This window comes from Coptis chinensis, chromosome 5 (genome assembly GCF_015680905.1).
Source record: "Coptis chinensis isolate HL-2020 chromosome 5, ASM1568090v1, whole genome shotgun sequence".
Classification (NCBI taxonomy): Eukaryota; Viridiplantae; Streptophyta; class Magnoliopsida; order Ranunculales; family Ranunculaceae; genus Coptis; species Coptis chinensis.
Window position 1 is genome coordinate 71,937,010 of NC_141460.1, and position 72,089 is coordinate 72,009,098.

The 72,089-nt window shown below is 37.1% G+C and overlaps 2 protein-coding genes and 1 pseudogene across 14 annotated transcripts; 2 read left to right on the forward strand and 1 right to left on the reverse strand.

Annotated features, from left to right (window-relative positions):
* Positions 1-25,806: 25,806 nt before the first annotated feature.
* On the forward strand, positions 25,807-28,343 carry LOC147498738 (ethylene-responsive transcription factor ERF071 pseudogene; annotated as a pseudogene). The gene is made up of 2 exons (XR_015196958.1): positions 25,807-25,815; positions 27,426-28,343. The product of XR_015196958.1 is annotated as an ethylene-responsive transcription factor ERF071 pseudogene (transcript).
* Positions 28,344-29,662: 1,319 nt separating this feature from the next.
* On the reverse strand, positions 29,663-34,498 carry LOC147498739 (uncharacterized). Its single transcript, XM_086560654.1, has 7 exons — positions 34,042-34,498; positions 33,574-33,957; positions 33,220-33,486; positions 31,998-32,524; positions 31,786-31,907; positions 30,417-30,559; positions 29,663-30,343 (listed from the first exon to the last, which is right to left on the reverse strand). The coding sequence occupies exons 1-7, from the start codon at positions 34,327-34,329 to the stop codon at positions 29,792-29,794; spliced, it is 2,283 nt and encodes a 760-aa protein (XP_086416780.1). The 5' UTR covers positions 34,330-34,498; the 3' UTR covers positions 29,663-29,791.
* Positions 34,499-65,629: 31,131 nt separating this feature from the next.
* Positions 65,630-71,567, forward strand: LOC147498740 (uncharacterized). Of its 12 annotated transcripts, XM_086560664.1 has the most exons (6): positions 65,630-65,886; positions 66,054-68,061; positions 68,786-68,831; positions 69,212-69,266; positions 70,097-70,167; positions 71,339-71,567. In XM_086560664.1, the coding sequence occupies exons 2-4, from the start codon at positions 66,518-66,520 to the stop codon at positions 69,212-69,214; spliced, it is 1,593 nt and encodes a 530-aa protein (XP_086416790.1). In that variant the 5' UTR covers positions 65,630-65,886; positions 66,054-66,517; the 3' UTR covers positions 69,215-69,266; positions 70,097-70,167; positions 71,339-71,567. The 12 variants fall into 12 exon arrangements, with proteins under 12 accessions (XP_086416790.1, XP_086416791.1, XP_086416788.1 ...); XM_086560665.1 differs by lacking the exon at positions 70,097-70,167; XM_086560662.1 differs by lacking the exon at positions 68,786-68,831 and having other exon boundaries at positions 65,631-65,886; positions 66,054-68,234.
* The last annotated feature ends 522 nt before the right edge of the window (positions 71,568-72,089 follow it).

The following is a 72,089-nucleotide window of genomic DNA, read 5'->3' on the forward strand; positions in this document are numbered from 1 at the left end:
TGAGGCAAAAACCATACCTCATGTTCTACAAAATCCAAAGGACATGCAGGAATGACAAGCTGATGTCACTCGGGTTTGAGGTGCTACAGAGGTTCTTGCCTAGCCACTGCATCACAGCCAGCTGGTTAAGCCTAAGCGACTGTTGCCTGGCACAGTGAGAACGACTATTGTATCAACCCTTGAGCAGCGTCTCTAGCATCAATTGATGCACTCTTTTAAACTGGGATCTCTATAAGGTCAGGGTGACCTATTTCGCGGCTATCCCATTGATGGATGCTAGCAAATCATGCGTCACATCCATTTGAACTCAGTCTAAATCCACAAACAGCCTCCCTAAAGGAGTTATCCTCTTATTACGATAAAATCTTAAAACCAAATCCTCATGGTAGTACTCATACGTAGAGTACCACATTCTATCCCACCCTCTAGCATGCATCTCAGTACCAAAGAATGGTTGGAATTGCTCCATGTTGAATGCGAATTCGACATGATTTTTGCTAGTCGAGCCATTGTTTGGTTGAAAATTGAATACGGGTAGGGGTATAAGTAGGGGATGATGAGGGAAAGGTGATGTATAAAACTTGAAACGGTCTATTTCGATGAAGGCGCGGGTCGTGAGTAGATTTAGGTTTTGGTAGGCATAGTTCGTGCTCTGCGCAATTTAGGTCAGATCTATTTTGTTTGGTGAAGATGAAGAAATGGGCCTGGGCACGTGGTTAAATGGGATGGTCGGTTGGGTGTAAATATCGTGGGTGTGGGTGTGGGTATGGGTGAAAAATGAATTTTTGGCCTAGGCCCAAATCTTTTCTAAAATACCCATCATCTCCTGCTGCGTCGTAAAACTTAAAACTAAGATACCCGATTCGTTAGCGGGCTTATTTTTGCGAATGAGCTATGAAAATGGTCAGCATTAAAGATGTTATCTAATGATCTATGAAACACTCAAATCTAACCGTGGGGTTGATTAGCCCCCAAATGTGCATTTTATTACTTTTACAATGCTTCAATTCTACCATTCTTATGCTTAATGAACAAACAACTTATAGCTTTTGCTACCTTTTGCAGGATACAGGTTGTAAGGGGGATTTCTCGTCATTAGGTAGATGACATGTGTATGGGAAATGACCCAGGCCTATAGATGTCCAGATTGAGACGAGGACCATCGGATCAGTTCTGCGAATAAGTGATCTCGTGTTTAGCACGAGTCTTTAGTAGGCATGTGCCAAGCACGTGACTAACCGCCTCTAAGCATAACAGTTCGCCAAGTCCTTAGGAACATAGTCACAAAAATCTCTGATTTTTTTTTTAAAATGTAAAAAGTCTCCGAATTGACTGGTTACCGAATTTCTAAACGAATAAACAATAAAATTCTCCTAATAAATAGTAAAAAATCTCCTAAAAAAAATGTAAAAAGTCTCCTAATTCTTGATGCTTACCGATTTTTTCTGAATTTTAGCGAATTTCCAATTTTTTCCATTTTCCATTCATTTATTTTAATATTTTATTTTCTAAATTGCAAATATTTGTAGGATATTGTAGGATATAACAAGACTTTACATATATATATTTGCAAATTTTGAATTTGATATATGTTCGAAATAACCCTAACATGATGTACAATCACACACTGCAAACTATTTTATGTTTTAATTATTTATGACATTCCCGATTTTTTCTGATTTTTAAAACAAATTTGTACGAATTAACGATTTCATCCTTGCCAAATTAACAACGAATTCCGAATTTGTGACTATGGTTAGGAACTGATATGGACAGTTCCTGAATAGAAGGAAACTAAAGAAGGCGATCTTTGATGATAAGGAAGGAATCGTGATGGCATTTCTTCAAGAGTTACCTTTTAGATATAATCTTCCCTTATACAATAGGATATTATGATCAACAAGGAAACATACCTCTCATAAGATATGGTCTAGATTCAGACTTCCATAAGGAGAGGATTCCTAATAGGAAGGTAGAGTCCAAAGATGGAAAGGAACTCACAAGTGGTGAGGACAGCCCTAACCCTAGGGCTGTCAAAGCTCTTCCTATATAAACCATAAGAATTCACTCTTAGGAACTATGCAAAATAGGGATTGATTCTCCTAAATAACAAAGGAGATATGTAGGCAGCCGCCAGGCAATTCAACCTTGAACTCTAAATCATCTCATCCCCTCTCTATATATAAAAAAAAAGGCTTCTCGATCACTAAACACAGAGGAAGGTCAGGGGATATTTAGAAATTTGCCTACATCTTTTGGCGTCGTCTGTGGAGACGAAAGCAGGTAAATATTCGTATCAAACAACTGATTTAGTCTAAAAACTCTTACTGTTGTTGATGGCAGGAGCAAAGAAAACAAAGGGTGGCGCAACCACACACATTTGTCATTTGAGAAAAAGAGAGAACGAAGGGGGAGAATGTTGGTCACCATGATACGAATAATCCCCTTCAAAGACCGGTAACCAACACCGAAGGACCAGTTGCTCCTGGTGTAGGCCCAAGAAACGTCGCTCAAGAGGAACGTCAAAATGATGAGAATGTTGTTCTCACCATCCCAGAGTCTATTAAGGCGAGCCAGGCGGTACAAGTTCTGGAATAGCAAAGGAGCAACTTAGAGTGAGAGTTGCAATTGTTAAGGCATTTGTACCAATCTAACATAGGGAAGGAGCCAATCATCGATCTCGATGATGACGGCCCTCCAGAAAGTGGTCATGCTAGAAACCCAAGGCGTGGGGATCTAGTTTGACTTAAACCATCAGAGTCATAATATAGTAACTCGGAAGAGGACACGGATGCGACATCAGACCCAGGGTCTCGACTAACCAGGATCGTGATGTCGACCCACGACACCGAAAAGGAGCCCAAAACAAGAGATTTTCTACCAAAGAAAACACCTGGGAGACTGAGAAAAATGGCCTGATCTGTCAGATGCATCGGATGACGGGCAAGGGGAGAAAAATGCATGACTGCCTTGTCCAATCCGCTATAATGGGGGCAGGCAGATCTCCTTTTGCATCACTAGTAATGGGAAAGCCTTATCCCTGCGATTACTGACAACCAAAGTTTAGTGTCTTCAGCAGCAAGTCAGATCCAGTGGATCACGTGTTCAGATACCGTGCCACCATGGGACAATATGAAAGGTATTATCACGTTATGTGTCAGAAGTTCAAAGCTTCCCTATCAAGATCTACACTCCTAGTGGTACCACAGATTACCTGAGCAGCAGATCAGGTCCTTAGAAGAGTTGTTCAGGACCTTCATAGATAGGTACTCATGTAACAAGCACCAACCAAAATGGATCGATGGGTTGTTTAACATCAAGAAAAAAGACGGAGAGGCATTGAGATCCTACATGCAATGGTTCATGGAAATTTCAGTCCAGATAGAGTCTTGTGACGAGCAGACTGCTATAATAACTTTCAAACAATGGTTTGATGAAAACAACGCTTTATTCAGGTCCCTCTCTAGGAAACCACCCCGTGATTTAGAGGAACTCTTGGACAAGGTTGAAACTCATGTAGGGTGGGAGGAAGATATCCTGAACAAATGCCAGGAATAAAAAAGGCTAATCGGACACCCATATGGTCCCACGGGAGTGGAAAAACAACTCTTCACCTCAAAAGCCAAAGAGAGACCGTCATTGTGGTTGCCAAAGGGTTAAATCCCCATCCAAGGGACGAATACCTAGAGGGAAATACCAAAATTTAGCCAGTAATGCAGATGGAAAACTGCAAAAGAAACCTCGGATGGAAGAAGCTGAAGAAGCTCTCCCTTCAATGGACAGAAACTTCGCCCCTCTGAACAAAATGCCAGACGAGATCCTAGACTCGATTAAGAACCAGAGTTACCTCAAATGGCATGCTCCACTCAAGCCAGGCTCCCTGGGTACTAGAGACCAGAGGACCTATTACAAGTTCCATAAGAGTAAAGGTTAGGTACCAGAGGCTGTAGGACCCTGAAAAATGAGCTACATGATCTGATTAAAAGGGGGTATTTGAAGCAATTCAGGAAATCAGCTTGTCAGTTCAGGATCCCCCAGGAACTGGACCACTCGCTGGCCGACTCCAGATAAACATGATTTTAGGAAATGAAAGCAAACAAAGTGGGCAAGTTACAAAAAAAGGTGCACGATACCAAATGTGCATTTCCAAGCAAATGAGGATCATGAACAGGGAACTGACTAGTGCTCGAGTCGACGCGATACCCCACAAAGATCCACTCATCCTTTTTACTGAGACCAACTATCTCAGCGCCCATAGCCCATATGAAGATGCACTGGTTCTTACACTTCCTTTTGGAGATTATGATTTGCACACATACTGGTTGATCCAGGAAGTTCCGTAGATGTGTTATACTAATGGAGACATACTGGTTGATCCAAGAACCAATGGATGTGGAGTCAGTTGCCAAAGCATGTTATGCTCTGGAGACAGAGTCACAGTCTAATCCTCCTCTCCCGGATTTGGTCCCGAGAGAGAGGGAGGACCCCCACTAGAACCGTTAGAGGAAGTGGAAATTGTGGGAGGAAGCCCACCCAAAACCACTTTTATTAGCACCTTATTGAGCTCTGAAGAGCACCGAGCTCTAATACACTTCCTTCGAGAACACAAAGACGTGTTTGCTTGGTCATTCGAAGAAATGCCAGGAATTGACCACCATGTGACATGCCACCGGCTCAAAGTCCGTAGTGATGCAGTAGTAGTCAAACAGAGCCCAAGAAAAATAGGTGATGACAGATCCAAAGCAGTAAAAGCTGATGTTGAAAAGCTAAAGGTAGCTAATTTTGTCAAATAAATCAATTTCCCCACCTAGATTTCTAATATTGTCCTGGCATGAAAGAAGAATGGGTCATGGAGAATCTGTATTGACTTCCTAGATTTGAACCGTACGTGCCCAAAAGATAGTTACCCTTTGCCACGAATTGACAAACTAGTAGATGTAACAGCTGGACATGAATTATTATCTTTCCCAGATGGGTCATCTAGCTACAACCAGATCCTATTGCATGAGGACGACCACAAGCATGCTAGTTTCACAACTGAGGATGGCTTGTACTACTATCAGGTCATGCCATTTGGACTGAAAAATGTAGGGGCCACGTACCAACTGTAGGAACCGGTATGGTTATATGTAATGGTTTACAAACCGTGAAAACCCATGCCCAGCAGAATAAGGGTGTAACGCCTGTATTTAAAATATGTATTTAGTTATTAATTTATTAATTAATTAATTTATTTAAAAATCTGTTGGATTGGATTAGGGATACGTGGGCCTGGTTTCTGGGCCCGAGTCTGTATTGGGCTTGAGTTTCAAACCTAAGTATATAATCACATTGTTCTAGAGAATAGGGTTTTTAGAGAATAAAATAAAATAAAAATGGAGGTAGAGATAGGAGCTGGATTGATATAGCATTGGAGTGCGACAATTCGGATTAGGAGGGATTCATCGAGCTGTTAATAAAGGTGAGTAGCTATTTTTGCTATTTCACCGAATTTATAATTTTCGTGTATCGGTATATACTGTCTAAGATTTCTGCCTATTGATACTGCTTATTATCTTATTTTACTAGACGTCGTGCCTGTCGTATTATTAAACTTCGTTAAATATCGGAAATTGTATTTTGAACTGTTGAACTGTGATAATGTGGGGTGTCGTTACATTTTATTGAACTGTGGGAACGGTTCCAAACTCGGGAGCTTTGTTAATGGAGGCGCGATTCCCATGAATCGTTTGGCCATTTTAGTTATGTTGTTTGTATTGGTGGGTGTCGGAGTATTGGAGGTTGGCAGTGGGGCGGTCAAAGCTGTGAATCCAGTATCAATGGCGTCAGCCCCGTAGAAATCGTACTGCCCTTTAATTGGTTGTTTTGTTTTGTTGGGTTAGGTTGTTGGAGTAGTGGGATTATGATGGGTGATAGTGGGGTGATTGAATGTTGGGATGGATGGGGCGGTCGAAGCTTGGAATCCGGCATCAATGGCAGTTGGATCCAAGGTTGATACTGCTATACTGTGGTGGGGTGATTTTTGTAGTTTGAACTGTTAGTTGGTATTGTGGGTTGGTTGATTGATGAATGGGGGTAGTGAGGAGGCTTGAGTGTTGATGGAAAGCTTGAATGAGGCGTTAATGGCGACGAGAATTATTTCCAGATCTAGTTTTTGGTGAAGTTTGGATTTAAGAGTTGGGGATTTAGCTTTTATTAAAGTTGTGGGGTTTTTCATTCTCACCAATTTCTGTTGGTTTTTTTTATGGTGGCGATCGGAACTGATGGTGGCCGATTTGGGTGGCTGCTGGAGGAAGAAGATGACCGGCTGGGCCTTGGGCCGGTTTTCGGTTTTTGGGCCTTAGCTTGTTAGTTGGGTTGGGCCAAAAAGTCTATTATTTTGTTTTGGGCCGAAACCTATTAGTGGGTTGGGCCAGTTCCAGATTAAGTTCTATGGGCCAGTTTCATTTGTTTAGTTTGGGCCAGTTTAATTTAAAGTTTTTGGGCCGGTTTCAGTTCAATTTTTGGGCCGAACCACTTAACTATTTTTGGCCAGTTTCTAATATTGTTTGGGGCCAGTCCATAGGACTTAATAGAGATCCAAATAGGTCTTTCAACATTTAGACTTTCAGGTTCTAAGGTTTGGGCTTGGCTAGTTGGGTCCGAACCATTACCTTAGTCATGAGCCCTTGAGCCATGCACCTTTGCCCTTAGCCATGAACCATGGCTACGACCCTGAACCTATTGAACATGGAAATGGCAGGTTGACTTTGACAATGACGTGTTGACTTTGACCATTGATTGTTGACTTTGACCGTTGACTTTGACCTTTGACCGTTGACTGTGGAATGTTGACTTTTTTCAGTTTTTCACATATTTAAGAATATGGACAAATATAGTAATAAAATATTGTCGAAAATTATATAACTTTGTTTGTCATTATCTAATTAAGATTTGACGTGAGTAGTGTGTAAAGCATATAAATATTGGGCTTTGATTGTGGACTTTTGACTGTTTAATTGTGCTACGTTTTATGCTGTAAATTGTATAGACAAGTCATAAAATAAAATGGTGCGGAAGCCTGCATAATTGGTTAGTCATTATCTAAGAAAGATTTGACATTGATGTTGTGTATATTTTGACACGTGATGAGATAGAAACTTTAGGAGATATAATAATTCCTAAAATGCTATAAAAATGTATGCGTTACGTTTGAAGCAATTGTGACATTATATAATATGTTGGGATATATATATTGAATGCAATAGTTTTGGAGACATAAATGTATAAACGCTCCATTATTTTATCTGTGAGATGCTACTAGGAGGTAGTAGAGTATTTGTGGATATTTCCCACGGGAGTGCGGCGTAGTGCAATAATATATTGGCACATGAAAGAATGAAAGTGGTTATAAGATATAATTGAGATATTTCTAAATATTGTGGCTTAGTGCAATAAGGTAATTGACATGCACGTGATATAGTGGAATTATAATGAGTCATTAATGTATGACACTTGAATAAATTACATAATGAAAATCCTAGAACCTAGCTACCACAACTCATGTGATTTGCCCTGTGTGGGCGTATGTGATATGATCGGCCCCTGTATAGGGTGTATATATAAGATGTTGATTAACCCATGTGTTGGGCAATCGTAGTCGAATAGTGGCTTGATTATTCCGTTCGCAAAATTAGAACGAGACGCGCGATATTTTATGCCGAATAGTGGCAGTACTTACATAATGGCTTTCGTGTGAGGGTTACCTGGTGTGCGGCATCCCGCTCAGGGTAGTTACGCACGGAGTGGTTCATTATGTATGGGGAGGCATGTGGATGTACATGTTCGGCGTTGGGTAGCGATTGTGGTAGCCAGGGAAACTAGGTAAGACATAGATACGACGTGATTTTAGGGACACGCAAAGAAATCCTTAAATAATATAATTATGGTAATATGCTTGGTTGGTTATTTGTTTAGTTCGAACCTAAGGCGCCTCGATGGAGGAACTACATGCCTTATTTATTATGCATATAGTTTGTTGTGTGGTTAGTGGGAAGTTAAGGCGCCTCAGTGGAGGAACTACCTGCCTTAATTATTGTACTTAAGGATGTTATATTAGTCGTTGAAAGTTAAGGCGCCTCGGTGGAGGAACTAACTGCCTTATGGATTGTGTATGTATATGTATAAGTATATGTTGCATTTTAGAGCTACTCACATTAGCATTTTTATAATGCTGACCCGATTTGCATGTTTGCTTATCGGGTGTGTTCATTAAATGAACATAGTTGATAAGTCTTGATAGGTTTAGTGTTGAAGAAGGTTGGTTGCTGCTTGTGGTTTGCGTTAGCGTTGCATCTCAGGATATGTTTTGTTTTCCCTTGAGGTGATATAGATTTTCAGTCTAGACAATGTTTTTTGTATTTTCATTTGTAATTTTAAATAAAGAGTTATTGAAAAGATATTTGTAACCTAATCTTATTTGTGAATTTTTGTAATGAAGAGGACTTTTGTTTAATTGAAATTTTTATTGCTTTTTAATTATCCACATATTTAAACTGTTTATGGGTTTTTGAAAGTTGAGAGGGCGTCACACCTCGGAAATCGAAGAGTCGAAGACAATTATTGTTTTTCCGAATTCTGTCGAAATTCGGGGTGTGACAAAGGGTGTTCACGATTTTGTTTAGGAATCATACCTTTGAACAAGCTGTGATATTTCTGAGAATCAGCAACCTCTTGATCTTCTATTGTATTCATATCCTTGGATTGGACGTTGTGACGCAACGTTCTACCAGCCCCTTCTTTCTCTTTTGGCCAAATTTTGGGACTAATTGTTCTTGAGCAAATCACTGAGTCAATTGCCAGGAAAGAAGGGTTTCTTTATATAGGCTACAACAGGGACCATGAGGAGAAATTAAGGTTAGGTCTCCTGACGGGCTTGGGCTTCCCATGTTCACCCAGAACACACGGCCCAAGTCTATCAACAAATGGCTTATTCCACTAAAGGCCATTGTTACACTACTACCCTAATCCCAAATTACGTGTATTAGGTTTATGGGCTCCATATTATATGCTTGTTGATCTCCCCGTGTTAAGATATCGAATGTCTGTTGATTAAGTCAAGTTACTGACAACTACATTAATCAACTTCTTATGTCCTTGAGTAATACAACTCAACCTCATTGTCATGTCAGATTAAATCCACCTGCAGGGTTTACTTGACAATCCTTATGAGCTCCTCAAGGGGACATCATCAACCCGACTTCTTGTGGGTCACGGATTCCTTCTACAATCAACAGTACACCTTACATACAATGTCATTACCCAATCCATTGAGTTTGTTGATTCACAAATGAATCTCACTCATTGATGATTTAAAGCAACGTACAATGCACGTAAGTGCCTGTTATTATATCAGGATTAAGAGGACATACTTGGGGGAGTTAGGGCTACAATTTAGAAGCGCTTATTGGGCCACCCATGTGGACCTCGAAAAATATGTCTGAAGAATTAAAGTCATGGAAATAGTGCAGGCCCAGAAAAATTCGCACCATTTAAGCCCAATTGGTACTGGCATAGCTCCTTTTGCCCTTAGAGCACATCCAATGGGGTGCTATATAGCAACCAAATAGCACCCCAAACACCAAATGACCATTTCAACAGGGCTGCTAGAAAGGTCTTAAATTGGGCTGGTGTGATAAACACAGTCAAATTGTAGGTTTGTCTAGCAGCTGCCATAATTAAGTTTCGAGAGACAGACTACACAATTTATGTCGTCCATGTATTAAATTTCGATGGACTGTAGAAATTGTGTCGTCTGTCCCATAAATTTCAACTTATGTGTGCAACTAATGGACGGACAACATAAATTGTGTCGTCCGTATCTCTTTAGTACTTCAAAGTTTAACAAGCTCAATGGAATGGTTTTTTATTTTTTGGGCAGCCAAAAAATGTTAAAAATCCTATGTGGCAGACTATAGCAACCGTCCATTCTTTAGGGTTTGTGTAGCTAGCCAAAAAATGTTAAAAATCCTATCTGGCAGCTGGGCAAACTAGAGGGCTAACGGCTACCATAGGATCTCACGCGAGACTTGACCTAGTGATTCTAGACTGATCTGGGGTATCAACACTCTAATCTTGATCAAACTCGGTCATTTTGGGACCGGATGTATAATCAAAATCTATTTTCCTAAGTAGTGATTCTGGACTACTAAAATGCAGCTTGATCCTCACATGAGCATCATTAACCCTCCCCTTTGGGAAGGTTTTAGCTCGTGATCTTTGGATGGATTTGATGTCTTTCATGTATGAAATGAAAAAGTAAGAAGAAGTAAAGTAAGAACTGGAAATTTAACTTGAAGAAAACAGATTTTATTAGAAGTTCAAGACCTCCTGTATCAACCTAATACAAAAGCTTCAAATAGAAGAAAATACCATGCATGAAATGTAAACAGCAAAAATGGAATGCAAGAATGAATGGAATCCTCCTTTCTCCAACATCCCAAAAGATATATTCCCCTCTCTCACGTGAAGCATTCCCACCTTTATTACAAGTTTGTCTTTTTCTTTACAAATCATCCAAATTTTGTCACACCTTTTCTAATCAAAAGTCTAGTCATGCATTAAATTTCTTGTCTTATCTTGTTTTGCAAGGTGTCCAAGAGTGTCCATAACTTGCCACTTGTCTATGCATGATGACTCATCACTTCTTGTGGGCCTGCAGAGTGGGTTCACGTGATGTGTCCAGTGGCGGTCCGGGATATTGGCGTTTTTACAACTTTCTGTCTTTGCATCGAGCTCATCGCCCTGGTCATTCTGGTAGTTCACTTGCCGAAATCGGAGTCTAGGTTTGAAAGATGTGAGCTTCGGAAGTTTGTTACTTCTTTGCAGGTGGTCCCGTTCTGCACTAGTTTTGTCCTGTTGGAATCTTCGGCTCTAATCAGGCTTTGTTGGGATATACTGGGGCTGAGTGGGTAGACTTCAAGTATACACAGTATTCTCGTGCTTTGATGTAGGTTTTATCATCATATTTACGTTAACTGCAAAAACTTGCAAAAGTACGAAAATATAATTATTTCATGATTATTAAACACATAATTATCCAAAATGCTATGTCTCTACGGGGTTTAATATTACAATTTTGGGTTCTTATCAATGGTGCTCTTGGTCCCCAACGATGTTAGCTCTCAACCTCTTTTTATCTCTTCATTTATTTATCTCATATAGTTGGTGTTTGTATAATTTGGGTTTCCTATATATATCATTGCAATAATGCTAAAGACTCGACGATTTGAGGAATTAGCCAAATATTTGTATATTTGTCGTTGAGAAGAATGTTTAATGAGAATTCTTTCTGGCTTCTTAGATAGTGACTATATCCTTCCACTTAGTGATTTATAGTGTCACGAATATTCGAAAAGACTGTGTTAAACAACAAATTTTAACTATTTGGAGAATTATATATTCTACTATACCTGCGTTTGATCAACAAATAATTTAGATTTGTGGAATGTGATGCAGTAACACAGAAAAAGGCGTATACTGGCCAAAAGCTTAAAAAATAAGCAGATAGTAAGGCTACAATTAAATGGTGAGGGAAAAACAATTTGAAACAAATAAAGCGCATGCACCACCACTTTGTTTCAATATTCCTTCATTTCAGTGGGTCATTGAAATCAGTAAATTGCATTGTTTGCTCATGTCCTGGATTTCAAACTAAATCTTTATATCACTGGGTCACATTTCACTTTTCTAACAACAAATAAAATTTTGGTAGGCATTGAGTACATTTGTGCAAAAATGATGTATTTAAAAATTGCAAAATAAGAATTGAGTTACATGCATATCTCCAAAAATTGACACATGAGATTGAAGATAATCAATCTCATGTGTCAATCGTGAATTGTTATTATCAGTAGTTCAGTACCAAAGTATCAAACTTGGAACTTGGAACAACTATAACTTCAAGAGAATTTATCTCTTCTTGCTTAATCTACCAATCATCACCATATGAAACATGCGAGAACAAGAAATGGGTGGTTTGCTTTTCTCATTAGTCGAAAGAAACCCGACACTGAATGTTGATGTTTCATCTTTGTTGATTTAAATCATTGATTAGAACTGTGCAAATAAATCAAATATGAAGCCAAGGGTTGCTTGGTTGATAGAAGATATAACAATGACGATGAAGCTTCTTGTTTCAGATCCTTCTTATTCTTCAGAGAGATTTGAGAGATGTTGCCGCCATCATTTTTTGGTGGGAGAGTTTGGGTATTTGCTTCATGAAAGTTTGGGTTTTGTTAGTTGTGTTTTTTTGGAAGGTTAATTACTAACTTACACCCGGCATATAATTCAAACTTGGCGTGGGCGTGTATTTGGATTTTTTTTTTAATTCTAGAAGATGTGAAAAGACCAAACCGATTTTTTATAAATTAATATACATAACAATATTTAAGATTAACTTAGTAATCAACCAACTAATTATTTTTTAAGTGAGGGTTTTTCTGAATTTTTTTGGGCTGATGTAGCTCAGTATGAGCCAACTTGAGAGAACGGATATTTAGGTAGGATTCCTGCCCCTATCAACCTAGTAAATTTAGGTAAGATTAATTTGAAGTGAAACTACCCTTAAGATGTATTTCAATGTTTGACATATTCGAAAGAAAAGAACCCATAGATTTGGAAAGCCTGGTTTAAGTCTGTACCTCACGTTTTATCCTTCAATTGAACTGCTTATTCTCTACTTAACAACCCAACTTGAGTACTTGACCAGTGCAAACTAGTATTTCTAATTAATCTAATTTTGTATCCGTCAACTATTGAACTGTTTGACTTCTACAGTTCTAGACTTCTAGTGCTATACCCACTCTAATTCAACCTCTTCCCCCCTTGGCCCCTTAAACAATTTAGTTGGACAAAAAACAAAAAATTACCCGGATATATTAACAATTTAACATTTCAAATAATTGCGTAAAATTAACAACTAAGCGCATGAGTCATTGAGTCATGGGCCCAATGCTTGTGCATTCTTTTTGTCAGGCTTTACATACAACCAAACCTAGAGCCCACATGGTGTTCATCGCCCTTGGGGTGGTCCTTAACTCCTTATCACCACAAAGTCTTGCCTGCCCACCGGGCATTTCAAGTTTCATTCCAACTGCGCTCATCTATGCAGTTGGGGCTAGGGTTGTCAATGGGTTTTGATAACCTGATAACTGACCCAAATTAAATTGATAAAATACAATTTGGGTTTTGGAAATTTAGTTTGCCCTTCATCAAACTGAACCGATAAAAAGTTGGTTAGGTTTCAGGTTTACCCTCTACCCAACCGATATGAACCTGAATTGATAAAATGACATTTTAATAATATTTATGATTAATTTTGTATAGGTTTTATCAGTTGTGTCTAAAATTATTATTATTATTATTTTGAAATGTTTAGAGACTTAAAACAGACCCATAGCCTGAAGACTTACATTGTCCGTAGACTTATCAATCCCCTCGGATGGACACTAGCCCAAAAACTCATCTAGCCCAAAGGCCTCTCCTATGAGGAGAGGGGTCCACAACCACTTGAGTTATAAGCTCTAAAATTAATTGATTTGATTTAGGATTTAATTGATTTTATAGTTTTCGGTTCAGTTTCGATTTGTAATATACTAGTATTTGTCCGTGCCGTAGGGCACAAATACGCACGCTTTCAGCGCCCCCAATGTGCATCCCTCCTCATCTAAGATGCATATACACGCTTTCAAAGACCACCGACGACATCCGTCCCGGCGACGACACGATCTGCTGCGTCTTTGGCACCCCTAACGCCAAGATCCAAGCGAAGCCGACAAAAAGTTTAACTGCTCACCCAAAAATCCAAATTTAATTGTGCAGTATCATGTCAAATTTGGAGGCCCAACAGTTTAGAAACTCAGCCGCAATTGTTGACTTTTGGATGATTTTTAGATAGATCCCATAGTACTAATTTAGTTTAACAAATTGCACAAACCCTTAAAATACTTAGATTAGCCATGTCACAAGCAGCATGAATGTTGAGAAGGTGTTTGGGCCCTAAGACGGAGGCCCTGTGGGCCCCACACCACCCTTATTTGTTATATATATATATATTTTATCCGTTTAGCTCAATTTCAGATAAAATATAATATTATCGGTTCCGTTCGGTTTTGGGTACTCAATTATTTTATTGGTTCGGTTTCTAATTTACCAAACAGAGAGAAACTCTCTAGGACAAATTGGAGAAGAAAGTAACTCGTAAGGACACATTTTTTTTAAATCACTCACAAGTAGGGGTGTTTATGGGTCGGTTCTGGGTCGGTTCCTATCGGTTTCGGTTCTAGGTCTATTTTTAGCGGTTCCTATCAGGTTCGGTTCTTTTGGTTTTTTCTTATATTTTGAAAACCCAGACCCATACCCATTAATTAAGTCGGTTCCGATTCGGGTTTCGGTTCTTTATCGGGTTATACATTTTTATTGCTAAAATTATTTTTTTTAGTTATATAACCGATATAAAAGTTGGTTTACGATGACTATAACACTTGTCATCGATATTTTTGTCCTCTCATAAGAAGTAATGGTCCTAAATTCAATAATAGTATTTGAAAGTTATCTAAAAATTTTAAATACATTCTCATACATTATACGTATGTGTATATTTTAAATCGAACATGTGTATATTATAATATACATAATGCGTCATATATAGAATAAATACCATATGTACCATAATTGTTAGTTAGCATTGCACGTATTCGTTATCCAATATATATACATGTAATATATCAAGCACGTATACATTCATGCATTAGTTAATACTAGCATAAGTGCACGTGCTCAGAGCACGTGGATGGCAAAAGAAATTTATGCCACTATGCACCCGTAAAGCATGCATTCTAAAATGGGGCGCGGTATTAGCACCCCCATAAATAGAATTAGCATCCCTTTGGCAAAAAGTAAAACAATAATGGTTATTCTTTATGTCTTTTTACACCCCACATGCCCATAGTTCTATGGCAGGCAGTTGCCGCGACATTTTTTTTTTTTTTCGTGTTTTTGTTTTTTTTCACTTCAAATTTTGCGTATTGAACACACACGACATATATATGGATACCTCATTTTTTTTTTTCTTTAAAGTTTCTTTATACACTCCAAAAACAACACCAAAACCATGACAAAAAAAATGTACAATCGAGCCATAATTTTGCTATCTCGCGACAAATATTTTTATATGCTATAAGAAAATTTTGTGATCAGATTAATGAAGAAGAGTTTTGATAATTAACACAAGCAAAGACTCCATTTTAGTAAACAAAATCATCTCGTGGCAACTATTTTTTTTTAGGATGGCTATTAAAAAAAAAAGATTCACGGCAACCACCTTCCGTGGGATATGGGATCTCGCGGTAATCCGATGCCGTGGATTGTGCGATCACGCGGCAGCTGTTTGTCGTTAGTGTTTTTTGTGTATTTAATGGATGGGTACTAGTACCTTTGAATTGGTCAAAGGAGTGCTAGTCCCATTTATGGGGGTGTCAATACCGCGGCCCTACCCTTCTAAAATTAATTTGCTACAATCTATCTTAAACGCATATATGTTGCATTTAAATCAGTTAACAAACATTAGGAAATGTAGACAAAACAACTTAGTAAACCTGTAAAGAGGTTTTAGCTTCCTTGTTCCAAAAAAGTAAATATAAAACCTACAAACTTTATGTAAGACACAATTTAAAAGTTGAGCAATATAAAAATACATTCAAGAGTTATAAACGAAACACCACAAAAAATCATCAATATAAAAGCAATAGAATTTGGTATAATGTCTTCATGTCTTAGTAACAATCCATTGCCTGCAACACAATTAATATGAATTAGCTAGAGAAGTGAGATAAACACGATAATAACTTTTGGTACAAATATAAAAAAAAATGTGCATGTTAGTTTGGTTGTCATCAATTTCACTTTCAATCAGATGAGCACTATAATTCAACTAATTTTTAGTAGCACGTGTTTCATAAGTCAGTAAAAAATAATTCAATCACTATAAAATATATTGCGCTCAAGAGAGGTGACTCATACTTGAAATAGCTATAAAATATATACTCTGGCTTCCGTTGTCTACTTTGACTTTGTGATGAATGCATAAAATATGAGAAGTCCGACAACAACTAATGTTATATTGTCATACTAAACGATTTAGAGATCATGAAGATGATGAACGATGATTGGTCGTTGCAAGAACATGGGTCAAAGAAAAAACCTATAGCAATTGTGGTGGGTTCAATATTGGGGGGATTGGCTAGGTTTGGTTTTTCTTGCTAGTAATATACAGGATGAAGAAATCAAAGAGATTAAGTTGTGGAATCTGTCTTGGTCACCCTTGCCTGTGCAAGGAGGGAGCTCCCATAGGAAGGCGTCCTATCAGACCAACCTCCTCCGCTGGACTGAATACATTGACTCTTGGCTTAAAGATTCCTTCTGCGGAACTGAAGTATGCAACAAATAACTTTAACTCAGAGAAAATACAAAAGTCGCTGTGAAGAGGAGTGCACCATAGTCTAGGCAAGGCCTTCCAGAATTCTTATCAGAAATCACAGTGTTGTTTAAGATTAGCCACCACATCGTGTGTCCCTACATGACAAAATATGTAAACAATGTCAGAAAAAGACATTCAAAACCATCTACTTCAAATGAAATATCTGTTTGGTCCAATGAAATATCTGTTTGGTCCAGTGCATGGCGTGATTCAACCCCCATAAACTCAGCACATATTCTAGTTTTATACTGAAAATCTTAAATAGCCTTGAATGACTACATATATTTCTCAAATTAGTATAACATACAAAATGCATACACAACTACACATCCAGCTCTACTTTTAAAATACCATATTCTTCATAGAATTGAAACCATGCAACAGCCTTGTCCACAAAAAATAAATAAAAATTAAAATAAATTAAAAAAAATTAAAAATTGAGTATTATACACTTACAAGTTACACTTATATCTTTAATTTTGTTGTAAATGCACCTGTTCCTACGATTCTACATACATGAGGTTTCACTATATTTCACAACGACATTTCATTAAACAAACATTTTGCTAAGCAATCTATTAAGATGTGAGCAGAAATAACATAAAAAGGAAAAATCTATATATTTGAAAGTCATACAATATCTATACCATAGTGGTTATTAGTTGTGTTTACCTGATGGATGTCATTTCTAATCTGTGTGGCAATGTCCTTAACCGCACCAGGGCCATGCAATATGAAGTATGAACACCCAAGTTGATGTCCCTAGGACACTCAAAAAGAACTCAAGCACACTATCCCACAGTCCGTCCACGATAGCCATATATTCTCTATGGCAAGCAATACCAACCCTAGCCAGGTATTTGGACTTTGCCTCTCCCTCAACCCACTTGGATCAACATTTATATTACTATACCGCATGAAGTTATTGATTTAAATATTGGAAAACCAATTCTAAGTAAAGAGAAAAAGAAAAAGTTCATCCAATAAGCATAGTTGCGAAACATTTGTCCGTAGCCTTTTTTGGTCCATCGGCTCATGACAGTGCCATGACTTCTATGTATTATTTAAATGCATGTAGAATAATTTTTACAATAAATAAAAAAAGATGTAAAAATAGATAGGGAAAGGAGGGAGATGGTGGAAGAGGGGACAAAAGTTAAGTATTTCTTGTTGGAAATATGATGAGTACAATAATGCACTGAGATTTAAAAATCAATCATATTAAACGAATGTGGACTGGTATAAGTGTGACATTGATGATTGAAAATGTGATCTACCTTGTTAATTGGTACTACATCTAGATAAACATGATTATCTGCTTGGAAGAATTTACTATGTAGATCAAAAGTTGCACTGCAATTACCATTCGCGAGTGTGGATACATACTCACCCATTCAGAGTAGATTTTTTTATCTTTATTTCTCACCCCATTCAAAGTAAATACAATGGAGCCAAGATAAGGTGCAACACCTAGCTGATCAAACATATATCAAAGTTAGTGTCGACAATGTACTACAAAATGATCACCATTATTGTGATTGTCGACTATATCAAAATGAGTGATATCAGAAAGGTTACCCAAGCTAGCTGGTATTTTCCCACTAAAGTTGTCAGAGTTCAAAGCCCTAAGAAGAGAATTGTCAAGTTGATAAACTTGTTTCTGCGCACAACGTTGCGATGAAGGAAGAATTGTCTTCATACTTAAATAAAACAAAATTTGAAAATAAAAGTAGAAATCCTTACAGAAAGGATAGATTTGCAAGATTACCAATCTCTCCTGGGATGCAACCGCTGAAGCTACAACAAGCTAAGGCATTGAGAAATATAAAGACAATATTATTACAACACTTGCTTCAAATTTCTTTGCAAAAACGGATAGCCTGATCAATGTATATACGTTAAGTAAGACTATTATACTGTTTTGATCTTACAAACTATCTAGCTTTTTCAGATCCCTTATTCGCAGAGGAAGAGGTCCCATAAAGCCTCGATTGAATGATAGATCCCTGCATGTAAACATGTCCAGAACAATCAAGAATTCTACAATCATATTGTATATTTACTTGAATTTCCCTCTAGTGATCAACACTTTTGAACTACTTTTATTCTCGTAATCTTGTATTAATTCCAAATGCTGAGAAACAACTATAGCTACATATGAGTGCCAGGGAAGAACTCACAAGGATTTTAACTTAGATAGTTATGCAATGTCACTACCTAATGTACCTTTGAGGTTCGTGGTGGATAATACCTTGCAAAATCACTGGTGTTGATGGAAAAATCAAAAGGTGTATGATGAAAAGGTTATTTAGTAATGACCCCATTATGCTGATGTAAAGTCCTAAAGATCATTCTTTGTTATAGCATTTTACATAAGCAACTCACAGTTGTGTCACTCTGGAATTAATTTCATAGTTGACTCCATCCCAATGTTCCCCACAAGGATCTGTGGAATTTCCCCAGCTTGGTGGCAGGTCCTGCCATTGATTCTTAAGAGACAGGAGTGCTACAACTGCACCACCACCGCAACAAACATGTTTAGTAATGAATTTCACAATATCAAATTTATGTTGCTTTTTTCTTTATCCACCAATTGTGTGTTGTGTAGTTTGCAAGTAATAGAATGTATTGCACATCATCTATGGTCATATAAGTCCTAAATTGGTTTCAAGACAATTGTGATTCGGAATTAATAGTACATATGTTTCGGTTATATTCATAACACGACAAACTTTAAGCCAACACTGTTGCTACATAGAAGAACTCATTCAAGAATCATAAACTGATTTTTAGTAAGACATGCAACTTAAGAGGAGAAGAAAACTTAGCATATAAATATACATATTTATGTTATCATCCCCTTTGGCCCTTTCTACCAAATAGGTTTCTACGACTCACAAAAAACACTCCAAATATCTACAACCACACTTGTCACTACGTTCGATCAATTTTTGTGAACATGCTTGAAATCAATTTTGTCAATTCAAGACAAAGGCTTACCATTTTCAATTGATCAGCTGGTCTTATTTTGATTGTAAAACTCAAGATACACGCACCATTATGAATAACTTAAAGGAAAGTACAATGGTGCGATGGATCAAGAAAAATAGGCAACAACAATGGAAAAGCTTACAGGGATATCAAGTTAAAAGTGTATGGTGTAGTAACTTGTTAGCTAAAACAAACCTTGCATTTTATGAGGATAGGCTTGAGGTGCCTAGACTTTTAGTAAGGTAATCCCAATTCCTATACATGTTCCCATGTCTTAGCCCAACTCATGCTCCTAATTAAACACATTATAATAACAGAAGATTTTGAAGGAGAAAGCTTCCAAAATATAAGGTACTCATTTTTCTCAAACAATCGCTATCATAAGTTAAACACCAAGTATGAATGTATGACAAACAAACACACATGTAAGGAGAGAAACAAAATATGGGTTATACAATCACCTAAAAACGATGGATACAAACTTACAAAGTGAGGTATTATTATCCGATAAAGTAAGTATCCAAGAATATAACATGTGAATGTAACCTTTAGGCTTCAGACACCAATAGAATTTTAGAAGCATCAATGCTTTTATAATGCCAGCGAGAAGTAAACCATGAGCAAAACAAAACAACCTACTAAAACAACAACTCAAGCCAATTTAAAGAAGAGCTTACTAAAACAATATAAGACCATAGATGGGTTCTGTCTTGAAAACCAAATCTTAACTTTTGAAAACAAACATATATAATGGGCACACAGTCCATTAGATCACGACTCAAACACTGTCATGAGTGTATGAATGATAAAAGACAAATTTCTACAAACTAATGAGAACAATATTTATGTACCTTTTTTTTCCTGATAATTATATAAAAGTGAAACAATTAAATCAAAAATTAGTATTTGGCATATGATGTCATCTAGCTTCAAAACCTGAGTAATTTGGATGTTGATCGGAGTACACACTATACATTTCGACCTTATGTTGAGAGCCTTGTCCCTCACCTAAATCCATGAGGTCTTTACTATCTATATTCTACTCATGTTGTAGACTTGTAGTGTTGGAAATGCTTCAATAAGAGAATTGCTCAACTCAGCACCACCTATGCATTCGCTGGGTAGGGATGTCCCAGCAAGCTCCTTGCGTATAAACGACAACTAAGTAGTCTGGTATAAAAAGAAATTGACTACTCTTAGATTGATAAGTTTGAAAATGCAAGATAATTAATATTGAGTCACATTCCGCTAAAACCGCAATTTCACTAAAATTCTGTTTAACGCCCTGAGAACCGAAGCAAGTGACTAAGACTTTTTCTGATCAATTAGTCCCAAAAAATCACCGCCAAATCATATAAAACCGATAGTTTAAATTTCATGGTATATGAAAGGAAAAATGATGAAACAATGAGCAAAATCTTCGATAACAAATTAACCATATTGAGCAAAATCTAGAAAACCATATTGAAAGGGCCAATTAATACTTTTGTCAAACCTTTAGAAAGATCAAAAGCATAATCAAAACAAAATAATTAAACAACACTTCATCTTAGAACAACCAAAAACTCACCTTAGATTGTTGAATACACCATACAACTTCCTCTTCACAAAAAAACTATTCCAAAACCCAAAGATGGAAAACAATATATCGAAGATTGTTGAAGCTTCAAGCCATGCAAGAAAGAAAAAAGAAAATAGAATAAATAAGTCAAACCGGTTACCTTTGAATTGCCTGAGGTAGCTTACTTACTGATAATCTTCAAAAGGTCTCTATTTAACAATTCCTAATTTGATTGCATAATACAATTCAAAAAGTATATATTGGTTGAAATAAAGTTTGTATTTTATCTTGAGATTCCAATGGTGGAAAATAGTAATAAATAAATCAAACTACAAATAATACTAATTAACCTTGGTTTGAAATTAGCATAGTTGCATAATGATTCATGTGGTATTGCTGCGGAAATTTTTGCCAACATTCGTTTATGCAATTAAACAACAGAAAGGAGGAACAATTCAATGATGCGAAGAACATATATTAACTAAATAAGATGTATATATACTTTTGTTTCTAATCAACGATAGTTAAAATTTGTAACAAAATTTTCTCACATCATTTGTGACCATTTTTTTAGTGAGAGACGTGATGGGCTTATAGAATGTAATGCCGAGAGCACCAATGTCTTTGCGTGTTGTACCGGCCAAACTATTGCAAAATTGTTGCAAGTTTCCTAGATGAATTCTATGAGCCAATTGAGGTGTCAATTGTACTTTCTAGACATTTTATTGGCCCTTTCTCTTTTCTCATCTAGGAAGACCGGAGCAAATCATAAAGGCTTATGAGGAAAGAACTATCTCTTTGTAAGAGGTTTCTTATACATATACACCTCTAACATCTCGTAAGTCTTATCAATTTCTTTTCTTAGCATGTTTGAAGTAGACTCCTAAAATTGCTAAATGAACCTCAAACAAATAAAAGCGTAACCACTTTCTGCGAGGATATAAGTGAATGAATACCTTCAAACGACATAGTCATGAACTTCAGTTCACCATATTTTATCAGCATAGTCATACAATCTCATGGATAAATTACACTATGAAAGAAGGTCCACTTACCAAAAAAAATTACAACCCTGATTCTTCTTTAGGGTATGGATTAACCTTCATCCTTCCATCCCTCTGAGAAAGATCATAGAAACTGATCAGGATTTGCAGACTATAAATATATATCAAATAAAAAAGAAAAATAAATTTTATACATACATTTAATCTAGCTGCAGAGCACTCTGATCCGAAATATTTCCAACTTGATATGCATATGGTCGCATCTTCATGACCTGATATAACCATTTTAATAAATTGAATGTAAAATAAGTTAGTTAATCAAATGAAAAAAGGTGCTCTCATTGCAAAGGCGAATGAGCAGTCTTTGAGTGTTTTAAGGTTCCCAAAGTGAGGTGCTGCTATCACTTACAATATATTGAAAAAAGTAGGAAAACAAGGGGATATTACCTTTGTTGCCCAATAGTGACTTGGTTCTCACCAAAGTTAAATCAGGGAGTTATAGGCTTGCTTGAATTTCTACTTTTAGAGACTATTGAGTCCATAGTCGAAACCAACAAATTCACTGTACAAATTCTACTTTGGAGGACCTGGCCGCAACGCGTCATGCCCATGAGACAGTGCTGACTTATACAACCATATACAGTCGAACCCAAATGAGTGTGTAGTTTTAGTTTTCAATCACATTTCATCAATTGGAAATTCTATGTCCATGTGAGATGGAGTTAGATTGAATAAGAGCGAGTTCCAAAAGAAGTTTATTGTTTTCCTTTGTGTCGTATCCCATATTTGTGCGGCATCTCTTTCTTCCTTTATAAGTTTTAGATCCATTAACTTTGCAGTCCAGGCAAATACTTTTGCTATCTTTTCTTGTTCATCTGGGCCTTTCTACTAATGAGAGGACCTAAATGAAATCTGCTGGTAAGTGACATCATGTATGTGCCAAATGTTCATCCATCAAACCTCAATGACATCAAACCCCTTCACCGCATTTCAGTGAATGAGAAATTAACGATGAAAAGTCAAATGTAGAACGTGAAGAGCAAACGAAATCCCAGGACAAGACCTTCTTCCTGAGCCAAAAGGTATCAATTCAAAATGCTAACCTTTTACATCTACATCCATATGACTCATGATAAATCTCTCTGGTTGAAACTCTAAAGGATCTGACCACACTTGTGGGTCTCGTTGTAGCTTCCAAAGGTTCACTATCACAGTTGTGCCTGACGGGATTTTGTAACCACCTATTGTGCAGTCTTCCATGGACTCATGAGGTACTGACAATGGAAGATGGGGGAACTTAAATTTTCCTTCACAATGGCATGAAGATAAAGCAGATTATGAATATCTGATTCGTTAACATGTCTTCCTTTGCTAATGTGAGCATCCAACTCATCCTGAGCTTTTCTTAGCACATGGCGATTATTCAAAAGAAAGATAGGACCCAAGTTAGGGTGATCACGGTTGTGTCCGTACCACCTAGAACCATAGCCTACATAAAATCTGAAACCCATCAAGTAAATTGAATATTCCATGTCGAAAAATATCCGAGAACTTAATTTCTTGTCATACTAAGATAAGAAACCAAACAATAATGCTAATAAGAAACTTGTAAATGATTTTTGTTGTTTGCTAAGTTACCAAACTTAATTTCTACATAACAGATTGTATCGAAATTGAATGATCATGATATTGACTTGATCGCAATCGTAATTCCATCCGCAAAACTTAAGTAAATTTGTCCAAAATTGTCGGTTTATCAATTTTACCCGCACGTAGCCTTTGATGATGGTATCGCGGTCGAGCCACGAACTCCATACCTTCTAAATTGGAAATCATCACATCAATAAAATCTTCGTGATCCCCAACATCTGCAGAAAGTTTTCTCTGTCAATGCTCTTGCACCCAACTTCGAACACGAGTCGAGATCTCTAGCAAGTAGATTTCATGGCTCCCCTTGTACCCTCCATAATTAATCCACTGAAGAAATGGAAATGCTTCCATGGCAGCAAACCACCCAAAAGATAAAGACATTGACTCGGTGCTTTCGGGGAACCATCGTGCATCTCATTCTTGTCCCCGACCCTGCCGAGCCAACATATTGTTTCCCAATCATCATCATGACCACTACATTGAATGTAAGGTCTTCAAACCATTTCTTCATCTCTACTATAATTGGTCGTTACTTCAACGCCTTTGTTACTCTTACAAATAAGTTTGTATAAGTCTTTGATGCAAATGTCCACCTCGGTTGTTCGCACATGTTTTGATCTAGGTATCATTAGCAACCCCGGTTGCTCGATGTCAAGGAACTAATTCATTAAGCAATGAAACAATAAATGATTTCAGTTCTTGGCTGGATTAGCTACAAACAATGCGAAACCACAATGATAGTATATCTTTTAGTGTCTATTCCAGAGCTTGTGTTTCTCAACATAATAAGATTCTCGGAGTCCTGACCAAACCTCTCTACAAAGACTAACCCTCATTCAATCAGTTTAGGAAAATCATTAATTCATTTACATTTCCCAAGTCCCAACAACCCTGGACAGGATAAATCGCTAAGAAAAGCACAACTCCAAAAAATAGTTAGGGTTCATTTCTATAATGTTGAGCACGTGCACAAATCCTTGAGTAAATAGAAAGACAGATGCACCCACTTTTCTTCATTCCAGTACATATAATGCTTACCCAAATTAAAAGAAGATCTCAATCATCTGATGTTGATACTGACATGATTGATAGCAATTTCAGATAATAAGCTTGTGTCCTGTGAGGGCAAGAAAACTAATGGTGACATTAAAAAACCAGGAGAAGAAAGGATTTTTTATATTTTCACATATCTAAAAATTGGTGGGTTTGGGAGATGGAGAGAGAAGGGTGAGAGACGATGGACCATTTTTTTTTGAGATGGAGAGAAACCCTTGGTCAATTGGTATTAATGGAAATTAAAGGGTAATTAAGTTGCTAATTAAATAGATAATTAATTATATTTATTGTGCGTACAATTCAAAATAGAGGCGTGGATTTAAAATTTTAATCAACCACCATATGGAATGACCAATTACTCCCATTCAAAGGTGTTAAACAATACTTTAATTTAAGGACAAGGGTCCATGATAGTTATAGGTTTTTTATTAAACTATTATCTAGGGGATTAGTAAGAAAAATACCCGAATGAATTTAAGGGTCCATGATAGTTATAGGTATTACTACTAGTAGAGATAGGCAGTGCATTAGTTAATTCATAGTATACGACTATACGTGTAGACGTAGACACGTAAACATTATTATTAATATTTATAATACACATATTTAATGTAATATTATAAAAGATGTATTTAATAACACACATTCACTATTATGCTAAATGTTATATATATTTAGTATAATTTTACAGCTAACAAATATAGACTATATATAATAATAATGTTTGGGTTTGCCTTTATTTAGTGTAATATAATTCTAAATTCTATATATCAAAATCATACTAATTGGTTCCGGTTTCAGTTCGGGTACCCATTGGTTTTTTACTATTCGGTTCTATCGGTTTCGGTTCTTTATCAGTTTGGTTCTTAAAGACCCACTTTAAATGGGTCTAACATTTTAGGACCCAGAACCGCTATAAACGGTTTTGATTCCGGTTCGGGTTAGGATAATTGGGTACCCATGCACACCCCTACTCACAAGGACTGGGTAGATGAAAGTTCAAGTATACCCTTAACGCGAAATTAAAAATGGCTCGGGTACATAAAATGTTAAGTATACCCCTGGTACGAAATAATAAACGGCCAAGCCCAACCGAAACGACCTGGTGTATATAGTATGAACAATAATTGTTCATACCTATTTGGGGTATGAACAATCACTGTTCATACATTAACATGAGCTATGAACACTCATTGTTCATATAAACAATCATTGTTGATTGTTCATACCTATTTGGGATATGAACAATCAGTGTTCATATCTCAACATAATGTATGATCAGTAAAAACACCAATTGGAGTATGAACAATCAATGTTCATACCTCAACATAATGTATGATCAATAAGAATATTTGTTAGGGTATGAACAATTGAACAATCATTGTTCATACATCAACATGAGCTATGAACAATCATTGTTCATACCAATAGATATGAACAATCAATGTTCATACCTCAACATAATGTATGATCAATAAGAACACTTATTGGAGTATGAACAATTAATGCTCATACCTAAACACAATGTATGATCAATAAAAACACTTATTAGAGTATGAACAATAATTGTTCATAATTGTTCATACTTATTTTGGGTATGAACAATCATTGTTCATACATCAACATGAGCTATGAACAATCATTATTCATACATATATTAGGGTATGAACAACTGTTTGGGTTATGAATAATCAATGTTCATAATATAATGTATGATCAATACGAGCACTTATTGAAGTATGAACAATGATTGTTCATACCTCAATCATTGTTCATACCTATTTTGGGTATAAACAATCAATGTTCATACATTAACATAATGTATGATCAATAAGAACACATATTGGAGTATGAACAATCACTGTTTATACCTCAACATGATCTATGAATAATCATTATTCATACATCAATATATTGTATAAGGTACGTTCACCTATTTGGATATGAACAATCATTGTTCATACATCAGCAGAAAGTATGAACACTCATTGTTCATAGTAAAATGATAGGTAAAATCGGAAAATATTTATTTCAAATCCGGACTATTTGTCGTTGAGGGTTATTTTCACGCGAAAATTGGTTTTCAGGGTTACTTTCACCCGAAATTGGTCATTGTGAGTGATTATAAAAAAAAACTCTGCATTCTAGAGTTGTTTTGAATCGGAATTGGGCGTTGGACCAATTTCTTGTTTTCCAAATCCGAACTAAACCAATCCTTTGACCAGCCTAGTTAGGGCTAATTCAAACCTAAGAGGTTTTAAGACAGCTTTATGGCAAAGTTTTAAGACAGCTTCCATGGCAAAAGTTTTTTTTTTTTCCATTTGTTCTAAATGTCTTATAAGTTGACATCTGTATTCTACGTTGGACCATTTGGAGTGCCAAATTTTCTATATTCTTCCTAAGACATAGTAATCCAACGGTCCAAGTGTCCAACCACGTAAGTCTCTACATTTGCCAGCAACGTTGCACTGCTGAATCTTTCATTTCACAACCACACGGGAAGTGAAAGGAAAGGAAAAGAAAATCTCAGAAACCGCCTCAAATTGTACAAAATTTTCAACTACAAATTCTTCTTCCCTTCTCCAAACTTGCCCACAAGAAAACCTTTCATTTCACAACAACAACAATTCAGCTTTTTTTTCTCCAGGTTCCAAAACATACCATTTATCAACTATTCACACAAAAACTATTGTGTGGTGGTGCAATCATTTCTGACTTCATTCCTCGCCAACGCGACATCTACGCTTCTGACCTCTGGCCTAGTTCCTCTTTCGAAACCCAGTTCCAGCACTTCAGCCATAACAAAAAACTTGTCAAGAAAAGTGCTGTTCCTTCAAGTGATGGAAAAGTTGAGAAAAATGGAAAAAGAAAGAGAAAGAACTTGTACAGAGGAATAAGACAGAGACCATGGGGAAAATGGGCAGCTGAAATACGTGATCCAAGAAAAGGTGTTAGAGTTTGGTTAGGTACTTTCAATACAGCTGTAGAAGCAGCAAGAGCTTATGATAAAGAAGCAAGAAAAATAAGAGGTAAGAAAGCTAAAGTTAATTTTCCTAATGAAGAAGTTGAGTTTTCTCACTTACCTATTTCTCATAACCTTTCAAACAACTGGGATTTTGGGTTTTCAACTGAACCACAAGGTCACTATGTTTCTGAAGTGAAAGTGGAAGAACAGAAAGTAGAAGAAGTGGAGAAGGACAAAGAGGTGGTGGTGATTGAAGATGAGGAGGAGAGAGTGAGTGAAGTAGAGAAGCTTTCTGAGGAGTTGATGGCTTTTGAATCTTATATGAGGTTTTATCAAATTCCATATCTTGATGGAGGTGTTGAACTTGAGCAGCAAGCTGTTGTTTCAAATTCTGTTCAAGAAAGTGTTGTTGGTGTTCCAGTTATGGATCTTTGGAGTTTTGATGATGTTCCTTCTTCAGTGACTTCAACTAATGTTGTTTAATTTTGTTTTTATTTATTCTTCATTTGTTGTCAATCTCAAGTTAACTGTAGTCTAATCTTGATTCTGTTGTAATTTGTTTATTTGACTGGAAATAAAAGCATCTTGGATTTGGCAATTTATCCTGGACTTCTCCTATAAATACTAGTAATTAAGTAAATTATTTGGTACTTGATAGTCTCTGTAATTGAAAATTTTATACAGTTCAAATGGTTAGATTGATCAGAATTTACAAGCTGTAGAGAGAATACTTGAGTTTGCATACAATTTATGATAGAGATTTCCAAATCGGTCTTTTATGGAGGAGTTATGTAAGCATTGAGTTGCTTCGGATTTAATTGTTCTTTGATTGAGATTCTGATGGAAAAGAAACCGAAATATGACTAAGTTTACTAGGTGGGATGATCCGAGGTTGTGTTCGTTTTTTTTAGTCTCAAGTAATTTTCATAGCAGCTTCCAAGCTCCATTGCTTGGTCATGTACTCATGTCTATGTTTCCCGTCTTACTAACTGGATACATGTGGGATTATATTTAGGTGGATTGGAATATCAGTATTTTCAAGATGTATCCACTGAGTACCACAATTTATATGGAGAAAATTATGAGTTCAGATCAATATGGATATTCTGGGCTATGGTTTGTTGTTCTACTTCGCTAATCTCCATATACACTACTATGGAGATTGTTTATACCGGACTCAAATTTGAGCAATGCCAAAACTCTAATCTATGTGCCGTTTATGTGGCGCGCAACAGTGTTGCAATGTTGCAGTGAGCATCAAATGGCAAGTTGGTTGTGTTGACTGTTGATAAAATCATAAGATTATGAGAGAATTGTATAGGAAAGTGATCAGGTGAATTGTGGTCCCTCGTGTTCGTTTTGTTTTGTTTCTTTACCTGAAAAGAGGAGGAAATAAAAAACGGCAATTTGCATTAAAGAATTCGTACTTCAAAACCAATTTGCGCTGCTGGTTTGTAATAACAGGCCAATCCAAAACAGATAGCGAACAGCCCCCAGTATTGGTTTTCTTTCGTCATTTTTCTGCTTCCCAAGTATATCACGTGTTGCTATACTTCCCATGAGATTATGTACATAGTATTGTCCAGGTATGAACAGATGATAGCATCAACTTATTCGGATTCAGATTCTCAGTAGTACAATCCAATTTGATGCTACGTAACAACAGTAGGTGTCTTGTTTCAATTTATGATTAAACTGCATAATCATACAACAAACATACGAAAAAAAAAAGATATAGTTTTCTCCGTTTTAAAAGCAGCAGATATAGGCTGCAGTTTCAGTAACTGCCCTTCGTAATTTTGCAGCAACAGCAACAACAAAAAGCCAAACGTCCAACAAGTTTTTTGAGGCAAGTGTTTTAGAGGAATAAACGAACGTATAGGGAAAATTGCAAATGTAAAAAAATCTAGAAGAAGAAATGATATACGAACATTTTCTCTCCACCAAATTATATACAACCTGTAATTTCATTATCTTAATCTTTTACATGTAAGACAATGAATCGTTTCTGTTGTTACAGTATGAACAATAAAAGTTGAGAATAACCATTAAAAAACGACGTGAGAAACACCTCTAATCTGTAAGCCCCCCTTTGATCCGGGTATAATTCCAGTCTTGTATAGCTTATCCCCTCCCTCCGCTGGTGAGGACTGCCTTGTATTCTGGTCAGCTTCAACTGATGCCATCACCACACTTGCGTTCCAATGCCAAGGTTGAAGATATGGCGAAATAGGAGAACTTGGGGAAGACATAGACGATGGGAGAATAACTACAGAACCCCAGTCTCTCATTCCAATTGTGTGTTCCTTCAATCTCCGTCTAACCAACAAGTTCCCCATGTCTTGACCCACCATCTCCGTTACAGTTCGAAGTATTGCCATACATATTAGCAGCACCATAACTGCATCTTCTTCTGGTAAGAACTCCACTACTAATAATCTCCAATTCATCAGTGCTGTTGCTCTTCCATTGGGGTTACCTGGCGTGTATCGTACAAGTGTAACAAATGCATCTTCTTCTTCTGCTTGTTTATCTCCGGGTTTGCAGCTAACTTTATTCATTACCTGATACTGCATTTTTCTTCCTTTTAGTAACCTCACCTGCAACCACTCTTAACATTCAACCAGTTTTGCAAGAGAAGAACAGATTATTATTTGACACCAGTTTACTTACCGAGTCAGATGAGGTTCTGTTTTGAAGGTTCAAAGTAAGACCAGAGGAAACCCAATGTATTGTCAGCTCATCTCCTGTTGACAGACTCCATGTAGCTTTATCTTTCGAGTGTTCTCTGGGTGTGGCTGTTCCTGCCACCTTCTCTGCATTGGTGTTATTCGTTTTATAACATATTACCAAGAGTGGTTTGAGAAAGGTCTCCACTTAAAATAGTTGAGTAAACATATACATATATAATCAATGATTTATTACATTTTAAATACTAGAGCTCATGTTAATCAGGTTAACTAAGGCTTTAGCTCAAGCCAAATGCAACCAATGGTTTAAAAAAACAGAATACAAACAACGTCCCCATCCTCTGCCAATACGTTGTCCATGTCTCCCAAATTTAGCAAATACATGTATTTAGGAGTGGCACAGATGCCTATGTGTGTATCATCGGAGAGCGGTGGAAACCCTCCTCTGGTGCGTACAATCTGCTCTCTACATTCACACACAGCATCTTTATTGCTTGCTTACTATAGACTTAACAGACCAAAAGGAAACAAAGATATGATACATCACAATATAATATACATGAGTTGTCTGAGCTTTTCTTCATGCACATCAATGAAATGCATATGTAGTTATTGATGACACACTTAATATCTTTCATTACAGTCCACTCCCAAGGGATACTTGACATCTACTACTTAATCCGCATTTATGACTTACATTATGCCAAAAAGAAACAAAAAGGAAAAGAAACATAAACAATTACCAAAGAGACATGATTTACTTTGAGTATCTGTCCCAATAAAATAGTTCTCTAAAGGAAAACTTTTTCAAAGAAGCGTGGTTTACCAAAAATCCTTGGCTATTTTTCCCACTTCTATTTTCGCTGAGAAAGACTACTAAGATCTAATGAAAAAGACAAAAAATCAAGGGATAAAATAAATAAGGGAAGTAGCCCACAATTTGCTGATAGGGCTCATGTTTTGCCTACATACAGAAATCATGTCAGAGCTATTATGCCATGCTGTTATGAATGAGTGGATGGCACCCAAAGCTAATATTCCATGATTATATCATTTAGGAGACCCAATTAACATGTTTTTCTATCAGGAACTCCTGTTCTACTAAGAATAACCAACGGATAACCGATAAGAATTACATGTTACTTATTCCGTTATTCATGAGGTAATTCTTATTACAATGTGATAACCTGAAAAAATCAATACTTAGGGTCTTCAGTTTTATTTAGAACAACCAACCAGAAAAACAATCAAGTGAGTACTATCCCAGATTGGACCATGGTACACCAAGCTAAAGAGAGCAGCTAAATTGCCAGAGAAACAGAGAGAAGAGACTAACTAGACTGAAAGCATACCTGGTATTTTACCAATAGAACCTGCAACATATGCCCAAGAGCCTTCACGGACTTCTATTATTCTGTCTTCCCATTTCACAGCAATTGGAATTTCACCTCCTCTCCTCCAAATACCTCTTCCCCTCTGCACAAACATATCCGACCCGACATAATCAGTAGGATAAATATAAACAATTCTATTGGATCCTTTCAAAAGAAAAATATTTTTACACACATAGATATACCGTATTCGCAAAACGAAGCATTCCCTCCCTGCACGATCTAACACCGTTCGAGACAACCATCGTCCCTCTTGCGGCCGATACCGATTCATTTCTAATATTACATCTGATATCATTGCACCTGAATCATCTGTTACTCTATCAGGCACGCATTTCAGTAGGTACGGAGCTTGTACTGGTGGCACTATGGAAGCCACCAATCTCACTTTCTTCCCTAGCTCTTTTCCTACCGTAAGACACGGTGCACGAATTAAATCATTCCATAGAAACACTATCGTGCTTCGTACATTACTCTTTAAACAACTCTTGCCGCAACGTCTGAGCTCAAGGATAACTCCTCTGGTACCAAACTCAGAGTAAAGATGACATGCCTTTCTCCATGTATTGGACACCAGGAATGTGAGATCTTTGTCCATCTTCATCTCTTTGTGACATCGGAGCATTCGGAGTCTTAAGTACTCGTTCTCCTTATCTTGTGAATGCCTTACTTCCACCTTTTCTTTTACAAATATGCAGACCTGATAAAGCAAATCAGTGCAGTAGAATTAGTGCCTGCACGGACTGTCTTAACCAGATCATGACAACTTAATACCATTCAGACAGTTCTCGTTTCATTTTGCAACACGACTCCCTACGTATTAGCAATGTAGAAGAGAACTTCAGTGTTGGTCAAAAACAACAATTTACAAACAAAATCATATGTCTAGCAAAAATTGAAGAAGGGATTAGGACCAATTCCCTGCAGGATTCTAGATAACTTAGCTTCTTGAGATAGACCTTCTAAAATAACCTCACATGCTATGTTTAAGCACTGCCTGCATGTGGTCTTTAAGAATACAGAATATCTGTCATTCAGAGGACATTTCTTACGCTATCTTGCAAATGAAGCAAACATATATGCAGCCACATCTTTATCCCCAACTACACAAAAGTATGCCAACTGTACATGAGACCATATCGTCTACACCAAGGTGGACAACATCGAACTCTCCTGCTTAATGCATTCCACATGTTTTAAAAATAGGAACCTCCCAAATTCCTAATACTTGGATTGGAAGATAATTTTCAAACACATGAATGAAGTCACAATAGATTATCAAATGCTTTGTTATCGGTGTGTAAGGTGAGGACCTATATATTTGTAAGGCATCTGCTAAAACGTTAGTCACAAATTATACGGATACATTAACAAGGATATGAATGGGCTGCTTACCTCTAATAAGAATCTGGGTTCCATACACTTGTATTTAGAGTTAACATCAGTATCTGAAACCACCAAATAGACCGGTGGCTTCAACGACCCAGCTATCTCACAATCAAGCATTGCCCCTGCTTTCTCATAAGGTTCATCAAACACTTCTTCCCATAACTTCTTACTTCCTTCAACATCTTCATCTTTAAATGTATCCCAAATGCCAATCCGGTTCCCTAGTTCCCCTTCAATCTTTTTCACATCCTTGGCATATATGAGTGGATAACTCTGCATAAAAAACCATCACTCCAAGAACCAAATAAACAAAATGGTACTATAGATTCTTAAACACCAACAAAGACAGAAAACACTCACCATGTGTGTCAACCACATTAGTTGAATATCCAAAGTAGGCGTAAATCGAGAATGCCCATCTTTAAATTTCTCTAACAAGTACATAAACCTCTTGTATCTTTCTTTTGCTGCAATTAAATAAACTAGTTCTAACATATAAGGCTCATTAAATTTTGAATACAAGGAACTACACTTTAAAACCTCTTTTAACAGTTCCTCATTCGTAACAATCTCCACTCCCTCATCATCACAAATGGATTCCATCTCAAATGGCTCAAAAGGGTATCTACAACTCCACAGATCATAGCATCTATTCAAAGCAAACTCTTCATTCCCATCATCAGATATCACTGGTTTCTCAATCATTTTCGAAAATTTCACCTCACAATATTGCCGATACCTTACCTGTAAAATGGTGTGTCATTCTTTTCAATCACTTCCACACACACAAAAAAACATAAAAAAAATTATGAGTTTTGAGATACGTACTGGACTAAGAGTGTGACAATGCCAAACCCACTGTACATCTAAAGGAGGAAGAAGTATTGGTGATGAACCTCCAACAGTTACTTGAGAAATCAACGGCATCCATAGCTCATCATACCTTTTAATGGCTTGCCGAAGAGAAAAAGTGGTGTAAAGCCATTGAGACTCTGCCACTGCTTTCAGAAAAACGAGGTGGCGTCTTGCTGCAGTAACAAGATCAACACTCACTTGAATTTTGTCTAGTTCATCTGATATGTCCGAAACTCCAATACCATTACATACCATAGACATTATTGTATAATTGGTTCAGTATCTAAGATTGAAAAGTCCAATGAAATGAAATGGAGCCTATATCTATCTTTATCTTTATGAATGAGATAAGATTTGGGGAAAGAGCAAGTATAATAAGTGATTGGTGGACACATGGGCATGGTCTTTTGCTTCTAAGTACAACGTGTACAGTAAGAGATTCTTCGAAACAGACATAATGCTAATTTTTAGTGACTGCTATCATTTGCTTTGAATATTAGACTCAAGATAAGATTTTATGTTGGCATCTGTCTGTTTTAAGGTTAAGTTAGAAGAATATTGAGATTGTGAAAACGAAAGCTCGAAGCAGTTGGACATAATAATGAATTAATGATGCGCATGTGCACGCTTCAATGAAATGAAACAGCAGTCGGTAGACCGTTCTCACCGAGAAAGGTACGGGTTACTATACATGTTTTTGCAGTTCGGATATTAGGCACTAAACTACATTGTACTATCAAAAAATTATCACTTTGCGACTTGGAAGTATTTCAGATCAATTTTTGTTGATGTGGCCACCGTCCAATACCACGTGTCCGGCCATCTAGACATGTGGCATTTTTTGAAATACTCGTGACCTGGACCTCATTGCAAGCGTGAAATACACGATCTAGTTTCGCAATTTTAAAAACTTGAAACACTGAAATTGCGAGTTTAACCTTCTTCCTCCCTTCTCCTCTATTTGAAAACCCTAACTCTCAATTTGAATAGTTCAAAATGTCGTCCACCTCTATCAATTCGAATCATTCATGCTTTTGTGGAGAGTCATCTCCTTTGGTAATGTCAAAGACTATTGGAAATTTGGGAAGAAGATTTTTTTGTTGTACAAATTACAAAACTTACGACTGTGGCTACTTTGATTGGGAGGACAAAGTTCCAAAATCAACAAAGCAAAGCTTTATTGATTTGTACAAAGAGGTTGACGGATTGAAAGAAAGTTTGGAGGAAGCTAACATGAAAAAGGTGGAGTTGCAAGAAAAATTGAATGTAATTGTTCACTCTGAGAAGAAGAAGAGAACAGAGTTGAAGAAAAAGGTGACAACTTTGGAATGCCAGAAAACTTGTTTGATTTTGGTCATTGTATTCCTGCTTTACAAGTATTTGTTTGGTTAATAAGTGATGTGCATTGTGTTTCTGTAATGTAATAAGTTGAATGAAAATGGAATGAAATTGTAGAGTTCTCTGGTTTCTGTGTTTTTGTAACACTGGTTTCTGTCACTGTATGTATGTAATGAGTTCAATCAAAATACATTTCCTTAGATATATATTATAGTTATACTCTCTTGGCTCTATTTTTCAAGGCTTCACATAGTCTCCAATTTGTTGTAAACTCTAATACTAATTACAATAAAAAAAAAAAAAAAAAATCAAATTCTTAGATATATATTATAGTTATACTCTCACGAATCTATTTTTTGGAGCACTCACATAGACTCCAATTTTTTTTTCTAAACTCTATTACTAATTACGAACAAGTAGGATATAAATAAATAATCAATCCTAGCTAGAGTTTTACAGAGTCTCTAATTTTTCCTAAACAATATAGCTAATTACGGGGAAAAAAAAATATACAAAAAACTAAATTGCTAAAAATGATAGTTTTAGCCAAAAACGATTTTCTTAAAACTCGTAAGCCACAAAGAATAGTTTTTACACTAATCTCATGTGAAGTTTAACATAATAAATTTTTTTTTCTAGAAAATGACAATGAAACTATGAAAGAACAAAAGAAAAAATAAATAGAGTTGCTTGAACATTTACTTTATGCATTTGTTAACCACACATGTGAATGAGAAAAAAGGAACAAAAAAATTAAACTAATCTATCTATTAAGATAGGGTTTTTTTTTTTTTCACTACAGGACAAAACTATAATAAAGGACGGTCCAGATTGAATCTAGAACCATCAAACAGCTATTGTGCTCTTATTTTCCCCGAGATACGTGTTGGCAGCTATTAACTAAATGTGTCGCAAAGTTGATCCATGAGTTTAAACGGGCTGTAACGCTTAACAGTCAACAGTTAAAAGTCGCTCTAACATAATTTTCTGCTTTGTTTTGTTTATTGCAACAACATAAAATTGATTAAAACAAAATCGAACTCGGGAACCAGTTCCCAAAGGCTAGCAGTCAAACCAGTGTGTTAAATACTCACTGATGCAACCATCTTGGAGTAAAGTCATCCTATTTGTTGTCTTAGAATTTACTCATGGAGGTATTGTATGGATGCCCAAGCATGATTGCAACTAGTGCCCAAGGCCTTTAACGCATAGGTGAAACGTGCCGAAGGCATGCCGGTGAGTGTCTTTAAGACACGGGGCATATTCTAGTCATAAAATAAGTAACAGTATGGGTGTACACCCAAACATATAAAATTGTATTATATGCACTATATATATGGGCCTAATAAATAAAGTTGGATCAATTTGATGTATCATCCATGGTGGAATTTAGACATTTAGTCATAATTAAGAATTTCAAAAACTACAATTCCAGCAACAATAATTACAACATATTCCAATTAAATTTCAGAATTTTATAATTTCCAATTTTAGCGTAATAACGAGATTCAATTAAAGCGGACGTTGACTTAAATAAATTATATAACTATTGATTTAGTTAAAGTGGACCTTGGGCTTAAATAAATTATATACCAAACCAAACTAAAACAAATTACATGTGGAAAACTAAATTATACAAAAAATAACATCACAAAATATATAATAGAAAATGAAAAAAAAAAAATAACAGCAAACCAATAATGACAAATATTTTAAAATATATATAATACTGCATGAAACTAACGTCAAAAAACAATTAACGGAAAATATAAAACTAGATATAAATGCATCAAACTAACCTCAAATAATATTTAACGGAAAATCAGAAATTGGATACACATGCAAGTATTAAACTAATCTTAAAAAGTAATTAATAGACAATCGGAATATGGATACAACTGCATTAAACTAACCTCAAAGAATAATTAACAGGAAATCAAAACTTGGATGTAAATACATCGAACTAACATAAAAAAAAATAATTGTCAGAAAATCGGAAACTGGATGCAAATGCATTGAACTAACCCTCAGAGATTAAATTAATGAGAAATCGGAAAATGGATGCAACTGTATTGAACTAACGTAAAAAAAATAAACTGTAAATTGGAAACAGGATGCAAATGCATGAAACTAATCTTAAAAAATAATTAACGGGAAATCGGAAACCGAATGCAACTACACTGAACTAATTTCAAAAAATAAATTGGATGCAAATCCATTGAACTAACTTCAAGAAATAATTAACGACAAATCAGAAACTGGATATGATGCAAATTCATTGAACTAACTTCAAACAATAATTAATGAGAAATCATAAAGTAGATGTAAATGCAACCTCATCGAATAATAAATAAGAAATCGGAAACTGAATGCAAATGTATTAAACTAATCTCAAAGAATGATTAACGGGAAATCAGAAACTGTATGCAAATGCATTGAACTGACCTCAAAGAACAATTAACAGAAAATTAGAAATTAGATGTAAATGCATTGAACTAACTGCAAAGAATAATTAACAAGAAATCAGAAACTGGATGCAACTGCATTGAACTAGCTAACCTCAAAAAATAAATAACAGAAAATCAGAAACTGGATGAAAATACATTGAACTAACCTCAAAATATAGTTGTGATATATGTTGTGGGAATGTCTCGATAAGTATATATAGTTTTGCATTTAAAACGGTGTTTATCTTATCTTTCTTCTTATGATTGGGAACACCTTGCTATTCGAGTAGCTTCAATATGAACTTCATCTTATTAGACAATCTTACAAACCTTCAATCAAACTTCTATTATTAAATAACAAAATGAAGTTGAAAGGTTTTATGAATGGCGAGTTATTTTTTTTTTACTAGAGAGTACGTGGGGGTTTCATGTTATAAGAAATTTGGATGAGTGATCAATACAATATTTGTATATAATAGTTCTACATATATAGTTGCATATATTTTTCAGAATAATTAATGTGACAGGACCCGTTCGTAGATAATCTTTGAAGATCCCACATAGTGAGTCAGGTGTAATTTAAAAAATAATTAACGGAAAATCGAGAACTGGATAATCTTTGATGATCTCATATACTAAATCAAGCATAATTTATTTTTATGTCATGTTTGTAAAGACACTACAGATGGATCAGTAGAAAGTTGATATTATACACCACATTGGATAGTTAAAAGGAAATTAAAAACTGGATTCAAATACATTGAACTGAGCTCAAAGAGTAATTAACGGAAAATCAGAAACTTTATGCAAATATAATAAACTCAACTTAAAAAGTAATTAATTAGAAATCGGAAACTGACTGCAACTGCATTAAACTAACATCAGAGAATAACTAACGGGAAATTAGAAATTGGATGCAAATTCTTGAAAAATATTTAACGGGAAATCAGAAACAGTATGCAAAAATGCATCAAACAAACCTCAAATAATAATTAACAGGGAATCGGAAACTGGATGCAAATTCATTAAATTAACCTCAAAAAATAATTAACAGAAAATCAAAAACCGAATGCAACTGCATTGAACTAACCTCATAGAATAATTGGCGGGAAATCAAAAACTAGATACAAATACATTGAAATAACCTCAAAGAATAGTTAACGGGAAATCAGAAACCGGGATGAAATTACATCAAACTAACCTCAAAGCATAAATAATAAGAAATTATAAACTAGATGCAGATGTATTGAACTAACCTCAAAGAGTTATTAATGAGAAATTGGAAACTAGATGCAAATATAATAAACTAATCTAAAGACTAATTAACGAAACATCGAAAAATGGATGCAACTACACTGAACTAACCTCAATAAATAATTAACGGGAAATCATAAATTTAATACAACTGCATTGAACAAACAAACCTAAAAAACTAATTAACGGGAGATCGGAAACTTGCTACAAATGCATTGAACTAACCTTAAAGAACAATTAACTGGAAATCGAAAATTGGATGCAACTGCATTGAACTAACCTTAAAAAATAATTAACGAAAAATCGGAAACTGGATGCAACTGCATTAAACTAAAATCATAGATTAACTAATAAGCCGAGAAATCAGAGATTTGATACAATATCCTTAATGAATATTTAACGAAAAATCGGAAACTGGATGCAAATATATTGAAATAACCTCAAAGAATAGTTAATTGGAAATCAGAAACCGGATGTAACTACATCGAACTACCCTCAAAGCATAAATAACCAAAAATTGGAAGCTAGATGCGAACTAACCTCGAGAAATAATTAATGGGAAATCAGAAACTGGTTGCAGATGTTTTTATTGAACTAACCTTAAAGAGTAATTAATGAGAAATTGAAACATGGATGCAAATGCAATGAACTAATCTCAAAGAGTAATTAATGAAACATTGAAAACTAGATGCAACTGAACTGAATTAACCTTAATGAATAATTAACGGGAAATCAGAAACTTGATACAACTACATTGAATTAACATCAAAGAGTGATTAACAAAACAATGAAAACTAGATTCAACTGCACTGAATTAACCTTAATTAATAATTAATGGGAAATCAAAAACTTGATACAATTACATTGAATTAACTTCAAAGAATAATTAATGGGAAATCGGAAACTATATGCAACTACATTGAACTAGCATCAAAGAATAATTAACGTAAAATTGAAAACTTGATGCAAATGTATTGAACTAACCCCGAAACATAGTTGTATTATATGTAAGGAGAATATAATGTCTTGAACATAGTTGTATTATATGTAGGGAGAATATAATGTCTCGATAAGTATAGTTTTGTATTTTAAGTAGTGTTTATTACAATTCTTTTATTATGATTGGGAATGTCTTGCTATTCAAGTAGCTTCAATATCATCTTCGTCACATTGGGCATTCTCACAAAATTTCAATAAAACCTCTATTATTAAATAACCTAATAACAAAAATATATCGATGAGTTTTATCAAGGTTTGATACTTTCTTTTTATAGAGAGTGGCGCAAGAAAATTGAATGAGTGATTAATATAATTTATATATCTCATAGCTGTGCATAGTTGCTAATATTATTTAGAATAATTTAATATAACGACAGCCGTTTGTAGGACGGGTTCGAAAACTAGTGATAATTTAATTAACATAGCAAAAGCAAACATTAAACATCACTACACTACATCAGGACTTGATAATTTAACATAGAACAAGACAACCAAGCTAAAAAAACATCAAAACATAGAAACAAAACAAGACACTGCCTAGATAAACCTAACAAACACACTTCAAACATACACCAAGACATCACTTCTTAGACTTAGACTTCTTGAACTTCATACAAAACCCAGGATAAGTTGCAGCAGCAGCAAGACTCAGGATAACCTCTTGAACTTGCTGCTTGGATGTTGTTGGTGCTGATTCCCTCACTGCTGCTTCATTTATTGCTACTGCTGGTAACCTTGGAGATTTCCTGAGCTTATGTTCGAATCGGTGGAACTTCTAGACTTGGTTCTCTAGGTCGACTTGCCTCTCCCTCTTCCAATAGCTCAATGATGCACATCCTTCCACAGTCATCACGAGGCTTCAGATTAATGGCATCATTCTCATAAACAACCTCCATGAACATTCTCTTCCCCTGCTTTGTTTTGATGAGCTCCCAAACTGCAACCTTCTTTCAAAAGTTTTGGGTTCTCCCTTACCCTCAACATGGATCATCTGACCCTTGGTCATTATTTTTTCGAATCTAAACCTATTGCATACAACCTCTACCCCTCTAGGATGTTTTTATAGATTGCATACCAAACACCATTAATTATCACCAACTATAAAGTTCAAAATTAAAACTATAACACTATTTACAAGACATTAGTCAAATCAGTTTTCAATATGTTCATTAAAGCATTCTCTTTGACCAAAAAAAAAAAAAAAAAAAATGTTTCCTTACATTCAAAATATGACACTTGTTCTTTGCATGACCATGTTTGAGAGAAACATACAAAACGTGACACTTGTTCATTAAAGCAACAAGTCTGAAACCATTAATACACTCTTAAAACACCAAAATGGGCTAGATCAATTTTACCAAATAATTCATGGGATGCCTTCTGCTGTACTCTTTGCAATTTTGATTCCCCGAAGTTCCAAGTGGTGTATTATTTGACCCTTGACTACTTCCAACTTGATCACTTGCACTTGAAGTCTTCCTTTGTACAACTCTCCTTTCTTGTGGTGGCTATATAAGAAATAAAGCATAATGAATAAAAACTTACCAAAGTAAACTAAAGAATAAAGACATAAACTAAACTAAATTTTAAATTGCAGACACTTAAATGAATAAAAAACTTAAAGTAATAACTTACATGAAAATATTTTCTTCCAGTTGGAGGTAATATGTGTACTCCATCATCCATTGACACAGTTACTCTTGGTGCAAGTGGAACAGCTAATCTTGAAGCAGTCTACACAGTCATGCACAATGAATAAGCCAATGCACTCAAACTAATTTATTGAAAAAAACTAAACTAAAACACTCACATTGATGTCAGCTTCTCCTTCAATAATATTAGTGTTTACACCAAGTGGAACAGTAATTGGCTCACTGCTTCCTCTTCCTCTTTCACCCCCTAGCCCTTGTACCTTTACCCCTTGTACCTCTACCCCTTGTACTTGGTTGCTGATTAGTTGCATTCTCATCTCTTAAAGTACTTGGCCCTTCATTACTTGGAGTTGGTTCATTTGAATTCAATGGTGTCAATCTTGAAGCAGTCTACACATAATGCACTATGAATAAGATAATGCACAAAACATAATGAATGAAAAGTACATTAAATATATTAGAAGACTCACATTGATGTAAGTTTCTCCTTCAGGACTAGTGTATACTCTAAAGCCTATAGGGACTGGTTCCCTTCTTCCTCTCCATCTTTGACCTCTACCCCTTGTACCTCTGCCTCTTGTACACCTACCTTCATTACTTGCATTCTCAGCTGTTACATTAGTTGGCCCTTCATTAGTTGCATCCTCAGCTGGGACATTATTCACTTCTCCTTTCTTCTTCCTCACCTAATGTTATATTAACATATTTAAATACAATCAAAACCACTTGTAAAAATAACTTATAAAAGTAAAAGACAAATGCGTACTCACTTGTTTCTTTCTAAGTGGTCGGTCTGTAGACTTGCATGACCTTATGTTGTGTTCCTCACTATTGCATCTAGAACAATGCATTTTCCTACCCTTCCTGCATAGTTGGTGAGAAGCCTTGTCTTCTGTCACTTTTCCAGTTCCCACTTGTGTCACTCTTCTAGTTCCCACTGCTACTCCTTCCTTCCTTCTATTCTTCTTGGGTCTGCCATGTATCCTCCTTGCTATGGGAGGCAAAATAGTAGGCCTCTTTGTCTTATGCCACATGTTTTGACCATTCAAAGGCTGTAACACATGATTATATATCTTCTTGTACTCTGCCACACTATACTAACTAGATACATACTGCAATGGATCAATGTTGAGATAATACATAACTGAAATGGCATGTGGACATGGGATGCCATTCATTTCCCACATTCTACAGCTGCATCTCATAGCAGTTGCACCCACAGTAAAAGCTTCATATTTGTTCTTCCTGGCCTCAAATAAGTTGCTTCCATTGTAATGTGTAGACCAAAACCTATGATCTTCTTTATTTTTTTTTTCTAACTTTTGCATGATAATAGGACAAAAGGCAGTCTTCCAGTTAGCCATTGCTGCAATCTTCTTTTGCACTCTAGCAATTACTTGCAATCTGATATCCTCAAGCATTTCTACGATGTTCTTTTCCCTTGCTTCCACTATTGTTGAGTTAAATGTCTCACATATGTTGTTGTCAACAGAATCTGAACAAGGAAACATGCTAAAAAAAGTTATTGACCACTGTCTTGGGTTTTGCTTCACCATGCAGTGGTGATATGCATCCTCAGAATACCTTTTCATTTCATCCATGTTTTGTTCAAACTTTTAAGGAGTCCCACATTTGCTAGCCTTCCAAAACAGAAACTTATACTGTAAACTAGGGAATGTCTTCTTGAAATTGGCATATACATGCCTGGCACAATTTCTATGCTCAACAAAAGGCAAATAGTCTTTTATCACTTGTACAAGACCCTTTTACTGGTCACTAATAATAGTCAACCCAAGACCCTGACCCTCACTATAACCCAAGTCTTGCATCAGCAAATCCAAAAACCACATCCAACTATCTGATTTTTCCACTCCTGCAACTGCCCATGCTATTGGGAACATTTGATTGTTTGCATCTCTACCAATGGCTGCCAGTAGCTCCCCCTTGCAGTACCCCTTCAAGAAACATCCATCAACTCCAATAACTTGTCTGCAACCACCCTTCCATGCATTTATAAGTGCAACAAACCCTATATACATGCGCTTGAACACTGCAGGTTCATTAGGTGGGATGAAATAATTCTATCTCAATAGTACTCCTAGGATTACTCCTTCTTAGTTCAAATTGGTAGTCCCACAACTTTGCATATACACCAGCCAACCTATTTTCAACTGCATCTAGAACTTTGCGTTTAGCTTTGCTACACTGACACAATGTCACATCAAGCTTAAACTTGTGCATAATATGCTCTTTCAAATCCTTCAATTTCATTTTAGGATACTTCAGTATCTTCTCTCCATATATCCTAGCAATCCATTTATAGTTAGCAATCTGGACATCAAATATCCTTGAACACTTATGTTCTTCTATATAAGACTTTATCTAGAAGCTTCTCTTGCTTGTCATCCAACTAGCATATAGTCTAAATGGGCAATCCTCAGCACATAATGCAAGGATTCTTTTCTGGTTGTTTAACTTCAACCAAAGTTAGTACCCATGAGCAAATGCAAAATCCTTCAAACAATCCTTGGGCTGATTAGGGGATGCAAACACCATCCCTAGTCTTGGTTGCACATGAAATACATCAGTCTTGGGATCAAAACTAGGGTACCTAAACTTCTTGGTTTTTCTAATACCATCATCCTCATCAGTATCTGGACTTTCATAATCACTTGAATCTATATAGTCACTATCAACATCCCCATGGTCAACTTCATCATCACTAATAAACACATTGTTGGCTTCATCAACATAAAGCCCATCCACTGCTACAACACCAATACTGGCATTCATTGCTTCAACATCATCATCACCTTCAGCATTTATTGCTTACTCAGCTCCAGTACCATTCACTTCAGGTTCATGATCACCATCATCCCAAATTGATTTCATTCTTTCAAGTCTTTTTCGTTTTTTCCTTTCTTCTATCATTTTCCTAACTTCAATAAGCTCCTCATCATTATCAGACAATTCATGCAAATCCTCAAACCTAAAATCTTCCTCATCTGACTCATTATCATCTGAAATACAAACCTTATCACTCTATAACTGAGTTTGTATCTCAATGTCTTCTCCATTCTCTAACTCAACTACTTCAATATCATGCACAACACTTTGTTCACTTGAATCCACCTCAACATCATGTTCAATGTATACCTCAATTCTATTCCCAGCCCTAACTTCTTGCAGCATTTTCATAATACTAGTATCATCAAAAATTAACATATAACCCTGACTGCTGGCTTGACCATAGTGCATTTTACTCACATTATAATACCCCAACTCCTCCACCATTGATTTTAAATCAAAATACCAAAATCTATATGGATCAATATTGTCCAAGCACTCTACCCTACCACCAAGGTAATGAAGGTCTGGACTAGTAACAAATGAACCCCCATGATGGAGATTAATTACAACTGTTTCCAATGCAGTAATTTAGCAACAATATATTAATAATATGACAACAATCAACTGTGTAACAATATATATTTAAATTGAAAAGAAAAGCACTACCATAGTATAATATTCATGTATAATAGCCGACAACAATATGACAAAAAACAATATAAAAAACATTAACTTACTTTAATCTGGACCAGATTCCTATGGATTAGTGTTTTATATAGGTTAGGGTTTGTGTGAATTAGGCAATTTAATCTTAAAGACAACGAATTTTGGTCAATTAGGGTTTCTGATGAAATCCCCAATTTTTGGGCGCTCAAACAAAAGAGAGAGAAAAGTTGGAGAGGGAAAATGCGGGAAATGACATTCAACTTGTTGGCTATTCAGCTTGTGTGGCAAATTTGGCCACGTCAACACATGTTTTTTATGATAAATAAAATGACATGTCTCCACGTAAGATTATAAAACCTCCAAACTTGGCCACGTCAGCACATTTTGGCCATAATATTTGCCCAGGTCGCAACCTAAATTTTTTTTTATAGTAAAATGTAGTTTAGTGCCTAGAAAATTGTATAGTATCCAAAGTGCTAAAACATGTATAGTACGTTGTATAGTATGCCAATTAAGTGAATCAGGTTTAAATCCTTGTACTTAAAAAAAAAAAAAAAAAAAAAACAACAACAACAACTTAGTTCACGTTTTAAACTGAACCGAAAAAAATACGGAAAAAAAATAAAGAAATGGGGCTCAGCCCTTTGGTTTTAATCCGGTTGAGTATAAACCCCTTCTTATCGGCCCATCCCACATAACCTCCCTATTTATCGGCCCATACCACATAACCTCCCTGTTTTCCAATAACAGGGCAAATCCAGTCCGATTTCTATTTCCTATTTTATTTTATTACATGTAAGTACCCTCCGTTCTACACTACAATACACATGTCCACACACTAGGTCGTAGTCTATCAGCTCATACCAATTCATCAGAGCGTACCAGTGACCCAACCCCAGAACGTCCCCAACATCAATTATAGCCATGTATGGAAGCAAATCAGCTAGCGCAATCCTGGAGCTCAGTCAACGCAACAATCAAGAAAACATTTACTTTGTAACATCAGAGTAATGACGAATCTCCAAGATAGCACATAAGGTGGATCTATACTTCATAACGGCCTGGAGCAAATATGGAAGGTCAGCTCAAACATCTATAAATAGAGAGAGATGAACTACGTAAGGCTTGATTCAAGTTTACCCCAAGAAACTTGATACGTAGGCAACTCTTATCCCAAGAAGAGTACAACCATTCCCCTTCAACCTCAACATCAGGTCGTAGGCATAAAACACCAACATTTACATTACCCGTTTTACCCTTTTTACATATTCATCGTAATTTCAACCAAGAAGAACACCGATTCATCTGCTTGGATAACACGATTTGACCTCCTTTGTTTCTCAATTAAGAAAAACACCGATTCATCTGCTTAGATAACATGATTTGACCTCTTTTGTTTCTCAATTGACGAAAGAAGGTTAGGCGCTAAAGAGATTCACCCCTTTTCCATCTTTTTTGCGATTTTTATTTTGACCATGAAAATTTAAAAGTTAAATTGCTGGAAATATTGTTTCATTGGTGATATTGGCTATGTAAAAATACATTTACATATGTTCATCAAATTGATTTTATTGTTTTTTGCAAATGCAGACATGGATGGGACTGCTCTTTTTGCTATTATGTACGAGACGCAAATTATGAGTGTCCGTGTCGGGACTAACGGTATGATTTCTAATTTGAAGCGTACGATTTCTAAAAAGTGGCCAGACCTTACTCCATTGTCTATAGAACTGTCTTTTGTAAGGGATTCAAAGCGTATTGTGATAGATACTGACTCGAAGCTTCAATCCCTTGTTTGCTTCAATTTGGTTAAAAGTTTTGATACATTTTTTATAACAACATCATCAAGAGGATTTTTTGCTTTGTGTGACGCTAGTTATAGTTCCAAAGTCTCTCTTCAGGCTTCTTTTTGTATTTCTAGTTCTTCTATGTCTTCTGCTACATATGATGAAAAATATGTTAATGTCGATTCTTTGCCTATTTTGACTGGTGTGGGACAGAGATTTCCTGGTGGTACTGCCAATTTTTATGTTGAGCTTTTACGCCATTGTCTTGTTAATAATTACAGAGTTCTTATTAAAAAGAATGATCCTGATAAAGTCACGGTTGAGTGTTATTTGAAGACTGAAACCGGGTGTCTATGGAGAGTTCACGCATCCAAAAAGTATAAGATGCTGAAGTTCTTTGAAATAAAGACAATGGAAGCAATCCCCCAGTGAATAGTAAACTTGTAAAGAGTATTGTTTTAGATATAGTGAGAGACAAGCCTTTGATTAAGCCAGGTGAAATCACTTACCATTTTCTAAGGGTATATGGTGTGAACTTGAATTATTACTTTGTGCATACCGGCATAGATCTTGCATTGAAGGAGATACATGGGGACCATGTTTTATCTTATCATCAGTTACATTGGTATGTTGGAAAGCTGAAAGAAACCAATCTAGGGAGTCATGTTGTTTTGGAAAAGGAATCAACAACAGGAAAGTTCAAGAGATTATTTGTTGCATTTGGTGGTTGTATTCACGGCTTTAACTTTTGTCATCCTATGCTTTGTTTGGATGGAACTTTCGTGAAAACAAAATACAAAGGGTGTGTCTTGTCAGCTACTGCCAAAAATACAAATGGGGGTATGTCTTTTTAAGTTTGTGACTTTTTACATAGTAGTTCATAGTAGTTTGTAAAACTGAACAAGCATAAACAATGAAAATTTACGTTCACATAGTAGTTTAGCCTATGCATTTTAATATTTACATAATAATTTAGCCTATGAAAATTTATTTTTATATATAAAAGTTAAATTTTCATAATGAGTATGGTACACAAACCCAAATCAGTAATTGATGTTTATTTGTGTTCCAGGTATTTTTCCAGTAGCTATGGTGGTTGTACTTTCTGAAACTGATGATAATTGGGATTGGTTCTTGGAGCAACTTAGGTTGGTGATCTCCAAAGATCGTAGGCTAACTTTTATATCTGAGAGAAATTATGGTCTACTCGTGGGTGTCCCTCGCGTTTTTCCTGATTCCCAGCATGGTTATTGTTTGTGGCACCTTAAAAATAATTTTAATTCAGCTATGCCCAACAACCATTGTTTCCACTTGCATACCCTGGATCTTTTTTCCGACCTTGCCTATGTTGGGACGCACCATGAGTTTGAGAAAGTGATGGCTGATTTTTGAGATGTTTGCGGCAATCAAGTGAAAATATTTTTGTCTACTATAGGTTATGAGCATTGGTGTAATGCTTATTTTCAAGGAAATAGATATGGCGATATGTGTTCTAATAGTGCGGAAAGCTTCAGCTCTTGGATCCTACTAGAACGCCACTTGCCTATCACTACAATGGTGGACAAGATCCATGGGAAAATTATGAAAATGATGTCTGATCGGCAAGAGTTAGCTAGGAGCTGGACTACTATCTTATGTCCATCTATGGAAACTTTATTGGCTGAGAGGATCGAGGTGGGGAGAAGTTGGGTGGTTCTCAAGTCAAGGGAGGGTATTTTTGAGGTGCGTGCTACTCATATTCACTTGGTTGACTTGAATAGAAGTCACTGCTCTTGTAATTGGTGGAGAATCGAAGGATTCCCTTGTGCACACGCACTGCGCTCCATTTTGGATGATGGATTGAATGTGTATACCTACTGTGATAAATTCTTCTATTCTCAGGCATTCCGTGATAGTTATTCAAGAGCTATAGTACCTGTGGAGAACAGTAAAATGCCTGCTAAGATACCAAGTGTGCCTGATTTACTACCTCAAGATCTGAAAAAGAAGATGGGGAGACCAGACAAGAAACAGAAGCACAGCACGGGTGCTACAAGAGGTAGGAAGAAGAACAAGGGCCCTTGCTATGACCACCGTAACCCAAGAGTGGATTCCACTCCTACAACATGCTCTGCACCGGTTCAATGAATTTGCATTTTTTTTCATCTATTCTTTGATGTTGCTCGTATATGAAAAACAAGATGTCGATGAACTTGTTGGATTTTATAGTTTGATGTTGGATTTTATATGTTATGTTTTTTAGTTGGAGAATGAAAAGATAGTTTTACATAGTAACTTTTGAGGATGAAATTAGCCTGACACCTGACAAAATTTATGTAAATGTATTTTTACATAATCATTATATATGTAAATATATATTTATATACTAACTTGACCTATGCAAACTTAAATATACATAATAACTTTTGGGATTGAAAAGTTTCAGACACCTGACCACATATATATGTAAAACTATATTTGCATAGTCACTAAAGCTATGCAAACTTAAATTTACATAATACCTTTTGGGAATGAAATTGGCCTGACACCTGACAAAATATATGTAAATCTATATTTACATAGTCATTATATATGTAAATCTATATTTACATAGTCACTAAAGCTTTGCTTTGCAATTTAGTAGATGTTTGAGCTAGCTTTGCTATCCAATTTAGGGATAGAGGATGAAATGGTGATTAGTTGGTTGTTTGGAGATTATGGGTTTGTGATGACAATAAATAGCTTCTTAATAACTACCATAATAAAGTATGTTATTAGGACAAAGAGTGATTCACAAATATAGATAATTATATTGGTGTTTAGCCTGACAAAGAAAGGGACTCTGACTCTGGACACATAATATTTCCAGAAAAGCTATAAACATTTCATCCATCATAATAAAATATTTTGGCAAAGTAACCATACAAAAAAGTATAATCCAGCAAAGACTGAATATGCAGAACAATACTAAACAACTCCAACACATTAACAGTAACAGTACATCATAATCGAACACTCCCGAGTTAGAATGGTTCCAATGTTTTAACACAAATAAACACAACGTAATCAACTAGAAATACAGAAAATCAGTTCTTCATTTCTTGCATTCTTCTTTTGGATCCCATTTTTCTTGTTGGCTTGATACAATCTCATATGTCAGGTTAACCCTCAATTGTTTCGTGGCTTCTAGCGTTATATCTTGGATAGCTTTTCCACATATTATAGCCTTCACAAACAAAATGACGAAGAAACCACAATCTGAACTGAAAACGCAAAAAAAGAAGTTTAAGATAAGAGATAAGAGATTAAAAAGATATTTAAGTTTGGGAAGTTAAGTTCTTACGATGCTCCTTGTTGTGGTCATGCTCCAACTTTGATATCTTTCATCAAATCCACATCTGGCAACCTTAGCTCCTGACGCCTACATCTAATAGCTTCCACCACCCTCTCTTGTTGCATTAAATTGAACAAAAAATTACCAACATAGCATTATATATATATATATATATATATACATAGTAACTTAAAATAAAATTTCACTTACCAACATTTCAGCATCTTCTAACGAAATATATTTCTTATTCTTGTAGTTCCTTGGCCTTAAAGAGTCATAGTGCGTCCATTCCCAATTCAAAGTCTCAACATGAAGCACAGTCTAGTGATAACCATTTTTATATTTTCTTAACTTGGGACTATTTATGATGAAAAATAGATGAGCGACATTGTTGTCCAACTATTTTAGGACATCTGTGACATAGACTTTCATGCCTTGTTTCTGGTTATCTCTTAAAGCCAGCTACAACAAAAAAGAACAACAACATCTCATGCTTTGTATGCATATTTAGTTGAATTTACATATTCAACTTCAGTAATTAAATTACATGGAAGATGCTTACCCATGCAAATGATAAGAAATGGAGACACTTTAGTGGAGAATATCCAATTAGCTTTTCCATTTCCTTGGAGAGTTGGAAGTGCATGTACCAATCAATGATCTACCATAAACAATACGAAAAATGACTAAATTGCAAGTTTTTTCATTTCAAAAGATTTGAGTAATCAAAAGATTTACCTTATCACTGACGAAGAAGTTCAACATCAGGTGGTTCACGTGTTCCCCATGTATTTTCAAGTGCATTTGAATGTCCATCCACGCAATTGTACTGCAATATGCATACACGATCAAAACAATTTGTGCAATTATATAGACGATAAGAAAAACTTACAAATATTTATGAAAAGTAAATTTTACTTTTGGTTTGCTTTTTTGAAAAAACTTTCCCCCAACGGCAACTTCTCTTTATCAAGTAGACTCCACATCTTGGTTGAATGTGGTCTTGACATAGGCTTTCCTACGCGTGGTGGTGGAGTCTCGAAATCATATGCATCAATCACCGATTCATCATCCAATTCAGCAACTTTAGTATTTCTTGTGTAACGCCTATATTTAAAATAAGTATTTATTTATTTATTAATTAATTTAATTATTTAAAATTTGTTGGATTGGATTTGGGATACGTGGGCTTGATTTCTGGTCCCGAGTCTGTGTTGGGCTCAGGTTTCAAACCCAAGTATATATACATATATTTCCAGAGAATAAGGTTTTTAGATAAAAATAAAATAAAAATGGAGGCGGAGATAAAAGCTCGCTTGCTAGAGTGTTGGAGCGTGACGATTCGGACTATGATGAATTCGTGGAGCTTTTAATTAAGGTGAGTAGTTATTTTTGCTATTTCACCGAATCTATAGTTTTCCGTGTATCGGGGTATATAGACATATTTCTCTGTCTAAGGTTTCTGCCTATTGTTACTGCTCATTATCCTATTTTTATTTGGCGTCCTGTTGTATTGTTAAACTCTGTTGAATTGTTAAACTATGTTGAAAACTCTGAAAATCAAAATTTGAACTGTCGAAGCTTGGAGGCCGTTAATGGCGGCGAGCCGAAACAAACAGTTGTCCTGTATACAGTTTGGAACTGTTTGTATATTATTTGAAACTGGTTGTATATTCTACTCTTGTTGTGTTGATTGAATTATTGATTGCTGATTTGGGGATGATTTGGTGGTGGAGAAAGGGTGTTGTTGAAGCTTTGAGGGAGACGTTAATGGCGTCGCCTGTCATAACATTGTTTGAACTCTTGTAGTTTTGATTTTTTTGAATTGGTCAGTTTGAGGGGTTGTTGGTTGATGTCGGAGGAGTTAGGTATGGATACTTGGTTGTTGTTTGGAGAGTGGGGGCTGTTGGGAGCTTGGAACAGCGTCAATGGAGGTCGAATTTTTCTGTAAGTGGTGAATGAGGTAAGGAATCAAGTTTTTTTAGTATAGTATAGTGTTGGGTTTTGTTGGGGATCAAAACCCAACTATTTCGATGGGTGGTAAGGTGCTGTTGAAGCTTGAAGGTCCATTAATGGCGCAAAAACGCGATTTTGGAAGAGTAATGAAAATTCAATTGGGTGGTATCGGCATGTGGGGTTTTTCAGGAAGTGCAAAACCGAACTGGTTTGGGTTGTTTTGGAGTGTCGGTGGGTGGTTGATGGTGGCTGCCAGTGGGTGGTTGATGGTGGCTGGAACGTGGTGGAAGGAGCTGCTGGTGAGGGAGGAAGACGACGTGTTTGGTCAGTTGGGCTTGGGCCTAACATTAGTTAGTCGTTGGGCCGGATTCTATTATTTTGTTTGGGCCAACATTTCATTTGTTTCTTTGGGCCCGGTTTTAGTTGTTTGGTTGGGCCAGTTCTATTTTGTTCTTGGGTCAGACCACATTAGTTTTCTTTGGGCCGAACCAATTAAAGTTTTGGGCCAGTTTCAAGTTTGTTTTGGGGGCCGCTCCATATAACTTAATATAGATCCAAATTGGGTCTTTAAATATTTAGACTTTTGGGTTTTGGTTTTGGGCTTTGATTGTGGACTTTTGACGGTTGACCAATTTGACTTGACTTGTGATTTGGACTCGAATAATTATGCGTGATATTTGGACTTGAGTTGTTCTTTCTTTTTAAAGTCGTTTCATTTTGACATTGGTAGAATGGACATATATTTTGATTATTTATATACTATTTATATTGTACACAAATGGAAATAATGCGTGCCTCTGATGGTGAATTGGGTTCACATAAATATATTGAACGAATACATTACATGATCGATTACTATTATGAGTTGCTACTTAAATGAATGGTAGTATTTATGAAGGCTTGAGATATTCCATATGGTGTAGTGCAATATATGATTGGCACGTGAAATAATAAGTTTTGAGATTTGATATAGAGATGCTTGGATATCGTGTAATGAATAGTATTGGCACATGATAATGTGGATTGTATTATAACGAGAAACGTTGAGCTTCAGTACAATTAAGTATACTGACATGAGATAGAACAAGAATTATTCTGAGATATAAATGTATGACACCTGAATAAATTACGTAATGAAAATCCTAGAACCTAGCTACCACAACTCATGTGATTTGAGCCTTATGATGGGCGTATGTGATATGATTGGCCTTTCGGGCTTTTCAGTGAATCTGAATGGCCCTTCCGGCGTAAGTAATGTGATTGGCCCTTTGGGCATTTCAGTGAATCTGAATGGCCCTTCTGGCATAGCCGAATAGTGGTTTGATTATTCTGTTTGCAAAATTAGAACAAGACGCACGATATTTTATGATGAATAGTGGCAGTACTCACATAATGGCTTTTGTGTGAGGGTTACCTGGTGTGCGGCATCCCGCTCAAGATAATTGCGCACGGAGTGGTCCACTATGTGAGGGGAGGCATGTGGATGTACATGTTCGGCGTTGAGTAGCGATTGTGGTAGCCAAGGAAATTAGGTAAGACATAGAGACGACGTGGTTCTAGAGACACTTAAAGAAACTCTAAACAATAATTGTGATGATATATCAAAGTGTACGTTAAATCTATAATAAATAATTGATGGTGGTTGTGAAATTTGGTTCAATGAGATGATTGGAATTAGGTATATGATATGGTTGTTTTATTATAATTTATGTTGCATACACAAAGGTTTGGCAGAAGGGTGGGTTAAAATAATTACTTGTGTAGAGACGACCCACTCTGTAATTGAGCATGAAATGCGGTAAATATAGAATATGTTTGGCTGGTTATTAGTTTAGTTAGAACCTAAGGCACCTCGATGGAGGAACTAAATGCCTTTGTATTATTGTTGGGAAGCTAAGGCGCCTCAGTGGAGGAACTACCTGCCTTAATTATTGTATTTAAGGGTGTTGTATTATTCGTTGGATGTTAAGGCACCTTGGTGGAGAAACTAACTGCCTTATTTAGTATATAAATATATGTATAAGTATATGTTGTATTTTAGGGCTACTCACACCATCATTGTTTATAATGCTGACCCGATTTGCATGTTTGCTTATCGGGTGTGTTCATTAAATGAACATAGTTGATAAGTCTTGATAGGTTTAGTGTTGAAGAAGGTTGGTTGCTGCTTGTGGTTTGCATTAGCGTCACCTTCAGGATATGTTTTGTTTTCCCTTAAGGTGTAATAAATTTTAGTTGAGACAAATGTTGTTTTGTATTTTCAGTTGTAATTATAATTAAAGAGTTGTTGAAAGGAGATTTGTAACTTAATAATATTTGTGAGTTTTTGGTAATGGAGAGGACTTTAGTTTATTTGAAATTTTTATTGGTTTTTAATTATCCACATATTTAAACTGATTATGGGTTTTTAGAAGTTGAGAGTGCATCACACCTCGAAAATCGAAGAGTCGGGAACAAATATTGTTTTTCCGAATTCTGTCGAAATTCGGGGTGTGACGCCTTATTTGCATCTTAATATTTCCAAACTCATATATTGTTGATGTTTTCTTCATCCGCTCCCTTTCCTTCACTTTCTTAAACATCAAGTTAGGTTTTCCCTCACCTTTTTCCTCCTCCTCTTCATCTGACTTTGTCTCGCTACTTTTCTCTTCTCCATCCAACTCGGATTTTTCCTTTTCATCTGCCTCACCTTTCTCCTCCTCTTCACATGTCTCTTTCTCAGCCAACTCTCTCTCAGACAACTCAGTCTCTCCAATGTCTTCCTTTTTAGCCAACTCTTTCTCGGACAACTCGGACTCTCTTTTGCCCTCCTCTTCAACCAAATTCACATCTCTGTTCTCTACTCCTTCAACCATATCTACATCTCCTCCTCTTTCAACCATATCTACATCTCCTCCTCCTTCAACAAAATCTACATTTCTCCTCCTCCCCATAGAACTCGCTATGTTCATGATTTTCAAACATATCTTCTAAACTCTCTACACAAACTATTCTCGTCACTTTACCAAGTTCACCCCTTAAATCTTTATTAAGTTTCCTTAACTCTTCATTCTCCCTATTCAACTCAGCGTTTTCCCTCCTCAAGCTTTCAGCTTCACTTTGGTGGTGTTCAAGGTATAATGCCTCTTTATCTTCCTCGGCTAGTTCCAATTTTACTTTGATGTGGCAATTGAGAACATTTTCTAGCTTGAAAGTTTTTGGTACTTCATCCGCTAGTCGTTCCATCGACCACTTTGCAATCCGTGGGAAGCAAGTCTCGCGGACTGTCTCACAAAGTTTCACATGCTCACACAAAAAGTACTGCACATAACATGTGAATTTGTATTAGCAACATTTTCATAGAATTCTTTTTCCAACATATGACATATGACAACTGCATTGGATATGTAAATATGACTATGCATATGTGAAAACAAAATTACATATGAAAATACTAAAATCTGGAACAATATAATGTTAGTATATTACCAACATATGACATCTGACATATGCATATGCAAATGTATATTCTCTTTTATTATGTGAGGTGATATAGGCTATGAAAATATGACTACGCATATGTCAGAAAACAAACTAAACTTACATATGAAAATATGATTTTGTAGACAATGTAAGTATCTTACCAAAAGCTGAATAATGCATCCTGAAATTTTGAACGGACTACTGCTATTCCACTTCTGAATTTTTTCAATCAGTTCTGAGTGAACTGAGGCAACCCATGACACACTCCACATAGCTTCCAAAGTTTCAACATGCTTTGGGAAGGACCAAGCTATTCCACTCACACCACTACTTACAAATACTATCATCACCAGAAAAATGACGAGTAGTCTCACCACATCTTCAATATCCGTAGGGTTTGTTGAATCTACAATCTGGTTCAAGATTTCTTTTACAACCGTTGTTGTTATCTTGTTAACTTCGGAGAAACATCTCAACAGGAATGGTAATCCAGAAATAGCTTCGTCTATTCTCGTTCCTGACTGGAAAACAACAACTTTCCCCATCATGGGAAGCCCAAAGGTTACAGCCACATCAGATGGACATAAAGACACAAACTTATTTCCTATCTTAAACTTATGCCTCTCCTTGCACCAACTCGTTAACAACTTTATAATGATGTGGCTTGGTTTCTCTAACATTCTACTATCGACCTTTCCATCGACAAAAACCATAAAAAGATAACCAAAAGGAGTTTCTTTCATTTTGGTGATATGAATATCCCTAATTCTTCCCTTCAAATCTTGTACAAGCTTTAGCATTAGCAGTGCAGAAGAACGGAATACCTTGTTGGAACCAGTAGATTTTACATCCTGTTGCAATACAAATTTCGAATATGTAAATACAAATTCAAATATGTAAATACAAATTTCAAAAGATGACCAAAAGATAACCAAATAGAAATCTCGACTATGTAAATACAAATTCACTTGTGAAAATACAAATTCACATTTAGAATATGCTTAAATACGAATTTACATATGAAGCTATATATGTAATTTACTAATTCATACACATATATATCTAATTGTACTTTTATATATGAAAATGCATATTTATATAATAAATTAAGCATTTTCACCTTAGATTTCGTTTATTTACAAACAAAAATAAAAAAAAATGATTTTTACCTTCGATTTCGACTTTTTATCGATAGTTGCTTTCCTTTTTGTTTGTGGCATGGAAACTTTTGATTTTTTTTGTTTTGTTGGGTGTTTCTCTCTTATTTTTCGGTTGTTTTGTCATCTTATCTTCTATGTTAATTTAGTTTTGCAGGATATCTAGGGTTTACAAGAAGAGAGGATGCAGCGAGAAGAAAAGAAAATAAATTTGAGATCTAGGGTTTTATGTGTGGGGGGTATTTTAGTCAGTTTGAATATTTTAGAAAAATAGAAGGTTTTTATGGGTTAGTACGTAATGAGAGGGTTTTTATGCCAAGTATGTATCAACCAGGGAGGTTAAACCCAAAATCTGGTAAAAAAATAGGATTTAAAATGTATAATACATAAAAGAAACGATAAAAACGAATGATAAAAATACAATAGATAAATAATTTGATTTTTTTATAAGAGTGGGGAAAAAAATAAGCACAGAAAAATGAAAGAAAATTCAAATAAATGAAGGTATCAAGTTATAAATTACTCATCCAAATATTAGAAGTTTTAGATTCAGTACCAAAACACGACCCTAAATAAGATACTACTAATTACCAATCATAATGACATAATTAAGTACTACAAATAAACGAATAATTTTAAAATTTCCAAGTATTAATAGTCCAAAACAAAATAGAACTGTCTCAATAAGTCAGTCCATTCTTCAAAAAGGCAAACTCTAAAAAAACCCTTTTTTCTTTTAGAAAAAAAAATAATAATAAAATTTTAGACGTGAGATTTTCAAAATCTCACGATAAATATGTTTTTTAAGTTTAAAACGTTTAAAACACGGTATTTTGAAAAAGTCAAGTTTTAAACTTATACAAGAGGTCTATAGGGGAGTAATATCCTCATTAAGGATTATCACGCACGCGTGAAGCATAAGCGAACTCAGGACATCGACCTCCAAGACCGACATGTGAGCAGCTCCTTGTGAAAACATACGCGCGCAGCATAGGTGAACCCGAAACATCGACCTCCAAGACCGATCTGTGAGCAGCTCCTTTCATGTAGGTGGTATGAACTAAGACATCTCAGTACGAACAAATGGCCAGAGACAGAACAACTCAAATAAGGTCACCACCAGGGGTAATCATTACCAAAATCTTACTTGTATTTCCCACCACCGGGAAATAGGGACTACCGCACCAGCTCCCAATCAGCACATGACTTATACTAAAACCAGCCCAACACTCATTCACAATCTCCACCTTACACGTGTGCAGGTAGCACACGTGCCTCTAGGATTGAAACTTCACAAGCCTATAAATACCACCTATTTGAACTACGTGAGGCCTGATTCCTCTAACCCATAAAAAATCAAGAGAGGATACGTAGGCAGCTCGCTCATCAGCGAACTTGGTCTCTCCAAAAAATCTCAACCCATTCCCTTCTTTTCTCGATCTGTAAAGCAAAACCAAAACACACCTTTACATTGGCGCCGTCTGTGGTTTCTATTACTTGAGAAATCACGTTACCCTAACTCAAAAATCAGCAATTCTCAAGCCCATGAAGCATGGTCAGCCTCGAAGCTCAGGTTCAAAACCTTGTAGAACAACTAGGTGTAACAAACGAAAGCATTTCCTTACTAAGGCAAGAAAATGCTGCTTTACGGGCCCAAGTCGATGCCTATCAACAGCAACCAGTCGGTAATGTTGCTGAAAACGGCATCAACGAGGTTAATCAGCAGATTAACGAATTGTCACATAGGATAGGCCAGAGTGCAGTCAGAAAGGATGCGACCCAAATTGTTCAAAAGATGCTCAAGACATACCGCGCGTCCCCGTTCAGTGCTGACGTTCTCAGTAAACCCTCTCCTCAAGATTTTATCCAGCCACGCTTCCCCATGTATGATGGAAGCACCTGCCCCGGTCAGCATGTGGCTCGATACATTCAAAGTTTGGCCCTCTACAGTTCTTCTGAGTTTGATCATCTTCACTGTCGACTATTTCCGCCCGATCCAAGGATGGCGACTTGATTGGTTTTTTCTCTCTCGAACGATTCTATTAAAACTTTTGAGCAGCTTTATCGACGCTGTTTGCTAGCCAATACGTGCACAACATGATTTAAAGAAGACGGATCTTGATTCATTTGTTCGGTTATCATTCGAGAGAAGATGAGACCATTCGCCGATTCTTAGAGGCAGTTAATTTGAATCTGTTGTGTATGGAAAGCGGTCGAAAGAATCTTTTGCCACACGGCATTTTCTAACGCTGTCGAGTCGCGTAATACCGACCTCTCGGACGCTGATGAAGGAATGCCGAAACGCTATCCGAATCTATGCGCCGGGTTGACAAGTATATCAAGTTGCAAGAAAGTTTGCGATCCGATTGGTTTAGCCGAGAACGGGAGGTAGCGGCGATCTCGATCATACCAGCGTGCCAAAAGCGATCCAGGTCGGCACCAAAGGCGAGAACCCGGGATAGATAACAACAGAATTATTTGTCTTGACACGCTCTCCTAGTTACATCCTAGACAAGATCCAACGAGCCTCGTACTTCCGCCCAGATGTGAAGCAGCTAGTAGATCGACCTGACAAGCCATACTGCGCATTCCACAAAGTCAAATGTCATGAAACCAATGCGTGCTGGGGGCTTAAGCACTATCTTCAAGACCTTGTCGAAGCTGGTCACATTAAACAGTACACCAACATTTCTGACAGTGATTTGTGTCATAAGCTCATGGCTCGCCGAGTGCATAGCCGATCTCCACCTCGCCGAGTGCGCAGTCGATCTCCACCTCGCCGTCACCATCAAGACTTTCAAGCTCGCCCCCACAGTAGAGGACGTCCCCAAGATCGTTCTCGTCACGAGCGAAGACAACACTCCTCAGATCGTGACAATGCTCGAACAATTCACATGATTACTTTCCCCGATGATTTAGTTACCTCATCCAGAGAGAAAAGACGTCGTGTTGGCGCTCTTCAAGAAGTGTATCACTTTACTTCCCAAGCAGCACATGCTCCGCGTCGCTCAGGTTGCCATTCAGGAGATATCATTTTCACAGAGGCTGACCTCAATAAGGTCTGCCTTCCTCACAATGATGCACTAGTCGTCCACGTCAAGATCAACGACTGGACAGTAAAGCGCGTCTTGATCGACCCGGGGAGTTCCTGTGACATTTTATTTTACCACACTCTCCAAGAAATGAGTTTACCCAAGTCAGTTCTGATAGATCCGATTGCCCCCCTTTATGGGTTCAATGGTTCCAGGGCCGACCCTGTCGGTGATATCATCCTTCCAGTATCAGTGGGATCTAAAGAGGACAAAGTCAGCTGCAATACGCGCTTCAGCGTCCTGGACATCCAGTCGTCCTATAATGCTATATTAGGACGACGATGGATCCACCAAATGCAAGCTGTACCTTCGACATTGCATCAAGTTCTCCATTTCCCGGGCCCCAGAGGACTAATGGAGCTGAGAAGCAATCAACTGGAAGCATATCATTGTAACCAAATCTTGTCAGCAGGAAAGATCGACAGTAGACCACTCCACACAAATAGCGAACCCACCGGTTATACCATGGCCAAAGACCTGGTTGCAGAGGTCAGAGCCAACGCATCAAAGCAGCACGCTGGGGGCTCCAATAAGAAGATGAAGTTGTCCACTTCCACTCCATAAGTCAATCCAGCCGTTGTCGCTCCATCAGAACGGATTCCCAAAGTCGCGTCAGTTGGTGTTAATACCGCAGTCACGCCCCCGGAAGACCCCTCTACTATTGTTATCTCACCAGTTGGCATCCCAATGGATTCACAGCCATGTATCGCACAATAAGTCTCTATGCCGACAGTCACTCCATCCCTTGCTCCTGTCCTCGTCACCACAGATACCGATCCAGTTCGGGTGAATCAATGCACTCTCCCTCAAGTCGTTGCAGTGCCACCACACGAAGAATCGTCGCCACCCAGGCCAGCACCTCAACAGGTCGACAGAGAGTGGGTGAACTTAGGAACTGATAATGATCCCAAGTTTGTATATGTAAGGGCTAACCTTGACCCTACACTCAAGGCCCAACTTGTAAACTTTCTGGCTATGAATAAAGATGTTTTCGCCTGGTCGTATATCGATGTGCCCGATATAGACCCTAGTGTAGCATGTCATCGGTTAAATGTAAGTCCTAATGCTAAACCAGTTCGCCAGCGGCCTCGCCGGTTATCTCTGCGGTTTCAGAAAGCCATTAATGACGAAGTCGACAAACTCAAGCAAGTCGGTTTCATCAGAAAGGTGGACTACCCCGATTGGGTCGCTAACATCGTGGCGGTCCCCAAAAAGAATGGAACAGTTTGCCTATGCGTCAATTTCACGAATGTCAATCAAGAAACACCGAAAGATAGTTTTCCCCTACCACGCATTGACCGACTTGTAGACCAGACTTGCGGACATGAACTTCTTTCCTTTATGGATGCGTACAGCGGATACAATCAAATTCCACTTGCTGAGGAAGATCAAGAGAAGACCTCGTTCATTACCGAACAAGGTATTTATTGTTATAACGTCCCTCGTCTCTCGCCTTAAGAAGCGCCGGAGCAACATATATATCGATCGGTAACTGACATGTTCCAGGACATGTTAGGAGAGACCATGGAGGTTTACATCGATGACATGGTCGTCAAAAGCAAAAAAGCAGTCGACCATATTACTCACCTTGAGCAAGCGTTCTCCAGATTGCGCCGCACTCGAATGAAGTTGAACCCAGAGAAATGCCTCTTTGGAGCGTCCTCTGGTAAATTTCTCGGATATCAGGTGTCACAACGCGGGATTGAGGCAAATCCAGACCAAATCCGAGCGTTCTTAGACATGCCTGACCCACAAACAAAGAAGCAGATACAGAAGTTGTCCGGCATGGTCGCTGCACTTAATCGATTCATATTTAGGGCGTCAGACAAGTGTCGTCCGTTCCTACAACTCCTCAAGAAAGGCGAGCAGTTCTCATGGAACGATCAATGCCACCGAGCATTCGCCACTCTCAAAGAATACCTCACCACGCCTCCCGTCTTAGCCACACCAATAGATGGAGAGACACTGGGGCTGTACCTGGCAGTATCCGATTTCGCCATCAGTTCAGTTCTCTTCAAAGAGGAGAACAACTCAGAAAAGTCGATCTACTTTACAAGTAAAATGCTCACGCCAATTGAGAAGAATTATTCTTTCCTTGAAAGAGCCGTACTTGCATTGTTGTATTCGTCACGAAAATTCAGGCCGTACTTTCAAGCACATCCGATCAAAGTACTGAACGACCTCCCCTTGAAGAAGATTCTCCACAAAGAAAACAAGACTACTCGTATGGCAGTATGGGCCAAAGAGCTCGGTGAACACCACATGGAGTTTGTCCCTCGCACTTCTCAGAAAGGTCAAGTCGTCGCTAATTTCCTCGCGGATTTCCCTGTTAAAGACCCACACTGGGAACCAGAGATGGAGCTCGCTGTCGACAAAGAACATGTCAAATCAATCTGGTCTCTCTTTGTAGATGGCTCTAGTAGGGGAGTGGCATCGGGGTCGTCTTAGTGTCCCCCGAAGGGCTTATGATCGAAAAATCAGTTCGACTCGACTTCGCATTTTCCAACAACGAGGCGGAGTACGAAGCGTTGATTATGGGCCTTCGTATGGTGCTACAGCTCAATGTGCAAGAACTTCAAGTTTTTAGTGACTCGCAACTGGTCGTTCGCCAGATTGCTAAAGAGTACACTACTCATGAAGGTAACCTTTCGAAGTATCTTCAAGTCATTCATCATTTATTGCCCTCTTTTAAGAAATCTACCATACATCATTTTTTGCGTGATGAGAACCATCACGCAGACAGTTTAGCTTACTTAGCCACTCAAACACCAAGTTGCGTTCCACGACAACTCCTCATTGAGGTCGTCGACCGACCCGCATACCAGGTCGAGTATGCCCTAGTTATAACCGATCTCTTCCCTCTCTCCAAAGATTAGCTGAGCCAGACCTGGATGCAGCCCATCATGGACTACATCCACCATGGCGCGCTCCCTGAAGAACGCGCCAAAGCCAGACAAATCCCATATCAAGCCCGTCATTATTGTATATTGCACAATAAGTTATTCAGAAAATCTGCTGGTGGCCCACACTTGCGGTGCATTACTCCAGAACAGGGCCAATTGATATTTGCCGAAATCCATGAAGGGGAATGCGGAAATCATGCCGGAGGTCGCTTTTTAGCCCACAAGGCAATTTCCCAAGGTTATTTTTGGCCCCGTATGCAGATCGATGCCAAAGCATACGTCCTCAAGTGCTTAAAATGTCAAACGTTCGGCCACAACATTATTCAACCCGCTCGAGAACTGATCAGTATAGCAAGCCCATGGCCATTTCATATGTGGGGTATAGACATCATGGGCCCATTCGTCCCATAGAAGAGCATTGGTTTTCGATTCATCTTAGCTGCAACAGACTATTTCACCAAGTGGGTCAAGGCCATTCCTTTAGCACATGTCAAAGAATCACATGTCCGAAACTTCATCTAGACTCACATCATCACCAGATTTGGTTTGCCACATACGTTAGTGATAGACAATGGACCCCAATTCAGAGGCAGAACAGTTCGAGACTTTCTAGCCAAATGGAAGATAGTTCATGCGTTCTCTACACCACAATATGCTCAGAGTAATGGTCAAGCAGAAGCCAGCAACAAGGCCATCTTAGAGAATTTAAAGAAAAAGATTGAAAGAAACAAGAGCCAATGGCCAAATCAGTTGGAGAACATTTTGTGGGCTCATCGCACCACAGCGCGGTCCAGTACAGGTGAATCTCCATTCTCCTTGTGTTATGGCACAGAAGCTGTAATTCCTACCGAGCTGACAGTCACCACAACTCGATCTAAGCTCGTCGAAACGGGAAATAATGATTCTGTTTTAGCACGAGAAGTCGATTTGCTAAAAGAACGGCGTGACTTAGCTGCCATCCGCGTCGCATCTTATCAGCAAACCTTGAAGAACTCCTACAATAAACGGGTGCATCCTCGATCTTTCCAGCTTGGCGATCTAGTGCTAAAGAAGACACAAGACGATTCCAAGTTAGCCCATACATGGGAAGGCCCATACATCGTAGAACGCGTTGTAGGCAATGGAGCGAACTGGATAAAAACTCAGGACGGCAAATTGTTACCTCGCCCATGGAATACTTATCTGTTGAAACGATTTTATCAATAAAGCCTTTGTTGTTGTATAAGACTTTTTTTTAAAAGTACTGTAAGTTTAAGGTTAAATGTTTATGTTACCTAGTATAAGGTATTCCATTTACTTGCATCAAACAGCCCTACAGCTCGCATCAGATGCACGACCAGTATACTTCCCTGCTCCAACACGCTTAGCGCACCATACGCTCTCATAAACTAGAACGCTCTTCGCGAGCAGACAGCTCTCTGGAGCTTAACGGCTCCATAGCCTCTCCAATTCTTATCACGTCGAGGACCTATACTTCTAGGATCAACTAAACGAGAACGCTCTCCGCGAGCAGACAGCTCTCTGGAGCTTAACGGCTCCATAGCCTCTCTAATTCTTGTCACGTCGAGGACCTATACTTCTAGGATCGAATAAACGAGAACGCTCTCCGCGAGTAGACAGCTCTCTGGAGCTTAACGGCTCCATAGCCTCTCCAATTCTTGTCACGTCGAGGACCTATACTTCTAGGATCGACTAAAGGAGAACGCTCTCCACGAGCAGACAGCTCTCTGGAGCTTAACGGCTCCATAGCCTCTCCAATTCTTGTCACATCGAGGACCTATACTTCTAGGATCAACTAAACGAGAACGCTCTCCGCGAGCAGACAGCTCTCTGGAGCTTAAATGCTCCATAGCCTCTCCAATTCTTATCACGTCGAGGACCTATACTTCTAGGATCGACTAAACGAGAACGCTCTCCGCGAGCAGACAGCTCTCTGGAGCTTAACGACTCCATAGCCTCTACAATTCTTGTCACGTCGAGGACCTATACTTCTAGGATCGACTAAACGAGAACGCTCTCCTGCGAGCAGACAGCTTTCTGGAGCTTAACGGCTCCATAACCTCTCCAATTCTTGTCACGTCGAGGACCTATACTTCTAGGATCGACTAAACGAGAACATTTCTCTCCATGGCGATGACTCTCGGAGCTTACAGGCTCCATAGCCTATCCAATTCTTGCCACGTCGACGACCTATATTTCTAGGATCGACTGAACAAGAACGCTCTCCGCGAGCAGCCAGCTCTCCGGAGCTCGCAGACTCCACCAACCCATCCCATAGCCGCGCTCGATGACGATCCTACACCCTTAGAATCAACTATACGAAAGCGTTCTCCATGTGCTTAACGCCTATACACGCCCACGCGTTCGGTTTGACTAGAACCCCCTTTTGAATCTTCCTTCTAAAACTCAACGCAATGCACTTCAGGACGACCTCTCAGTCCTAAACTCAGAACATCTAGCATACTCCTAACATCTCTGCTCTTATCACATGATAAACACGGAAGACAGCGCTAAGCACAAGCAGATCATGTTTCTAACTTAAATTTGCAACTCCTCAGTTATTCCACGCCACATGCATAATAAGCAAGACGTTAGCTACACACAAGTAAGCAGCAACATGCATTCAAAATATAACCAGTATACTACACCAAAAGGGTGATTTAGTAACGCACTCCTTTTTCACTTAGTAACGTTTTTTCACCATAACACACTTACTAACGTTTACAAAGCGTAACTATGTAAATTTTTCCGTTACTTAATTTCAGATAATTATCAGAATTAATTTTTCACGGTGAGCTAACACATTGATACCGTTAGAAAAAACAAATCACAAAAATAAAAGACAGTCCAAAACCGCACTCATCTCTCTCACTTTCTCACTTTCAGAGGGCCGAGATGTGGATAGCTCAAACCTAGACAACCTGATCTAAAAAGAATTGATGGTAAGTTTTTGTCTTCTTGTTCTCCTTCTTCTTCAATTCTTCTTCTTCTCTTTTTAGGGTTTGGAAAATTTAAATTTTTTATTTTCGCTCCTTCCTCTTGGGTTTTTTTCGTTATTAGTAAATATTCTTCAATTCTTTTCATGACTTGTTGTCATTATTTGCGTTAGGTTTAATTGGATTTCAGATTTTTGTTTTAGAACGAGGTAGGGTTTTGTCAATGGTACGCTCAACAATACCATATCGGCTTCTCCTGAGAGAACTTCTCAATCTACTTTGGTAGATGCTCCACATGCTCTCTTACAGGTTGATGTTCTTGATCCTTAAACAAACTGTCAAGCATGTTTACCTACAAGGTCTCAATTGGATGGCGAAGAGCAAGCTCATGATATATCAGCTGCTATTTCAGTTAAAACCCAAGGTTTTACTACCCAAGGAATACATAGTAACTTGACGAGTAAGCAGCAAAGAGACGTAAATGGGAATTCAGATTCGGCAGAAGCTAATGGCCTTACTAGTGGTAGCGCTGAACCAGCTAAAAGTGATGGGTTGAGCTCTCGACCATCTGGTTGGACTGCTGAAACACTAGGCTTGAATGCAGTGCGGTCTGGAAACTCATCACATGGTTCATTGAATGGTTGGTGTTCTTGGTCCTCGAACAAAATCTGGAGCATGTTTACCTCCAAGGTCTCAATTGGACGGCAAAAGTAGATCTCATGATGCGTCAGATATCATTTTGGTTGAAGCACAAGGCTTTTCTACTCCAGGAATGGATAATAACTTAATGAGAACAGACAACCAGCAAATTGACTTAAACTTGAATTCGGATTTGGCAGATGCTAATGGCCTTCCTATGGATAGCAATGAACCAGTTAATGGTTTGAGCTCTAAATTGTCTGGTTCACCTGCAGAAACAGTAGACTTGAAAGCGGTGCGGTCTGGAAACTCATCACATGCTTGGGAGTCATTGAATGGTAATGACACTATGTCGGCCCCTCTGGAAAGGACTTCTCTGTCTACTCTGGAAGGTGCTTCACATGCTGTCTTAAAGGATGATGTTCTTGATGCTCAAACGAAGTCTGCAACATGTTTACCTACAACGTCTGAATTGGATGGCAGAAAGAAAGCTTGTGATGTGTCGGCTATCATTTCTGTCGAAACCCAAGGTTTTACTGCCCAAGGAATGCATAGTAACGTAACGAGAACATGCAACCAGCAAATTGACTTAAACGGAAATTCGCATTTGGAGGATGCTAATGGCCTTGCTGATGGTAACATTGAACCCGCTAAAAGTGATGGTTTGAGCTCTGAACCATCTGGTTGGACTGCAGAAACACTAGAGTTGAAAGTGGTGTTTTCTGGAAACTCATCACTTGATTGGGGATTATTGAATGGTAGTGATACTATGTTGGCTTGTCAAGAAAGGATCTCTAAATCTACTCTGGCAGATGCTTCACATGCTGTCTTACAGGATGTTCTTGATCCTCAAACAACGTCTGAAACATGTTTTCCTACAATGTCTGAATTCGATGGCGAAAAGAGTCGGGATATGTCGACAATCATTTCAGTTGAAATCCAAGGTTTTGCAGAGCCTCCTCAACCTGCCTTAGATGAAGCCTTGATGGATGTAGGTGTGAATTCGGAAACTTTACCATCTGAACTTGCTGGTTCGAGTGGCTTGATTGGAAACTCATCTGGGAATTGTGATAATCTTCCAAAAGAGAATCAAGGATGGGATTTTTCAGATAAGAAATCAGAACAGGGTCCTATAATTAAGTCAGAATCACTCGAATGGAGCAATGAATTACCAGTTAACCAAAAAATGCGTTTTGGTTCTATCGCTGCATTTGCTGCTGAAAAACCTGTGTTACCTTTTGAAAAATGGAGAAATGATCCGTGTGTTGTTAACAGTTCTGCTGCATATGTAAGTACGCATGCTATCTCGGAATATAATCTGGATCCAGACTCAAAACCTTCTTGTGGCTCAGCCAACCCCCCAAAGTTGAGTTGTGGAGGACCAGCACAAGAAACAGTGACCATGGATTTGGTAACAGCATCAGAGGGAAATGAAGCAACTAATTTGGGAATGTCACAGCGGGGAAATGTCAATAATGGGTTGGGTACACCAGCTGGAAACACTGCCATGCGGCGAAACTATCAGGAGATTTATGAAAACAGGTATTCTAGACATCAGAATAGGGTTACTATGTTGGTATCACCGTACTGGAAACCTTACAGAACCCAACTGTGCTGGTATCACCAGAGGGGTTATTGCAATGAAGGAGGTTTCTGTCATTTTCGACATCCATCTATGTGAGAGTACAGAACTAAACAGAAGAATTGATTGAATGGTATCCGATTTATTGGTATCATTTTAGTTAAATTTTTATGTTATTATCCGTTTTTCTAATGATTTGTTGTCAACTCAATAATTTTAGTCTACGAAATAGAAAACCTTGCTATTCCACAGAAATAAAGGATCACTTTTTGTTCAAAAAATAAAAAGGAAAGGAAATACTTTATTGGTCCTAGTCTTAGTTTGCTTTCTTTGCAGCTTCCATGTTAACCATTGCACTTATGTGTCGTGTTAATTCTTTAATTTTTTCTGCAGTCCACTGATCTAGATGTTTTCTGTTCATAAGCCTGTTTAGATAGATTTTGAAGATACATGGCCTCTTTTTATGAAATATAGATTTTTGTTCATGAAGCAATGCAAGTAGAAGTTTTGAATAACAAATCTACTGCCCAAGTATTCATGAAATGACTCACTTTGTATTCATAAATTGCAGCACTTGCATTTGACCTTTGCGAGGATATTTTTTTTCAGCATGGGCATGTTGCCAAGCCATATATGTCATGGTTTTGTCTAATGGGTGTTGTTGTATTGCGTTTCACATTTTAGGGATTTGTCTTCTAATGATCTCATTGGACCTGTGCCTAAGCTTAAGGTATTTCATATAACATCTCTTTGTTGCATTTAAAAATCTTCTAATAGTCTATAGTCAGCAAATTGGAATGAGCGGTCTATAGGGTAGTTGGCAGAATGTGGTTGGTGATAGTAATTGCTTCTAATGTATTATAGTTGCACAAAATTACATGTGATGTACACATCATTTGTCTTATTAGAGGATTAATTACATGTGATGTACACATCATTTGCTTCTAATGTCTTATTTGTCTCAAATCTGTTTCGTTCTTGAGTTATTTCCTGCCACCGCTTGTAAATATGCCCTCCCCTTCCTCTTCCTTTTAATTACATAGGGTTTGGTAATTTTTCAGTTGGATTAATTAACTTCTCTCTCTCTCTCTCTTTGGATTAATTCTTCAGTGAGGGATTTGCTCAGTTTGTTTCAGTCCAAGTTCGATTTGAGTTGCTGCAAAAGGTACGATTTTTTATTTTCATTTGTGCATGTTCTTTGAGCGAAACTACTATCTTCTCTACAAGGGATATGATTTTAGGGCTTATGATATTTACTTTTACATAACAATCAGACATCAAAATTAATTGTTTTTGGGAGTTGTTAGTTCTCTATTTCAGTTTGTTGCTTTAATCAGATATGTAATGGGTATGCTCTATTATATTATCCACGACATGGCGGTGACTTCACCCCTTGAGACATTTTACGCTTTATGGGCGTCCTAAAACTATCTATACCACATGGTGTGTATGCTTATCTTATAAAAGAATGCACCCATATACGTGGATTTGGCCGGTGTACAAGTTCACACTCACATGACCAAAAGTGGTCATGGGATGACTTTACTATTAGCCAACAGGTTATTATTCATGTATGTTTCTTGTGGTAGTCTGGATTCGGCACGAGAACTCTTTGATAAAATGATTGTTAAGGATTCTATCTCGTGGGCGATTATGATTGCGAGTTGTGTTGAGAATGAGTATTTAGAAGCACTTACTTTGTTTAGATATAAGCAGATGGGATACCAATATATGAATACTATACAGTTTGAACTCTTCTTTTGAGTCTCTGGATTGTTTGTGGAAATGCATTTTTGTGGTTATTATCTGTTTATATGTTATTATCGTTAGTATATCTCTATGGGTTTTTTCCAAGTAAAATGATTGTGGTAAGTAAACTAATCGATGGTGTTAAAATTGATTTTGAGAGATCTTTTCTTACATGTCATTATTTGGACAAATATTATCTTGTCGTCATTGTCATGACTGAACTCGAGTGTTTGTATTTTTCTTTAGTATTTCCTTGTCAAATTTGTTTGGTGGCTTTGGTAGATCTCACTAGTGCTGGATCCAGCAGAAGACTCAAGGTAAATAGAATAAGTTACTTACATTGTGTTATAACATATAGAAATTGTTTCAAATTACAAGCCTAGTACTGGTTTGCCGCGAGCTTAATTAATTAAATACTTAGTTATGGGGAGAATATTCTCGTCTGCTTCAGAACTACCTAGCTGATTTATATGGATGTCACAAAAATGGATTTTGGCTTATGTTTTTTTGTCATTCTGCAACTTCATTTATCTGAAGTGGTCCAACTTCATCAGATAGTGGTGTTCACCTTACCCTGTAGCTATTATAGCCTACTTCTCTTCCAATTCGTTATCAACTCAATTACATTCATCTTTAATTGCAAAAACACAAACCTTTCATATTTTTTTTTTCTCCTTGTCCCTGTCCATGTTGTCACAGTATTATATTTCTTTCAAAATGCTAGGTGTTCCATTGACGTAATATGGTTTGCTAGGAATTATTAAGATAGGTTCTTTCTTTTAAATTCTCCACAAATGTACTGTGACAATGAAACTGGTGGCGTGTGGAAAATTGTTAGGTATGAATATGTTACTTTAACTGAGCCAGGAGATGCCAAGGCAAATGAATGAAAAAAAGGCTGGGAAAGGAATGGTCATCCAGTCAAACTATGTATGAAAGCATAAAAATTGTTGAAACCTAAGTAAGATGGACATTTCATATCCCCCCCCCCCCAAAAAAAAATCTTCCCCACTCCGCTTATGCCCCCATTGGAATGTAGTATACTAGTGTATATAATTTATAGTGTCTTTTTTATTCGATGATTGGTTATTTGACTTAACTGGCATTGGTCGAGATGGTTAAGTAGCTGGTTCTACGAATCAATATATATTTGAGTGGCTAGTTCTACGAATCAATATATTATTTGATTTTCAGGTTATGACAAAATTTATGTATATGAAATGTTGAAAATACAGATGAGACTTTGTCGAAATTTTTATGTCTTTAGTCAAGGTGTCTTACAAGGTTATAGGGTTTTGGGGCATTACATAAACTTTCATGTCTATACTATGCTTCTATTGCTACTAGCTTGCTACTATATTCTCTTTTCTGAATTCTGTAGTTTGAGTATAATGAGCTACTACTTAAGAATAGGATATAAGTATATATTTATACATATTTGTTTTTTACTGCCTGACTTATATTTTATATATTTCTATTGGTGTATAGGATGAAAGGGACTTTTTCGATGATACCATTTCAAAATCATCCCCGATGCTTGCAACTCTTGAAGGTGCTAGTTCTATACAAATGGCGTGAGAGTTTGAGTTTAAGGACAAGTCCCATTGATTTGGAAAATAGTGTGTATTTCATTCATGGCAAGTCCTATTTATGAAAGATGTTTTGGTGATGTTATTTTAATAAAAGTTTATGTGATTGGATGTATTTGTGAGATTAATTTCTTGTTTATGTTATGAATGATTGTAGAATACCGAATAAGTGGGGGCATCTTTTTATGCGAGGTTGATGAGTCTCCAAAAAAGAGTGGTTTTGGGGAAATTATTTTTTTTACATATGAAATAGTTTTGTAATAGTGAAAAACCGTAAGTAAGCTTTGCAATGAGTAACACTTTGCGGCTAAACAAAACCGTTACCAAAAGAAAATTAACCGTTACAAATTTTATAAATCAGTAACACAAAAAAAGCGTTACTAACTTTATAAAAGCGTTACTGATGTTAGAAAAGAGTAACACAAAAAAGTGTTACTAATTTTATAAAACCGTTACTAATGTTAGAAAAGAGTAACACAAAAAAAGCGTTACTAACTTTATAAAACTGTTACTGAATAGTAATACAATTGAGCAAAGAAAACCGTTAGCAAATATTTTCAGTTACGGAAAAAACTGTTAGCAAAATAATGCTTTGTAACGCTTTTAAACCGTTACAAATATTTGTAACAGATTACCCACGCCCAAACTGT

Coding starts and splice junctions, on each gene's coding strand:
- LOC147498739 (XM_086560654.1), bottom strand. CDS start 34,329: ATGTCTATGGTATGTAATGGTATTGGAGTTTCGGACATATCAGATGAA. Junction 33,487..33,573: donor TAATGTGGTTGACACACATG/GTGAGTGTTTTC, acceptor TTTTTTATGCAG/AGTTATCCACTCATATATGC. Junction 31,908..31,997: donor CGAATACGGTATATCTATGT/GTGTAAAAATAT, acceptor GTTTGTGCAGAG/GGGAAGAGGTATTTGGAGGA.
- LOC147498740 (XM_086560662.1), top strand. CDS start 66,518: ATGGTTGGTGTTCTTGGTCCTCGAACAAAATCTGGAGCATGTTTACCT.